This window comes from Molothrus aeneus, chromosome 3, assembly GCF_037042795.1.
Source record: "Molothrus aeneus isolate 106 chromosome 3, BPBGC_Maene_1.0, whole genome shotgun sequence".
NCBI classification, from domain to species: Eukaryota; Metazoa; Chordata; class Aves; order Passeriformes; family Icteridae; genus Molothrus; species Molothrus aeneus.
In genome coordinates, this window is record NC_089648.1 from 20,751,708 (window position 1) to 20,822,796 (window position 71,089).

Below are 71,089 nucleotides of genomic sequence, written 5' to 3' on the forward strand. Positions count from 1 at the left end.
AAGTGCCTTAGGATTCAGAAGAAGTTGACACTGACCAGACAGAATCCTGTGTTTGAATGGAATTTATGCATCATGTATGAGATGTATGAACATGCAACAGGCTATCGCTCTTAAGGGTTAATCCTCTGTTAACGGGTGTCCTTTTTCGGGCTCGTGCTGCCCAGAAGAAGGTACCCGGACGTCCGTGACTCTTTGTCTCTATTGTCTCATATTGTCCTAATTCAAATTGTCCAAATTATTATTACTCTAATTGTATTTCTATTTTTATAACCATTTTATTACTATTAAACTTTAAAAAAAATTAAAAACAAGTGATTGGCGATTTTCACATGCACGAACCCCGTGTTAGCTCCATTTAAACGCTTCCACACCTCCGGCCGTGCGGCCTCCACGCGGGTTTAGCTGCGCTCCGGAGCGGGCGCGGCCCCCGGCGGGCACCGCGGGCTGGGGGCGTCACCCGCCCGGGGCCGGCATGGCGGCCGGGCCCGGCGTCGCTGCCCGGGCTAAACATGGCCGCGGGCCCGGCCCTTGGACTACAAGTCCCAGGAGCGAGCGGGAGGGCGCGGCGCGGCCGCAGCCCGTACGGAGGATGAGGCGGTGGCGGGGCGGCCGGAGCGCGGCGGCCGGAGCTGGCGCTGCCCTGGGCTGACCCCTTCGGGGGGCGCCGGGGCTGCGCGGGGCCGGCAGCGGGGCCCGGGCCCGCCGGGAGGTAACGGGGGCTGGGGCCGCTGGTGGTCAATGCCCGCCATTAGGCCGAGCAGGGCCGCGGTAAACAGAGCGCGGCGTGGGGCGTGCTGCTGCCGGGGGTGGGGGGCGCCGGGGTTAGGAGGGAGCAGTTTCTCAGTGCTTTTCTGTAAAACATGTGTTTCAGGGGGTTTCTGTAAAGGAGTCATGCCTCGTTTTGCTCCACAGTAATGCTGTGGCGTCCGGGGGGGTGTTTTGTTTTTGTCTCTGCCGGACTACATCTGGTGCGCTGTGGCGGAAAAGGTTATTTGAGGACAAGTGGGTTAGCGATTAGAGGGTATCCAAAGGTGGGCTACGAAGATGGTGAAGGGCCTTGACGGGAATCTGTGTTAGAAGCGGCCGAGGTCATTTCCAGCCTGGAGGAGACTGAGGGAGACCTCCAGGCTGAAGTCTCTGCAACTTCCTTAGGAAGGGCAGAGGAGGAGCAGGTACTGGTCTGTGCTCTGTGTGCCAGTGACTACACCCGAGGGAATGGCCTGAAGCTGTGTCAGGGCAGGTTTAGGCTGGGTATTAGAAAAAGGTTCTTCACCCAGAGGGTGGCTGGGCACTGGAGCAGCTGTTCCCCAGGGAACAGCACCAGGCAGCCAGGGTTCAGGGAGCCTTTGGACAGTGCTCTCAGGCACATGGTGTGACTCTCAGGGTGTCCTGTGCAGAGCCAGGAGGTGGACTCAATGACTCCTTGTGGGTCTCTTCCAATTCAGCATGTTCTGTGATTCAGTGATTCTGTATTTTGGCTTATTTGCTCGGCTGAATGGCAGCTGGGAGGTTCTCCCTTCAGTGCAACTTCAAGCATACCAAGCTTTGATATCTTTTGCTTATAGGCTCAAAATATACCTTATTTAAACAGTGAGGAATCTGAGACATCATTGTTACTCAGCCTACCTTCCTGTTATCTTGTTGAGCGACAGATTTCTTTCTTCTAAAGAAAAAAAAAAAAAAGAAAAAACCCACCTTTTTCATGGCTTTAGTTGCTGAGCTGAGATTTGCTCTCCTGGAAAAGAAGTAAGAATACAGATTTAGTCTTAAGCTGGTGCTAGGGATACCTCGAGACTTAGTACCTTTATTTCCCTGTTGTGTTGGCACTGGGATTTGTACCAAATCAATGGCTTTCCAAACAAAGTTCTGACAGCTTGCAGGAAAGTGGTCTCCTCATTCCTTACAAATAGCCTTATGATAAAGTTAATGCAGCATGCAAAAATGACCTTTTGTAAAGGTCATTCCTCTGAGCGCTTGAAAGATCTGACACTTGAATTCAACAAGGCAGAAATTTTAAATTGTTACTCAGACAGATAGGGTTTGGATACTAAATGTCACTTACAAATCTGAGGGGGGTAAAGGATGCAAGATCACTTTGTAAAGTCCCATTTTGCATATCATTTAGATAAATGTTTAAATACCTTGTATATAAGTGTTTGAATATCTTGTATGCATTAACTTGTAGAGAAAGAGTATCTTCTGTAAGGGCTGAGCAGGATGACTTTGCCTCCACAGCTTTCTACAGGCAGATGTAGTTGTGTGCTAGTAATGACACTTGTGCTTTTTTGGTAGATACTCCATGCTGCCCCGCCATGTGCAGAGGCTGGGCAGAGACTGGATCACCCACTGGAATGGCTCCCAGATACTGGCCTTGAACAGCCCAGTTTCCAGCTGTATGAGATGGGCCGGACACTATCCTCCCTGGGCCTCCTTTCCACTCCCCATTTCAGCTGATTTTTCAGCAAACTGGAGATTCCCTCCATTTTTTGGAACTTGGAGACAATTTCAGAACTCCATTTGGCATCTTGATAACTACACCCAAAGTTGTTGCTTTCACCTCCCCAACCCCAGTATGAAATCTGAGGGAGAAGAACCATTGACAAAGAAGAGAAAACTCTGTGGCCAGGATGATACTTCAACTCCTGAACAGCAAACAGACTTGTCTAATCAGAAGGAAGTGTCTTGTCTTTCTGTAGCGCAGAATGAGGAAAAACATGGCAGCAAGAAAGGTAAAAGATGCTCTTTGCTCATTTGCTGTGTTTATTTGTAATGCTGAATACACCAAATAGGTTTAGAGACATGAGCAGTAGTGCCTGCTCCTTTTGAGTTACTGTTTTTCTTGGCACCCCTCTCAGGGAAACATGTCTTTAAAATGCTCCAGTTTTGTAATGCTGTTTAGTCAGCAAACTTGTATTTTGTGCTGTCAAACAGTGCCAGAACTAGGTTCACTGCACTTGAGAGTGGAACACAGTCACTTGTGTGAGGGATTGCCCAACCTGGGGAGTCCTGAGCTTGGTTCAGACAACACTCTCTCGTGTCTCTGTCACCAGTAACTTGGAAGCTCTGGAAAGCAAAGATTTGGCTGACTTGCTGTAGGGCTGAGCTGGACTGGCAGTTGTATAGCTTCATTCCTTGTGCTCTGCCTGAGCTCATGAACACTACTGGACCTGAACTGGTTTCTTTCCAGACCAGTTGTGTTATCTGTGACCTAGAAAACTGAGAATGAATGCTCTGAGTTTTAATGGTGCATGCTTCCAGTGTGCTTGTGTGATTTTGTTCTTACAGCTGTATTCTGCCACTGGCATGGTAGCAAGTTTTGTGTCAGATCACATCTGACAGAGCAGGCAGCACGTGTGCTTATCCAGATAAATACAGGAGGAAGTGCAGAGTTGTGTACTGGGCTTAGTAACAAACTTCCATGAAACTTCAAAGTGTCTGTGTTAGCTTGTTACAGATACAATCTTGTACATAGCATCCAAACATTTTACTGAGTCTTGTGTATATTTACAGTTTTGTCTAGTGTGAGACAAACAGGGGGACACAGTCAAAATTGTTTTCCTCTTGCATAAATCACTTCCTTAGCAAACTAAACTGGAAATTGTATTATGATTAAAAAGGGTAATAGATGCTATCAGCATCCCAAAGGGATTTTTGGACACAAAAACCCATAAGGCTTAGAAACATCATATTCATCTTCAGGAGCCAAAGGAGGGGACTTTTCTTTGTGCCTTGATTACAGAATCCTTTGTTAACCCTGCTTGCCTTTTATCAGATGGCTTTATCTGAGGGTGTGGTTGGCACTGTGGTCCTTCCCAGTCACCCTTGGGAAGGTGATGCTAGTTAAAGATACCTGCTGAGGAACAATGTGGCTTCTCTCCCACCACAGAAACAGAACTTAAAGCTTTGCAGTATTCATTGCAAACACTGTAAAGTCCTCAATAATCTAAGCACAGCAATGAAAATTACTCCCCAAATAGGACAGACGGTGAAGCTATAGCTGCAGTCTGTCACTGGTTGTTAGCACAGATAACTGGACCTCAGCTTTCTCTCAGATGAGGTTAGATATAAAGGGTGAAAAGCATCTCTGTGAGCTTTTAAGTGGAGAAATACTTTTCTTAAGAAGTAATTGGATGCTTAATGATGGGCAGATATGTTATTATGAATTTTTCTAGTAATTGTAAGTATGAAATTAAAAATGGCAGGAAGGTGAAGGATGTCTTTTCAGAAGTTCTTGGTAATTCTGAAACTTAATAATTTCTTGATTTCTCAACGCACTGAGGAAAATTGGGTTCTTTATTTGTTTTGGGACTCCTGTAGTAGACCCTGTTGCAGCTCATGGCTGAGTTTTACAGACTGTACACACGGTAGAGGTGATTGCTGGATTCCTAACCCTTTGTTAGTCATGCATAGAGAGATCAACAATGTGCCCATATGCTGCCCTAAGGAGTGTATCCACACTGGCATACACCATCTCTGCTGATGAGGAAGTGGCACAAGGCAGTGGGAGACTCCCAACAGACTGGATTTGGCTCACCAGTTATGCAAGCCCTTCTACAGGAGCAGGGGGTGTAGTCTGATTGCAACAATCTCCTTAGAACAGGCCAGTTCCCCAGTTTCAAAGCAGTTGAAATTCAGGGTATATAATGGTTTTGTGCTGTTTGTTTTGGTTTGTTTGATTTTTTTTTTTTTACTGATGCTTATCTATCTTAAACAGAGGGTCTGAATCACTGCTAATTGAATAAGCTTTTAGAATTATTTAAGAGATTTGAAAGACAAATGGTTGTCAGTAGAATGATTTCCAAGAGCAGTAAGAAGTCATATGGTCTATAACATAACTTTTTTTTGCTTGATATTCTTTTAACAGGAACCATCAAAAGACACTGGGAATATTTCTGTCAGCAGAGTAAAACAATGAAAATCGCTAAAAATAAAGGATCTGACCAAAGCAGCACAGGAAGTGAGGCAACATTTGATTTTACAGTCATGTCCTACAACATTCTCTCACAGAATTTGTTGGAAGACAACTCTCACCTGTACAGACACTGCAGGCAGCGATTGCTATTCTGGACATACAGATTTCCCAACATCCTACAAGAAATCAAAGAGCTGGATGCAGATGTGAGTAGAAAATGAGCATGTGGATATTTGTTAAGAACTGATTAACTGAGGTAGCAAATTCTGCTACTCTGTACTGGGGTCTGAAAAAACACCTCTGTGGTTTTGGTTGGTTGTAGAGTTTATTGTTTGTTTTTGTTTGTATGTTATTGTTTACATAAATTATTGTAAGTCTTAATCAGGAAGTCAAGTCAGTAAGATGTTGCTTCAGTCATTGTTCAGACCAAAAAAAGTTCAGTGATAGAATGCATCCTGTTTGTGTCAAAAAACAGTACTGAAAAAAATAGTTGTATTAGGGAAGCCACAGAAAAACAGCCTTGTACCATTTATATTAGTTATGTTAGTATGTAGCCAGGAATCTGGAAATTAAAGTTCCTTCAAACTCTTCCTTTCTTCCTAATAAATTTATACATCCTCTATGCATTTATCTTTACAATGAGATACCTTGGATAGCTTCTGAGAGGAGCAGCTGCTCTCAGACCCTGGTAGATGCAGGTGTCCTTTCCACAGAGAAATTTCTTGCTAAAGGACATAGATTTTAAACTTTCATTGGTTGGAACTGTAACCTTAGGTGAAGCAGAGATTTCAGAATGTTGCTTGAGATTTGACTCTCCCTTGAGAGCTTGAATGAGCTGATGACAGCTGGGCAGGTGGGATGTGTTGCTGCAGTTCAGCAAGCAGGGGTAACTTATTCCCCTTTGGGAGCTTTATCCCAGTGGTGGCTGTAGATCTGTGTTCCTGCAGAGTGCTGGGGGAAGGCTCAGAGAAGCTCACAGCTGGAGTTGGACTCCATGATCCTTGTGGGTCCATTCCAACTCAAAATACTTGGTGATTCTGTGAGCTCTCTTAAATGAATATTTTGAGTTTCAGCTTTGGTTCAGGTTCTTATAATATGGAAGCCTGTTTTCCACCCTGTCGTGTGCCATTTGCCTCTTCATCCCTTCTCCCTGAGCCTTCCCCTGAGCTGCTGAGAATGTTGGAACAAGTTACTATTGTGATTCAATTGAATCTCACCTCTGAAAATGTCTGTCTGAAAAAGGAGGAGTTGGGGCCTTCTTCATAATCTTAGGGAGCATTTTCTATGAAGAGTGAATTCTTTTGTGGGATTATGGAGTCAAAAACCTTCTGAGTTTGCTTTTTTTAATACCTGTACGGACTGGCCAACAGAGATATGCTGTAGTAACATTTTGATGTACTTACTAATACATTTTAATTGTAAACCTTTGCCTTAGGTGCTCTGCTTACAGGAAGTCCAAGAAGACCACTACAGAACAGAGATCAAGTCAAGTTTGGAATCCCTGGGTATGATGAAACTCTTAGGACCAATACATTGTCTTCTCCCCTGCAGGGATAACTTGTTACCCTTTAAGAACTCAGGGCTTTTTGAGGAAACTAGTACTATTATAGAATCAAGTCTTTTGCTATGACATGCAACAATGTTGTGTATCCTCTTTTACAAATTCATCAAGTGCTCTCTTGAAACCCCCTTAATCCTTTTTACCAGTATTCTTGTTGGGTAGCTCTTCAAGGGCATGTTTTTTCTGCCTTGAAACCTTCCAGATATTCATGAGGTTTTTATACAAATGCTGCCAGTCAGTCTGAATATATTGTCCTGTCACTATCTCTCCTGTAATTTTATGGAAAGAATGTGTTGCTAAGGGTTGATTCCATGGTGGTTTAAACTGATTTGAATCTTTTATGCCCTGCACCACCTTCCAGTCCCAGGGCCCCACTTCCATCCTGGCACTGGTTCTTGTCTGATGCCAGGAGGACATGGTAAAGGAGCAGCACTAGACTGATACTTTTTTCTTTTTTGGTTAGTTGAGGTAGTTTAGCTCCCAGAATTGAGTGTTTGCAAAGAAGAGGGTAATGGCAGTACTGATTGAAATCCCCTTGAAATGTGAAACAACACTGTGAGGCCAGGCTTGTTGGGGGCAAGAGAGCTTGTAACTAGTGTACAGGAGGATCTGGAGCTTGCTTTAGCTCTTCCTTTCCCCATCCCTAGCTCCCAGATGCATGTCCTGCCCCTTATCCTGTCATAGTTTTGGCACTCACTGGTGAAATCCAGCAGTCCAGCAGAATACTATCCAGATTAATTTTATTTTTCTGGGTTAGTTTTCTGTTAGCTTACTGAGTTAGCACTAAGTGCCACAACAAGTGGCTGGAGCAACATGGCCTGAATCTGTGAGAGGGGAATGGGAATCCCCTGTCCAGCACTGGTGTGAGCTCAGGTCAGCTCACCCTACTTCACTAAGGCTGTACTTCATGAATTCATATGGTCTGGGCAGGGCAGAGAACATTTAAAAACGGCAAAAACTAGATACTGTTTCAAGATCTATTTTTTTCCCTTAAATAGATCAGATCTTGTTTAAATCACCTCTGCATAAAATGAAGAAATTGGCAAATCACTATTTCTAGATGGACTTGTTTGAACTCCAGTGCTGTCATTTGTTAAGTGTCTCTGTTTCCTTGGTGAAAGCTTGCCACTTGCTGCTCACTGGATAATTGCATAATTATGTAAATACATTTGAGACCTTTGTTCCATGAATAATTTTAGACATTGACTAATGACTTAGCATGATTAAGGCTTTTGATTGGTAATGCTTCACTGGTATTACTCCTAAGCCATTCTTGTAGCATCCAGAAAAAACTTCAATGCACAAGGCCACTTTTATGTGCCTTGTGGGGGTTTCTGTGTTGTTTTGGTTTGGGTTTTTTTCCAGATGAGGAGATAAGAACATGACTGGTATCTTAGAGTATGTAGATGTTTGCACATTGCATAAGGTATTGGACCATGTTTCCTGTCCTGCCTTGCCTCAGCTCAGATTAGGGCAGAAAGAAAAGAGCACAAGTCTATGTGAACTTCACACAAGCTTTGGTACTTCAGACTGGGGGTTGACTGTGATGTGAGAAAGCAGCGTGAGGTCTTTCTGATTTGTTTGTTTGTTTGTTTTACAATCTCTATTTATACAATAGTATTTTATGTTCTTAATTGCCTTTCTTGCAGGATATCACTGTGAGTATAAAATGAGGACAGGCAGAAAACCTGATGGCTGTGCCATTTGCTTCAAAACTTCCAAATTTAGCCTGATTTCCTCAAACCCAGTGGAATTTTTTCGCCGTGATATCCCACTCTTGGACAGGGACAACGTTGGACTGGTGTTGCTGCTGCAGCCCAGATTTCAGTGTAAAGCCAATGCTGCCATCTGTATTGCCAATACACACCTACTGTACAACCCAAGGAGAGGAGACATCAAACTGACCCAGCTTGCAATGCTCCTGGCAGAGATTGCCAGTGTTGCCCCTCAGAAGGATGGCTCTTTCTGCCCAATTATCATCTGTGGGGACTTCAATTCTGTTCCTGGCTCTCCATTGTACAGATTTATAAAGGAAGGAAAGTTAAATTATGAAGGACTTGCTATAGGGAAGGTAGGCTGTGCTTCTCACTTCTCACCAAAAAAATGGTTAATGCTGATTAAAGAGAAGTATTTGGGTGGTGCTGTGATTGTTTCCATTGCAGTGCCTCTCTTAGTGCCTTGTCAGAAGCGTGCAAAGCAAAAGTTATTGCAGTTAAATAAGCTTGGATATATTAGCTGTGCCTTAGGGAATATTGTGTCCTCTCCCACCATTCTGAAAGGAAAAACTCACCAACAATCATTCCTGAAATTTAGTGAATCCACAGAACAATTGTATCACTGTGTTTGGATGATTTTATCACTGTGTTTAAGTGTCCCAGTCTTTAAGTAGGATAAAATAGCCACTTAATAAAAAACCTACTGTGTGCTCTGTGGGAAGATAACTCTTACTGTAGATAAACTTGGTGACTGCAGTAATTGTAAAAGCAAAGCTGCAATTAGATGCTGAATCTCAACTGTTCCATGATAAAAGATGTCTTGTTGTGAGCTCTTGTATGCAGCTGTTGGATGTGTCACATTCTATATAATAGGAGTGACTGAACTACATAAAATGAGGAAACATGACCAAAAAAATAGCCCTGTTGGGTGTTGTTTGATAGTGGGACTTGATTCAAGCCCCCCTTTCACTTGACCTGCTCCCAGAAGGATCAGCATCCTGCAGCTGATCTGGGTAGCTCTCTGTGCTGAGCCAGTGCTGTCCTTGGAAGTGTCTCAGTGTCACAAGAACCATCTGGAAAAATTGGGTACCTGTAAAGAACTTGCTATAGATAAACAGAGTGGATGTACATAAAGGGTGTTATTTTTACAGGGATTTGAATCATTATAATTATTCCAAGGGGCTGGGCCTTTTTCTTTAAACTTTACCAAAAAAATGTTCACTTATTTCAGGTTTGTTTGGTGGGTTTTCTTTTTTGTTGTTGTTGTTTATTAAATCAGATTTTTTTCTGAAAAAAGCTTGTTGTCTTTCTCAGGTCTCTGGACAAGAACAGTTTCCAAGGGGACAAAGAATCTTATCTATTCCAATTTGGCCCAAAAAATTGGGTATTTCACAAAACTGTGTATATGAAATAAAACAGCAGCAAAAGGAAGAAAATGCAGGTCAGTTTTTGAATAAATGAATTTTTGTGAGCCTTTGAAAGCATCATTCAACTAGTACTGAAAACCATATGTTCTGTTTTAGTGGGGGAAAAACAGTAAGTCCTGAGTTTACAAAACTTTCTTGTCGGGCTCATTAGAGTGTAAAGTGATTTATTCACATAAACTTTGCAAATTTGAATCTTTATAAGATAATAGTTAGAAATTTCCCTTCAGGAATTGGTGTGTAATGTTTAAAGTCCCGTGTCTGCATCCTGAAAGCCAGCTGTGCTGTGAATGGGAGAGGAAGGTGAAGGGATGCAGCACATGGACATAGTGTGGACCTGCATTGTGCCTCAGTGTTTATGAATTATAGTGTTGGCACTTCATGGAACAGTTGGGAAGAGCAAGTGATTCCTTGCTGAGTATGGCTACATCTTTCATCCACTATTTTTTCCTTTGACAGAAAAAACAATTTTAAATGAATGGGACATAATATAAAAGAGTCTTTAAAGGGGATTTTACTAATGGAACAGAAGAATTAAATTCTGCTAGGTGAATTGTACCTTGCCTGCTGTAAAAAAATAACTGTACTTAAGGATACTTTTTTTTTTACTGTAGCTTTTCTGTAGCTCTTCAGCATTGGTCTTACTTATATCCTATTTTAAATATAAATTGAATTCTTTTTTATTTTGCAGGAGAAAAATTGGAAACGGCAAAACCAGACAACACTGAGGAGATTGTAATAGCACCTGAAAAGTATGTATTGGGGAAAAATATGCAAGCCCTTGGCTGGTTACCTGGGGGTTGGTTTTGGTTTTAGACCAAACTTATATCTGATTCCAGCTGTGGGTACCTGATGATCACCCAACCCTGTCTGCCCTTTTGGCAAAAGCATCATTGTTCATTTAAACATGAAAAGGCTGATCAGACAGCAGAATAGAATGTGTGTTCTTCAGGAATTTGCAGATATTTTTTCAGAATGCAGGGCTGAGGTGTCAGTGCTGTCTAGATAGGACTTTCTGTCTGCTCATTATAAGAATGCCTCTGGCATTTTTTGTCACTTCTTGACATAAACAGAACATCATCCTTTGTAGGGACATTACAAGAAACATGTGATCTTGAGTCCAGTTACAGAAGCCATGTTTTTAAAAGAGGGAGAGGAAAAAAATACAGCTGCTGAACTACTGGCACTTCTCTCTCTTTTTATTGTTTTGATACACTGGTTTATGGATCTATAAAATCCTATAATTCAATGTGAAACTGGGATGAAGAAGGGAAAGGAACTGGAAAGGTCATAAAATGTTCCTTGTCATGAGTTCTGTGGGAGTGTTTAAGTTCTTTGAGTCTGAGAAATGTGGAGTATTATGGATTTGGTAATGCAACTTTCACTCAGAAGGAGGAAACCATGGCTGGAATGCTGAGGAGGAAAATGCAACTGCTTTTTGAAAGCAAGAATATATTTGCATTTACCAAACTGGTAAAGGCGTATAAAGTTAGGCATAGAAGAAGACAATTGCCCTAAATGTATGTATGGGATGGTAAGCTCCAAGTCAGGTATTTCTTACCAGAAATGACATCTTGGCATCACTGCAGATAGTCATAGTAGAACTCTTGATGATTCTTGGTGATGAAAAAGGTCTCGTGGCATTTCTGAGAGAAGAAGTAGATAACAAATAGGAAGCCCTATGCTATGGTTTAAATCCATAGCATGCTGAATGCTTCTTGCAGGGCTTTTCCCCCTCATCTTAAAAGGGATGTCAGGTAACAAAACCAGAAATTACTACTTGCCTGTGTTGTACCAACTGGCATGTTTGTCTCTGCTCTGAATCAGGCAAGGTAATGTGCTGATTTTTTTGTTTAATTGCTTGTATTTCAATCAGAACACATTGCAGCCTAGGTTCAAAATCCAGGATGAGGCAGGTACAGCTGAGGGATGGATGATTTGTAGAGATGATGGAAGCAAAACTCCTGAGAGACAGGAGTTCTTTTGCTGAAAGGTGCAGTTTTGCATATTGCTTTCAAGATTGAAAAGACAGGTGAGACAAGATGGGCTGAACTGAAGAGGAACAGACAAATGATGGGGAGACACAAAATGGGAGCCTGAGTGGAAGAAAGATACAAGCATAGCCTAACTTGGAACTTGATGCCTCTTGCTTGGGGGAGGATAAAAGCTCTAAAAATCTGAATTTCTCTTTATGCTGAAGGGTCTGGTTAGATGAGTTTGTGTTTTTGTTGCTTTCATATAAGCTGCTTTCATTTCTGCCTGTGTGTCAGGGGGAGATTGCTGAGTGAGGACATGTGAATGCTTACAGAATGTATATGGAGTTCAAAGCTATCTATTAAGTAAAGTGTCAGCTAAACCAGTTCTGATCAGCATTTTATTTGAAAATGCTGCCTGCATTTTGCCTTCAGAGTTTTAGGCCTCTCACAACAAAAGACTACAGGATGGCTTGCAGGAGAGAAACACTAGTTTGCATGTCCAGATAATTAATTTTGTTTGTAACCAGGAACTATTTGATATTTCTTCATTGCTTATTCCTTCTCGGTAATGGAAGAAAATAAAATTCTTTTCTTTGATGTCTCTTTAGGTCATCTTCAAAATTGCGGCACCACTTTAAATTGTCTTCAGTGTATTCTCATTACTTCCCTGAAACTGGGATTCCAGAAGTGACAACTTGTCATTCCCGAAGTGCTGTCACCGTGGATTATATTTTCTATTCTGCAGCAAATAATGATACTGCTGACCAGCCAGGTAAAGAAACTGACTTTTAATTTTCATAAATGCTCAACAAGAATATTTGTTTGCTGTTGTAAGAGAAGTGTAGTGATGATTTCATCCAAGTGAAGTTCCTCAGAGGTTTGTGGTAGTGCTTTGAATATCAGCTGTTACCTGAGAAACATGGTAAGCTCAACACAGCTGGACTTGTAGTGCCACACAGGGCCACCCTTTTCATCTGAGTGAACATTTCTGTGGTTCCTGTCTCAGCATGGGGACAAGCTGGAGGTACAGGAAAGCAGCAGTGGAAGTGGCACCTGAGAAGTACTGCTGTCAGTAATGCAGGCCAGACCTACAGCAAGGCAGTGTTCCCAATCATCTGATCAACACAATGAACAGCAATTTGTGATGTGCATTAAAACTGATAAACGAACCGTTTCCTGGCAATTTACTTCTCAGCTTGTCTTGCAGTAATTTCTGCCCAGTAACAGACTCTTGGCCTTTGCTGTGAGCACGGTCACTGGCACAGGCCCAGCTGTCACTCTCCGGTTTGCAGTTGCAGCTAAAAGTCACCAGATGGTGCAAGAAAGTCGCGGTACCTCTGTGGGAATTTCGTGATGGGTATCACAGTGTTTCTCCATGCTTTACTGCTCTGGGACTCGTTCCGTGGGTGCTTCTGAGCAGTTTGCTTTCCATGCTCCCCTGAGTTCTGTGTTTCATGCCATCAACAAACATCAGTGCAGTGCTAGCACATAAATGTCTCTGCATTGGAGCAAAGAAACCTGGATTTCATTGCCGTAGAGTACAGTGCCACTGATTTTTATAAATTAACATTGTTTTCAGTATGTGGAATGAAAACACCACCTTCATCTCTTGTAACTCGAGAATAGATTGTTAAAATTCATTGAGTCCATTCATAGAAGTCTCATTTGTCATAACGTGCACAGTAAATGCTACCTTCATGTAAAATGGCAAATACAAAAGCTTTGACTGAAAAACCACAATATGGGAAGTATTTAAATTACTTCTGAGTGCCATGTAATTTAATAGAGTGCTGTATGATTGCAGAATGCATCTCTGCACAGAATTTAATCCTAATTCACCTGTTTATATATTTTTTGCACCATCATTATATTTTTTTGCATCATTAGCACCATCATTGCTCCAGCAGAGATACAGCACTTTTTTCTTTTTGCACTTGTTTTTCAAATAGATTGTTCTCACATCAGAGCACAGAATGGAACCAAACTTGAATTTTACAGCTACTTTACACTAGTACAGTTTTTATTCGCAAGCTCTTAGAAATTAAGCCATGGTTTGGATTTTCAGTTTTCTAATGACCTGGGCATCTGTATTTAAAGCTGCCAAAGTCTGTACAAGAATTTTAAATGTGGTCTAGGCTCACGGATTGGTTTTTTCCATTTAAAGGGTTTTATTTTAAAATATTCATGCTTTATTCTGTCATGTTTATCCAAATATTTGGTATAAAAAATCCACCTGCCAGGATTTCCTGTAACCAGGGTTCAGTATCTACCTGAGTCCTGCAGGGCACAGTTTTGCTGAGTGTTCTGAGTGACATTAACCGCTGCATGCAGACAAGCTCTCTGTGGCAACAAACTGCTCCTTTGTAGATATGCAGGTGCTGATAAATGATAAATTTGTCTCAAGACCTGGTGGACATGTGCTCTAGAGCTGCCAAGAGATCTTTGAAGTAAAAAAGCTTTTCTTTAAAGCAGCAAACAGCTGCTGGGTTGTTGAAGGGCTGGAAAGCTGGCAGATAGCAAAGGATGAAGCTGTTGAACTCTCTGAGGAGTTCAGCAGTTGCTGGATAGTTCTTTAAAGTATCTCTTGGGAAGCCAGTACCAGAGTCAGCCAGGAAGCTCTGAATTTGCTGAGAACTTTCACACAGAAAGTATTTCTGTCAAAAGTTACAGCTGCAGTTTGTACTGGTCCTGAAAGCACTCAACTCGCCCAGGATCACCTCTGCACTCTGAAAGCAATAGGTAGGGTTGCTGAGTAGTTGTCTGACTTGAATACATAGCTCAGGAAATCTAAATTTTACACATCATGGAAGGATTTCAGTGAAATTTCTCCACCTGAGCTGAAGCTGATTGCTCTTTGATGATGGGCAAATCCAAAGGCCTTGAGTGGCAGGGTTACAGTAATTGTGGAAAACATAGAACAACTGAACAATCTCCCTGGGCTTGTGCAAGGCATCTGACATGGTCCTGCCCAGCAGCTGGAGAGATGGATTTGGTGGCTGCACCACTCCACAAATTGACTGGAAACAAACAGCTGCCATCAATGCCTCAATATCCAGGTGGAGACAAGTGGCATTCCTCAGGGATCAGTTCCTCATTCCTCAGGGTATTGGGACCAATGCTGCCCCATCCCTGGAAGTGTCTAAGGTCAGGCTGGATGGAGCTCTGAGCAACCTGCTCAGGTGGAAAGTGTCCCTTGCCCATGGGTTGGAACATGATGGTCTGTAAGATCCCTTCCAAGCCAAACCATTCTATGTAAGTGTGCAGTAATTGCAAGGCTTGAGTCGTGTTCACTCTTGCATGAGCAGTGTGGTGTTCCATCTGGGGAAGGAGGTGGGAGTGGGTTCCTTAGGTTATAGGAATATAATTATTAGTTCCTTAGTTATAGGTAGCAGGAGATAATGGAGATCCCTTTCTTTTGATGAAAGAGAATAGAAAGCTAGAATACCTTCATCCTTATGAGCAAAAGTGTCTGTATGATTTGCCTGCTGGGGAACTGTGTGCCTTAGGATACAGAAATAAAATGTTAGGTGAACTAGTAACTCTAAAAAGATACTTACCTTTGCAAGTGTCAGCTCTGTTTAGCAATGCTGTTTTCTAAAGTAATGGATTGGATTATATGAGGCTTTTTCAGGGGAGTTACAATGAACAAATAAATGCATTTTCCTTTTTATTTCTATTTTTACCTCTCCACAAAATAGTGTCCTCAGGAATACATTGAGCTCTACTGCTGAAACTCTATTTTGAGAATCATAAAAGAATTTCTGAACTGTCATATTGGTGATTTTGCATGGAACAGTACCAACTGTTGCTGCTATACTGCTTTCCTCCTTCTACATCTGTATGAACATGTGATACTTAGCCCACACTGATAAACATTGCCTTTTGGTTTGTTTTTTCTAACAGGAGCAGAGGATTCTTTTTGTGGAGGTCTGAAACTTCTTGGCAGGCTGGCACTTGTAACAGAGAAAGATCTTTGGACTGTTAATGGTCTTCCCAATGAAAATAACTCTTCTGACCACCTGCCACTGCTAGCAGAGTTCAGGCTTATTGAACGGTAATATCCAAAGGACTTGTGGTGTAGGTAAAGTTCCCTTTACCTTCTCTCTCATGGGATGATTATTATTATTTTTTTAAAATTCAAGCACTGCTGGTCCAGTTTAAATAAGTTTGCCTGCATGCTGATTTATTAGTGTTGTGTAAAGTAGACTTTCTAAAGGGACTTCCTTTTTTTTTTAAAAAAAATGCTTAATTTACTTTACCAAGTCTTTTAGGGAGAAAAAGGATTTTACATTAGCTTCCTCTTTGATAAAGGAAAACATCTGTGCCAGACTCCAAATGGCATTATTTTTCATGAATATGTTGTAAATGATTTTTATTGTAAATCACAGTAAAAAGGACTATTCTGAGAACTGTGTGTTTCTTCAAGCAAAGGGGAATGTGTCTGTGTTCCCGCAGCATTTTAAAATGAGTTCAAAATAATGTTTTACTACAAAGGTGCTTTGTGGTCACTTCCATCTTAACACTTCTGTAAAGGAATTTACTCAGTGTTGTCAGTGCAGAGGCTGCAAGATTGAACTTTCAAAGGAAGAAAGGCAAATACTGATGCTTTAAGAATTTGCTGCTTAAAATTTTAAGGGCTTAAATATAGGTAGCATTCACTGAAATTTTTTTTAAATATCTGAAATAAAGCTAAGCTTAATGAGTACACCACATCACAGGAAACTTAACTGATCTATACAGGAGCAAAAAAATTAGCCCTTGACATCTTAAGGTTTCATACATATTGAAGAACTGGTGACAGGGTGGGGTTTTTTTTCCATTTAGTCATTAAAAAGGCCTGGTTGTATCTTGAAATGACAGATCCTGACGTTATTAAATTATCATGGTTTTATATTTACTCTCATGATGCACTCATAAACATTTTCTATAAAATACAATTTACAAAGTAATTAAAAAAACACCAGACTGCCTAAATAGGAAATGTAGAGGGGCTGGAAACAAATCTTGTAACTTGGTCAAACTACACGTAGATGAGTAATGTAGAACCAACTTTGAAGTAAGAATTGTCTTTCAGTGTAGTGCTGGAAAACCTGCACCCATTTAGACAAATTTGTCTCACAGAGGCACTTGTGGAATTTTCATCTGTGTTGCCTTTCCCTGACTGCAGACAACTGCAATTAAAGAAGCTCCTCAGTCCATTACAAAATATGAGCACCTGCCAAACCATTCAGCTTACATTGCTGAGAATTTGGAAGGGGCTACTTTTGTCATAGTCATAGGTAGTTGTAACTGAAGATCTTTCTTCTGCCTGTTAACAGTCAGGTTGATGCTGAGGATGAGAACCTGTTTGATTCTGGATGCTGTCTGCTTTCAAGCATTTGAGTAACCTCATAGACGCCAGCATACTTAGATAGAGGCAACAAATTTCTGGGTACATCCACATTACAGCTAAAAACATTGTTCAGTTGTAGCAACCTTTGTTAAGAGCAAAACCAAAAAAACACCATAAGGCATAAAAAAAAGACTACCATGATACTTTTATTGAAGTTTCATGCTGTGCATATACAAGTGATGAGAAAAAGCCCAAAAAGTCATGCATGTTTTTCTATACTATTTGACCACTTTGCTGTCACTTGAACCACACTTAAGACAAATGCCATCATAAGCAAGTTTCAAGAGAATACTTCAGCAGAACTTTAAACAAGGACCAAAAGCAATTTGTCAACACACCTCTACAGCATTAAAAAGCTTCAGTATCAGTTAGGAGAAAATAAAGTGTGCTGGACAAGGGTAGAAACTATATACAACAATTATTTGAGCTGAAGTAAACCATGGTTTCATAGAAAAAAGTTGCAACATATCAGATAACATTGTGCTATAGGATACAGCTGATCAAAAGTTTTTCCACACCGTTTTATCCATGAGAAGTCATTAAAAATTATTTAGGTCACAAGACACTGGGCAGCACAAAGTTTGAAACCAAAACTCTGCAGCTGCTGTCAAATTACACAAGAATTTCTACCAAAAGAGTATTTCCCTCTCTTCAGCTTCACTCCTTAACCAAAAAAATCCTTACTGTGAACACAGGAGTGGAAAAGTTTAGAGAAAAAGGGATGGGAAAGGCCTTCCTGATATTGATATGGTAAACTTGGATAAAGAGGTGTCACACTTTTGAAAAGTTCTCTTTCTAGAGCTTTTGAACTCTTAATCAGTAGAAAGCCTTTCATTGGCTGTAGAAGGTTGCTGGGTCTTGGCTTTCTCTTCCTGTCCTAGGCAGGTGAAATTCAGTTTTTTGAGCAATGAGGTCTGTGAACAAGCAATTCTTTCCTTCTATATTCATTCATTTTCTGGCTGATGGAAGTGTCCTAGGAGCTTCCATTTGAATAAGCATTACCGTCAGTCCGTAACAGCATCCATCTTCATCGAGATCCCAAAAAAGTTAAGTGCTCAGAAGGGGAGGTACACCAGGCCCATGGCAGCATCTATGAGCACAGCACAAAGGGTAGAGGCTGGACATGTACAATAATCCAGTTTATATTTAGGCACCTAATGAAACATTTCCAGGAATGCAGCACTCAAATGCTTCCAGAGAACTTCACTAAGTCGAATGGTGGACCCCAGCGAGTCTTACCGCATCACTTGAGAACACTGCTGTCCATCACAGGTCCTTAGCCAAGTCTTACAACAAAACAACTGAGCAGGGAGGAAGCAGACAAGCTTGATTTTCAGCTATTTCAGCCATACTTCCTTATTCAAGTCTGACTAAGCAGTTGTTACTACAACATGTGCAGGAAAACTCCCTGCACAGCATGGCAGGAGGTTTGATTTCAGCCTGCCATGCCTGATTTAATACAAGGTGTCAAGGCATCACCATCAGAGACTGCTCAGCCTTTCAAAGACAAGGTTGAAATTTGCACATAAATGTGGAGAGAAAAGCACATAGACTCAGGTTAGCGATTCCCACAGTTTTTCCATTATTCCAGGTACTACATATATGAGAAAAAAGCTGACTTGTCTCTACGAAACAGTAATCTTTATGTTTTGTGCTTCAGCGGTGTAGTTCAGAAAGACTAAAAGCTTGTGACAAAAGTATAAAAAAAATTATGAAAGTTTAAAAATTCATTATTCATCAATTATCATCATTTAAAAAACCTCAACCCTTGTATCTTGCCTAACAAGACGTCAGTGTTAAGAATACAGTTGCATATTACTATTACTTAACATCTTTCGGCAACACGCAGAAAATAATAACAGAGGTGGCAGTAAAACATCCAGTGCTGTTTTAATACTCCCAGTAATGCTGGGAAACAGTACAAATTGGTTAGAAAACAATAATACTGACAGTTTTGCATATCTATTAAGTCTAGTGAGGTAATACTGATACTTTAAAAACTTACACCACTTCTTCACTGCTTGCTTTTATTGCTGAATTAAAGATTAATAGTGAATATGATTTTTTTAATTGCACTGCACCCCAGCACATCTTAATACTAAGAATATGATTTGTTAGTTACTCCAATGCAACCACCCAGCACAAGGCCAAGTTCAAATAACACTTGTACAGGGAAATTATATTTGAAGAAACTCACACCACTGAAGTCACCTGCTACATGATGGGAGAGAAAAAAAATCTCATATCCTGGCAAATCTAATTTTAGGTTCTCTTCACTGATGCCTTTTCTATAAATTGAAATAAATACCGCCACCAAAAACAATTACCCCCTATTTTCTAGGTCAAACTTTTATTTATAGAGTACATAAATTAAAAACCAGTCCCATTCCTTTTTCCTTCCAAGGGGGTGCAGGTAAAGTGCAGCGGCAGCAGCGGGAAGCCCTCTGGAGCCCGTGGCACGGCCGTGTCAGATGCGGAGCTGGTAGCCCACCTCGTTGAGTGCAGCCAGGTCTCCTTTCTTGTCCAGCACCGCCGGCCTACGCACAGGGGAGGGAAGAGGGCGCTGCTGACCAGCGATCCCACACGGCCGTGCAGGCGTGGAGAGCTCAGCAGCCACACAGGGAAAAGCCTGCCTCACAGGAGAGTGGATGGAGCTAATGTCATCTTAAACACAATCCTGGTAAATCTGCTACAGGAGCTACTGTGATAGAGCTATCTGCGTATTGCCTCTGACAAGCTGTGCCTGGGATTTAGGATGTGAGCCTGAAGCACCCCCTCCTCCTGATTTGAGAGAGGCCCTGAATGAGTAGCTAAGACTAGACACACCCCACCTGTCATCCACCCCGGAGCAGGACTCCAGTTTTTAGAGCAAAGCAAAAACAGCTGAGAGCAAACAGGCAGGGCCTCTCACATGGGCACTGTGTGTTGGCTGTCCCCCAGCCTGCCCCCTCCTCCTGGCTGGGTCTGTGTGAAGGGCTGAAGCCCACCAAACAGAAAACACAGGGTGGACTCCCTCCAGCCTCCTGGCATCCAGCATTCTGATACCACTCACCTGAGCAATCACACATGGATGCTGTTAGGCCATTTAAGTATTCCAACAGCCTGAACCAAAGGAAACCTTGAGCTATCAGTCTCTCTCTTTTTAGCAAGCAACGGAAAAGCTCCTGCAACAAAGTTGTCAAACCAAAACTATCCAGCTGATTTATAGTCTGGAAGTGTCTAATCTGAGAATTTACTGCAGGCTCTTGGCTGCTTTCACACTAAGCCATGTGTTTGCTTTTCTGAAGACAGACATTGTTTAAAGCACACATTTCTCCAATACTCCATAGCACGTCTGCTTCCCTGCAGAAACACAGCTAAAGCCCCAGCAGTACAATGGGAGGCTGATCATGGCTCCAGTGCTTTCAGCTCCTCAGCCCTGCTTTCCAGCTCTGTATGCTTCCTCTTTGCCCTCTCTGCAGCAGATGTGACCCCTGAGTTTGCACAGCCAGGCTGGCCCTTATCTCCCTGCTGCAGGCTGCCAGCCCATTCCCACTGGAGCAGCTCAGGGCAGGCAGCAGTGCCACAGGAGGCTGGAAAACAGGGAAAGCCCAGCCCTGCCTGTGGCACACTGCTGGGGCACACACAGGGAAGAGCTATACTGCTGCAGCCCCAAAAACTGAGAGTGTATAGCTCACACATGCGTGTGTGCAACACAGCCTCTGAAATATTTTTTAATTGCTCAATTCAAAAAGGATTTTTTTTTCTTTTTAAGAGTTAACACCAAATCCCTGCTGAGAATCTGCACAGCATTTGAGGCATCTAATGCTCTTCTGCCTAGTGGCACATTGAATGAAACCTGTTGCTTTGCCATTTATCTAAGCACCTCTCATAATAACCTCACCATCCTCACTGCAGTACTGCCCTGCACCATGCCTTGTGTTTGTCTCAATTTAAGTCATTCACAAAAGAGAAGTCTTCACTAGTCTCTCTCATTTGCAGGAAGGGATCACACTTAAAAGAAATCACTGTAAGATAGTTTGCATTTTTCCTCATTATTCCTTCAGAGCAGATGGGATTTGACTAACCAGTAAACAAGCTACAAGCTGCATCCCTCAGAGCTTGTGTAAGAGTCAGAGACCAGCAAGAGATGCACTGTATGAGATTTCCAGTGTCCTTCCTTCCCCCCTTCTCTCCAATTTAGGGATTCTCTGCACACCTTTTCCTCCCTCCCTTTAATTAGGGTCACAATATGGTTTTAATTAAAGCATGCCTGGATGGCAGAACCTTCTCTGATTATCCAGGAGGGATGGGGAGTCACTGTACACCCATGGTGACATGCCCATTTCCACCCATCCACAACTGTCTGGAGCTTTTAGCTACAAACAGACTGTCCTCCATAAGTTTCAGGAAAAGACAAGACTTGGACCAGAGGCACCACAGACCCCATTCTCCTCAGTGCCAAATGACTTTATGCCAGACATGCCCTCTGAGGCCGGGGGCCTCTGCTTTACAGGTCCATCAGATCACACCTCCTGTCCAAAGCACCCTGACCACGAGCAGGTGAGCAAGCTGTGCCCAGCTGCTGGGCACACAGCATTCATGAGCTGTCTGCACTGGAGCTGCCTGATTTGACACATCCTAATGTAATCCTGCCCCCTTGCACACCCTGATAAAACAGACTAGCAGAACTTCCCTTTCAGCAGCTACACCGGGCTGGAAGCACACAAGGCCAGTGTTGCCAGCCAGTCACAGAGCATGCATGTTAAGGCTCAACATGAAATTGAAAGGAAATAGATCTGGTGAGCTGACATTTAGGAGCAGAGATTCTCCAGAATACTGCATGACTCTCCCTTCCATATTCACAGCAACTCTCCCAAACTCGTCCACTTCCAGGAGCTCCTAGTGAGGATGAAACACTTCACTGCCTGTTTCAGCACAGGAATGCAATTTACTGCACCCTTCTGCTTTGGGACTTCAGAGGATGGGCAAGTGGACACAGTAAAGCTTCAGACTCACCAGAGGGATTGGCACTGCCCTATCTATATGCTCTGTATTCATGCAGGATCCCACCAGCTGTGGGCTGAGAGCACGGGGACTGCTGCACAGCTCAGTTAAGACGCTGCAATTTGCCTACACACCAGCCTCCTAGCAGGCATGCACTGGGTACTGCACTGCCACCTGCCCTGCAATGTGCCCACCTGCCTTGCAGCTGCATCTCCAGGCTGAAAGGCTATCCTGGGCTTGCTGGCAGCCACCACGAACATTTCCCTAACAAAGCTGAAGGGGCAAGGATGAGAAGTTAAACATCTGTGGCTATGAAATCCTCTTCCATCCTTAAGCACAGTTTCAGCCTTTGTCCTTCAGAAACAATCCAGCCAAGATACTCTAGTTCACACTCCATATCCTTCAGTGGGAGATTTCTCCCAGCAGGCCCATATAATTTTACTGTTGAAAAAACCCAAGCTGTAATAACAGCTTGTCATCAGCAGGTGAAGCCTTTCAAATGAATGTGTTATTCTGCCCCGCCAGCTCACACTGGAGCAAAAGGCTTCTCTCCCCCTCCCCAGCAAGCTCAAGAAAGCTGTAATTACAGCATGTGAGTAAGAGATCCACAAAGAAACAAAACAGTGTTGATAAGCACAGCCATTCTTTAGCTTGGATTCCAGCCTAAAGCCCAGCAAACCTGACTCTTTCCTATTCTGTGTGTAACACAAAGGTCTCTCACTCCAACAGGTTCTCAGAGATCCACCAATATGGAGAACAGAATACCCCATTTCTCCTCTTGTATTTCTCGCCTTACATCAACTGCTGCACATGCTGGGATGTGTGATTCAGCTCATCCCTGACCTGGGGATGCCATTCCCCCTTCAGGGCTCACAGCTCATCACACTGTGTCTGGGTCCTGCATCTTCTGTCAGGGTGACCCAGGGTTTATTTTAGAGTTACATATCATTTGCTCTTGATACAGAGCAACAGAACAAAACCACTGAGCAGGTAACAGGTGCTGAAGCCACTGCAAGGCCACCTGTACCCTCCCTGTCTTTCTGTCCTGGAAAAGCAAAGCTGCCAAGGAGAGATCAGTCACTGCAGAGCAGCCACATGCCCAGCAGCTTTTTCAGGAAACCACCTCAACTGGAGAGTCTCCAAGCCCAGTGACACTCATTCCTCTCCAGAAATACTTGATCCACTCCAGCAACTCAGAAGCACTATCAGAAACTCAAAAATGAAACTGTTCCCCAAGAGAATCTAGGAGGTGAAGAAGCCTGAAGCAGCTGAGCCCATCACAAATATAATTATCTATGCACTAAACAAGGAGCTCTCAGTGACGAAGCCCAAAGTACAGCATCGTGGATTGCGTGCGAATGAACATGTAAAAATAAAAGCCTGCTGTGAAATCATCTGCTGCTAACGTATCTTGAAGTTATCTTTAGAAGGTTAGTCTAATGTCTTTGTTAGGTGCTTTAAAATAAATAAATAAGTGCTGAGACAGTAGTCTGGGAGCCTATTTAAAAAGCAATGATCATAAATATGTGACTAATCTGGGTTACGTATAGGCTTTCACAGTTGTCAGCTTTCTGGCATGGAGCACTACAGCTAGAACTCAGCTCTTCCACATCTAAGGTAGGGGAGTCTGAATTGCCAGTAGCTGTAAAAGGCCTGTGGATCTGGAAGCACAGTTTTATCCATTTAGAGGTATTGCATCCATCCTTCCCCACACAGCTGAAGAACAACTCCTGGCTACGACACACATGGAAAGCAGCCTGGGTTTTTTTTAAGCTGATTAAAATCAAAGAATTCAATTCAAGTGATGTTGTCGCTTTGGAAAGACAAGTTTACACTTCCCCTGTCTCTGTAAGCTGCACGGTGCAAGGACCCTGCACAAAGGGGCCATCAGGCAGCAGGAAGCACTGGAAGCAATGCCAGGACATCAGCAGTGCCAGCAGCTTCTGGAGCCCCTCTGCTACCAAAGGCACCTGGTGCAGTTTTCCTGTATGTGTCAGTGAGCACGGAAGTTGTGTACAGCAAAGTAACACCAGCAGCCTCCCCTGTGCCCAGCAGGGATGGTGGCAGGGATACTCACGATTTGTCCCTCCTGCAGGCCCGTCTCTGAGGGCTGCCCTGCCTCCGGCGCGGCGACAGCGACTTACCCCGGGGCCTCTCCTTCATCGGAGAATGGGCACTTGAGGGCTTCAGAATCTGTGAGAGATGGGGGAGGGAAGGAAGTGGCCTTCAATAAAGGCAATGATTCACTGCAAATAAAAATTTAAAATAAAGGGCCTCATACAGTAGCAGGGATGACACACAAAGAGCCTTCAGTCCCTTGGGGCTTATTCAAACCCTGCCCAGGTTAAGAGGAACTCAAAGCTGTTATCATGTGATAGCTGTTCAGGGGCCCCCTGCAAGAATTAGTTGGTGTCACCAGTTCAGTTCCCAGCTGAATATTGTCTCATCCACGGCTTTCTTCAGAGCTGGCAACGGCAAGAGATAAGAAAAATGGCTTTGAGCCTCAGCTGAAAGAAACTCAGGCAGCCAATCACCCTCTCAGCTTTTCTCTCAGCGAACAGAGGTGACCATCTCTCAGGCTGGCAGCTGAACTCTGACAGTGAGGCTTTTCAGGAGGTCTCCAACTTGCCCCCATCCTCCAGGCCCTCCAACATCAGAGGGCCATCAGCATTACACTCACACTCTGGACAGATTTAAAGACCTGATTCTCCAAACCCAGTCCACTCACAATGGAAGTCCTCTGAATTCTGTAGTAACTCGAGGGAAAGATCAGATGCAGGGCCTTCAGCCTCAAGGGTTCAGGGCTGTGGTCCTGGCCCTGAGGCACTCACCAGGACAAGACCCAGTGTCACAGCTCAGTGCACACAGAGAGCTGGGCCCTCTATCAAAAGCAAGTAGAAAATTCAGTCAGTCACCCACCCATGTAGACTTCTTCAACTCAAGCCTGTTTGCTCTCTGGACAGTATTAAAAGCACATGAATAGAGAAGGACAAAAAAACCCAAACTTACATTTGGGTAAGGAGTTTTGAGGTCACATCAGTAATCAAGCCCATATGATTAAGCATGGTACAAGGTGGCCCTCAAAACTCCTTGGCAGGACAGGAGAGATGGCAGCAGAACATCGATGCCACTGGCAGGGCTCACCCCAAGGTCAGGGCAAGGGGCAGGTGCCTCAGCCAAAAAGGCACGTGGCTGCCACGTAGGAGCCGTCCTTATAGCAGGGAAGGGGAGAGAACCCAGAATAACTTGGACACCATGCCACATAGCTCTGCACAAGAGCCAGAGCCATACTTAGCAACACACCTGCTCTGCTCTTGCTGCTGGCAGCCAGCTGGACAGGCACCAAATCTGCTTCCACCACAACCACAAAGAGCTTCTGGCCCATGCCAGGCTCAGAGGCACGGTCAGGGACACCCCTCATGCCCAAAGGCAGCCAAACCCTGCAGGCCCCTGGCAGCCTGCCTTGTCTCCCCGTTGTTTCCCAATGAGCTCTTCAGTCCAACCAGCCAGCAGGGAAGTCTGTCAGGGAGTCGCTTTACTAGCCTGTCCCACATAACCTACTCTGTGATTTAGCTGAGAGTAGTAGACATCAGCCCCCTGGCATGTCCTGCAAGTGTTACAGGTAAAAGAACCCAGCCCCAATTCAACACAAATTGAACACCATTTATAAGAGGCAACCACTGACACAGATGTCCCATGGCACCTCCTGCAGCTCAGGTGCAAAACACGGACCCTCCCCTACCTGCAACCAGGCCACTCTTCCCAGCAGTTCCAGTCCCAGCCATACTGATACTTCCCAATCACCTTCTTCTGGAGTCATTGAGGAAAGCAAACTGGACAACAGCTACCTGATAGCCAGGGACAAGTATGGCTTTGAGTGTTTCCCAGGCTAAAGGGGAGATCCTTCAACTAAATAGCTGTAAGGGCTTGAAAGCACACAAAAAAGAGAGATGCAAGCACCCCCTCAGCACACCTGATACCTGCATGATCTCAGGCTGACACACAGCAAGGGACAAGGGGGACAAGGATGCAGGATGGGACAAGGCACAGCTGCCTCCTGAGCCCAACACCCAGGTGCACAGACCTACCTTCATCCTCATATCCCTGGCAAACTTCTCCAGCTCCTTCCTGACGTCTGTGCGCATCATCTTGGAGACATTGAGGACCAGCTGTTTCCACTCGATGGGCTGGAAGCTGTGCGGCTCGTGCGGCACGTACAACCCGATTTTCACTTTTTTCACTGAATGCAAGTACTTTTTATAGGAGTCTTCGAATTCGAAGATGAGGTCGCTCAGAGTCCGGTACGTGAGAGGTTTGTCCATCAGATCCGATCGCCTGCTCATGCCCAGCGAGCCGTAGCGGCCGTTGCAGTAAATCCCAAGCACCACGTGATGGAAATAGTTCCCTGAGAAGTGGGTTTTAAAGCTGATGGGGAATCGTTCCACGGAGGGCTGCCCGTTTGTTAAGTAGCTGGGGTGCACTGCATCAAGGCAACAACGGTGCTGGGAGAGCAGCAGCTACAGTTACACCTGAGGGACATCTTCAGCAGGTTTGGGGTTTCTAACTGCCAGGGCAAAGGGCCTTCCTGTAAACACAAACTTATTCTCACTGTGTGAGAATTCATTCATTCATCTCACATTCATCTCTGTGCCCAGATACAGCCAATGCTGCCAAAGCCCATTTCATTGCTTGGAAAATAAATGACTCTTAATCACACTTAGGGAAAAGATAAAAACCACAACACTGTTCAGGTTAGCACACCCAAAGAGAGACCACCCTCCCTATATCTGTGTAAGCTCCCCATTTGATACATACATCAAACTCCCACACTTCCAAAAGGAAAAGTGTTTACCTCCCTTTCTTGAGGGTTTGATACAACTTAGCTTACTGAGCCTCATTTTCTCACGTCTTCAAGTAGTACCAAGAAATTTGGATTTATTCCTCGCCAATATGACAGTCTGCCTTTCCTCCTGTAAACTGGCTTTCGACAGTGCACTCCTCATACAGAGTGTTTCAGCATGTTACCCTTGTAACACATTGCTGAGAAGAATCAAAGGAAAGGTCCAAGATGAATAACTAATTAGATAAGCACAGAGGCATGGTCAGAAACAATGCTGTTAAAAAGCAAACCCTGTCCCTGGAATCACTGACTGGCCATTTCAAAGGCCCCACGTGCAGAGGCCAGGACCGAGCTCTGTGCCAGTGCAGTGTGTGATCTCAGAGGGGAGCTACGTGCAGGTCACCTCCCAAGGAGGCTGCTGGCCCGTGCCAGGGAGAGGACAGCCTGAGAATCCCTCACAGGCAGCTTTGCGTCAGCACCTACGTCGCACGCAGCTCCCTGCTGCTAATCCTGGGACAGCTGAAACTCAGCCTGGCTCCACGTGCTGGCACCTGGCCCCTGGGACAGCAGGTGCCCTTCCCCTCCGCAGCTGAGGCCCCCACCCACGCCTGGGGGATGGAGGAGGGATGACCAGAAAAGGCTGCAGCAAAACGCTCCAGCCTGGGCTTACTCCAGCCAGAGGCACCTGCTGGAACCTCGGAGCCATCCCTTGAGGCAGCTGGTCATGGTGCTGCCACTACAAAACACACCAGCCCAAAGGGCAGCACTGCCAGGATAGTGTCAGGGCATCCTGACAGATGGAGGAGTGGGCTCAGTTCCACTGAAGCTGCAGGAACATGCTTTGTCCAGGATTCTGCTCTTGGCATCACCAGCATCCCCTCTTCTCCATACCTCATGCCCAAAAAGGAGGTATTTAACAGCAGTGAAACAAGAGCCACCACACAGCTGAGAGATCCTGGGATGTTATTGTGACCAGCCTTCCTCCCCTGCCTGCATAGCATGGCTGCCAGACAGCTGCTGGGAAACTGAGAGCACAAAAAAGCCTTTGTATCAAGACTGTAAAACAAAATTTGGACTCTGTTCTGGGTTCTGCCCAGCTTGACACGCCACCACCTCACCACCAGTGTGACTCCCTGGATGCTGAGCCCTGCCTGCACCCCATATTTCACCTCTTTGTTCTATAGGGTTGCATGAAAAGCATCCAGTGGCTCTCATCTCTCTCTAAACCACTTTCTCAGGGGGATATTTCACCCAGTGTTTGTTGAATTTCACAAATTCAAACTTTTGGATTCTGGGTAAATGCAGAAATCAACTAATAAGAGATCCATGAACTGCCCAGAATCTGAAGTCAAGAGCAAGGAGTTTCACAAACAAACAAACAAAAAACAGGCAAGAAAAACACATTGACTCAGAGCTTTTGGAACAGCCACAGGGAAGCTTTTCAGTTCCATGTCAAACATGTTTAGCTGTATTCAGTGCTAGATGTCATCAGCTTTAGCAGCCTGGAGAAAATGTGTTAGAGGGTAAAGGAACAGACAACACTGTGGGCTCAGCTCAAGCTGCACTTCACTGGCTGTATGACCATGAGTCTGGAAGACTGTGCACAGCAGAGCACAGACCTCCCTGCCACACACATCTGTCACCCAGCCAAGGCCACCCACCTCCTGCCCCACAACACAGACCCCCTCCAGCATCAAAGCCCACCCCAACATCACCTACACAGAACAGAAACAGCTCTATTTGCCTTAGATGGTCTCACTGGATCACTGCTGCCTTAGGACTAGCTTCTCCAAGAAAAATATCTTCACCCCACCATCAGTAGATGATTTATAATTAAAGATTATAAATACACTGCAAGGGTAGAATGGGGCCCAGCACCATTATGTCAACTGGAAAACTCAGCACACACTCACCTCATTTAAAAGGTCACCTTACTTCAGGCCTTAAAAGGTGCATCCTGTGTACATCAAAGTCATGTTACAATAATTTGTGTCCTACAGACCGATTCCTGCAAAAGCCCATTGTATTTATCATTCTGTGTAAGTGAAAAAGCACTACCTTTTATTAACACCTAGGAAGCTTTCAAACATCACCACTATTTTTCCCCCTCATTATGAAAGGGTTTTCACTCTGCTCCCCAAGTGCCTTTCTGTTAAGTCCACACAAAGCTTTGGTGGCCACCTGCCACACATACACACTTCTGCCACAAGGGCTCAGAGAAGTTGCAATTTAATCTCATTAAATACTTAGTAGGAGTAAAAGAATCTTTTGAGGGCAGAAATTACCCACCATCAAACAACCCAGCAACAACTGCTGTGGAAATTAACCTTTAGGTACTGGTTGCTTCTGCTGAGGGACTGGTTAATGAGAGTCCCCACCCGAGATGAAATACACAGCAAATGGGCTGCAAAGGCACGTCAGATCTTCCCCTCTGTCCCTGCATCATTATTACAGCTTTCCTTTCTGCTCTGCCCAAGGAGAGCAGTATTGTGGCAAACAAAAGGCAAGCACACAGCAATGCTGCAGCTGTAATCACACTTCTGAGCTGGGACTGTGACTGCAGCATGGAGAGTCAGGGAGTGAATTACATGTCACAATAGAGAAGCAGAGCAGAGCAGGAGAGGGCAAAAGCAGCTGCAGCAAAGCTCAGTGGCCTCCCAATCCTGGGTCTTCTTCACAATCAAGATGATGGAGCCAGGCTCTTCTCAGTAGTGCCAACCAATAGGACAAGAGGCAACAGGGCAGAAACTGAAGCACAAGAAGCTCACAGGTCAGGCACAAGAGAGTCCTAGAGAATTGGTAACATCAGCCCAGAGTCCAGTCACTAGAGGGGTTCTGCAGGGCTCCATCCTCAGCCCAGGTCTCTTCAACATCTTCATTATAACATGGACACAGAACTCAAAGGAAGTTTGGGGACGGCACCAAACTGAGAAGAGCTGTTGACTCCTTCAAGGGCAGAGAGGTGGTACAGAGAAACCTCAACAAATTGGAGAGATGGGCAACCACCAACCACAAAAGGTTTAACAAGAGAAGTGCTGGAATCTATACCTGAAAAGGGGCAGTACTTCATGTCTCAAGAGCCCAGCAAGGGTGTTTTAGCTGAAGTCTGGACAAGATGAGCACAGAAAACTACAGGGTGTCTGGTTTCCCCCTTGAGCCACTCCCAAGGGCTGGGGCCATGAGCAAGTGCCACTGAGCAGCAGTGATCTGGAGGGATGGCAGCAGGCTGGGGAGCAAGGAAGCTGCTCTAGTTCTTAGCAATGCTGAAACTGCTAGCACAGAGCAGCATGTGGAGCAGGAGGAAAATAAATCTCAAAACCATAAATAAGGCTTCAGTAAAACCAGAAGAGTTGGTTTTCCAAGCAACTGCTGAGAGGGCCCCCAACCACCAGCAATAAACACTTAGAGAGGTTTCCAGCTGGAGTCAGATAGCATTTCCCATGGGCTTGGGATTGCTTACAGTGAGGCAGAGTGCTACTGAGCCCACAGCTGGATGCTGTCTACAGAGGGCCCAGAGTTCCCCCTCCAGCTCCAGGGTCCATGTAGGAAAGGCTCAAGCAGCTGGTTCAACTTCCCAAAGCAGGACTGCCAGGGTGACATCCCTTAGACTGAGAAACCTACTCTCCAGTGCTTGGCTACAGTGAGAGGTGGGACTATCTAAAGATTAGACCATGACAATGTAAGCAATTAAAAGCTCTCTCCTAGCTCTTCACAGCCACCCAGGGACTGTAGACATTCAGCACCATCTTCCTCTCCCATATTTCAGTTAGCAAGTGGGTCAAGCTGTAGACAAGCATGCAGGAGGCAAAGAGGAGCACTAAACAGACATCAATATCCTGCAATGACTGCAGTAAACTCTCTCCCTTACTGAAAACCCTCACTTCCAGCCCAGGGATGTACCTGCTGGCCTGGAGGAGATGGATGGACCCATGCCTCCAGTGGTGATAAACACCATCGATGGATTGCATCCACAGAAGGAACACTGCAGAAGCTACTGAATAATTTCTCACTCCTGAGACACTTTTGCTCTTCCTTGTTTAATGATATTATTGGCCAGGGGCTCTAATACCCTGTGTGGGTCCAAGCGTTACCTCACATGAACTGGGAGAAGGATGCTGAAGGCAATGGGAGTGATTTCTGTGATTTATGCTCAGCCAATGTGGACGTGCTCTGCAAGACTCCCCGAGGAGGGATGCAGTGTGCAGCTTCCCTCTCCCCCTCTGATATTTTGCTCTCCACGTTTTAATAAAGTGAATGCAGTGCAGATAAAATTCCCTTGGCACTTTCTGGTTTACTATTCCCTTTCATGAACTCAAATCAATTGGATCTTTGCTCAGAAAGAGTGGGCTGAACGCACCATTACTCAGCTGATTTACAACTGAACTGAGCAATGCCCTGGGGAAGACAGCAGAAGAAATGCTTCTGGTTAGGCTCTGACAAGCAGACCATGTAAGCAGAGATATGAAGCCAGTTCAGACAGCTACACAGAGAAAAAGAGCTGTGCAGACTGCTGCAAAATAACACTGGAAGATCTGCTTGAGCTTTTGGTCATCTCAGAGCAGCTGCTTCCTTGGTGTGTGCAGACAGGGCACCTCAGTGCCCTATAAAAACATTCCTATAAAAAAAGATCAAGTGCATAGGCAATTATGCAAAACTTAATTCTGCACCAAGAGGGATTATAGAAGCATTTTATAAGAAGTCACACAGTAAAAGGCAATTTTTAAAAAACGCCAGCGAGCAGCTCAATTGAAGCGACATCTTGCTAAGCCGCTCTGCGCCAGCCGGCCTTTGAAGGAAGGCTCACACCGAGGGTCGCTGGAGTGGGCTGAGCTTTTTCAGTATCCAAGCAACACACTGGGCCTGCCAGCACACAAATTACAGCAGGACCTTATTTCCAGACACATGGAATGGAACCAGAGGTTCACACACACACAGGGCTGCTCAGCTGAGGCCTGGGAACTCAGGAGAGGGTAAGCTTCGTTTCTGAGGCCTCTCAGCTTCTCAGGAGAAAAAATCCTAGCAAAAGGATCTTTCATAAAATATGTCTGTGACATGTCATGCCAAAGATGCCTCCCAAAACCCCTCACGCTGCATGTGCATCACAGCATTGCGAGGTTCCATACTGGCACAGGCTCTGTACCAGCCACTTCCCAGACACAAATTCAGGTGGCCCATCCTCTCACCACTGCTACACTCTTTGTGTAGCCACTCCTCAAGCAAAATAGCTGGGGTTTATAGTGCGTGAATCTTGTAAACCTAAATGTGTCTGTTACTGCACCACCAGCCACCAGGCAGTCCCTGCTCTCAGACAGACTTCCAAGACTGGATGCACAAGTCCTAGAAAGACAAGCCTGTCCCACACACTCCCCTGGCTAAACCTTCTAATGAAAAAAAAAAGTTTGCCCTAAGTTTGGGTTTTTTTAATTAGCATCTAGAGACAGAAAAATTCATATACATCTTAACTCTGAAGAAACTTCAAATGACAATAAATAGTATAAAACAAAGCTTTCAACTATTTTTCTTCCTTCACTTCTCAAAAAAACCCAAAAAACAACTCCAAAACCACCAAACTGAACCCACAAGTCAGGTGTTTGAGGCAAGCAAAAAAAACAGCAACAACACTTTCAGGTTATCATGGTTATCCATAGGCCACTAATCACCCTTTGCTCCTGTGATATGAGGAATAATCAGTTCACTGCTAGAAATACAGACTGCAAGCCACACTGACCCTGCAGAGCAGCATCAACTCCACCTGGGCATTATTTCCCCCATTCCAATAGTTTGGGACACAACCCTGCCACAAGGGCAAACATAAAAGATCCACTGACATCACTTCAAGGGAAATCAGTTAATATAAAATTTTTGGGCTTCAGGAAAGCTTCAATACTGTTACTCCCAGTATTCTCCTGGACAAAATATCCAGCATACAGCCAGAGAAATACAGAACTCAATGGGTAAGCAACAGGCTCACGGGTCAGACACCAAGGTTTACAGCAAATGGGGTCACACCAGGCTGGCAGCCACTCACTAGTGGGCTTCCACAGGGCTCCCTTTTAAGGCCAGGTCAACATCTCCACAAATTACTTGGATGCAAGACTCAAAGGTATGCTTAGTAAGTTTGCTGATGACACAAAACTGGGAAGAGCTGCTGACTCCCTCAAGGGCAGAGAGGCCCTGCAGACCTTGACAAATTGGAAAGCTGGGTGATCACCAATGAGGTTTAACAAGGGAAGTGCCAGATTCCGCATCTGGGACAGGGCACACCCAGTTGTGTGGACAGACTGGGGAATGAGAGGCTGGAGGACAGCACCACAGAGAGGGAACGTGAGTCAGCAGTGCCCTGGCAGCCAGGAGGGCCAACCATGTCCTGGGGGGCATCAGGCACAGCATTGCCAGCCAGGCAAGGGAGGGGATTGTCCCACTCTGCTCTGCTCTGGGGCAGCCTCACCTCCAGTGCTGGGGGCAGTTCTGGGTGCCACAACATAAAAAGGATATAAATCTATTAGAGAGCATCCCAAAGAGGGCAATGAAGATGGTCCTTGAGGGGAAGCCATACAAGGAGTGGCTGAGGTCACCTGGCTTGCTCAGCTTGGAAGAGACTGAGGGGAGACCTCACTGCAGTCTACAATTTCCTCCTGAGGGGAAGAGGAGGGGCAGGCAATGATCTCTGCTCTGTGGTGCCAGTGACAGGGCCCAAGGGAATGGCCTGAAGCTGTGTCAGGGGAGGTTTAGGATGGATATTAAGGAAGGGTTCTTCACCCAGAGGATGGCTGGGCACTGGAACAGGCTCCCCAGGGAAGTGGTCACAGCACCAGGCAGCCTGACAGAGTTCAAAAAGCATTTGGACAACACAGGGCCTGAACCTCCATGGTTTTTGTGGGTCCCTTCCAACTCAGGATGTTCTATAATTCTGTGATTTCTCCTTTTGGAAGGGGGTTTGAATTTCTTGTTGACATCAAGCCCCTAGGACCCAAATCCCTCCAGCTCACGCAGAGCCTGTCAGCATTCCCAGGGGAAACCCTGTCAGCCAGAGCCACCTCTCAGACTGCAATCCGAGGCCTATCCCTGGCACACATTGCTCAGCCCATCCCCTTCTCACCCCCAGCAGCCGTGGATTCTCACAGGCATGCCCTGCCAGGCTCTGCCAGCTCCCTGTCCCACAGGAGGGGGCAGCAGCAGCCAGCAAAACGCTGCAGAGACACCCCAGGAGATGGTTTGCTTCGGGGCTTATTTTTAGTTGGGATTTGTTTTAAGTGAAACTTGATCATTTCTGACAAGATGTGTCTGGCAACCTGTTCCTGCAGCCCTGCCTTGCCCTCCTCCAGTGTTTGAGGATGGTGCAGGTTGATTTATCAGTGACAGCACCAGTGGGTGGAGAAGCAATCAGTGTCTAAATGACTGAAGAGTGAGTGGGAAGCCAGCATTATGTTAAGGGGAAGCTCCAGTGTTTAACTGCAACACACACATGTTTCTGCACAAAGCACAGCTGCAGGTTCAGAGACAAAAGCTAAACATCAGACAAACACAGAACAGAACCCACCTCCTCAGCTGTTACCAAGCTCCAACAACAACCGAGAAATGCTAACAAAAAGTAAACAAGGATTGTGCAGAAAGGGACTTATCTGGGCACTTTGGGTCAGATCCTGACATTATGCAGATTACCAGGGCAGGAGGCAAAGTCTGCATGGCCAATTTACAACAACAACTCCCACCTACAATCTCAGGCAACTCAGCAGCTCGGTGATGAATACCAGGGCAGCTCCCCAAGCTGCTGGCACTCACCTTTGGCTGCAGCCCTCTCAAACACCATCTGTGAGGGGCAATGTATTCAACAGAGCTGCAGTGCAAAAAGGCACAGGCATGTGAAAGGATACATCCCCAGGATAACTGCTTCAAGGCATTTGATAGGTAAGGACTCCCTGGTCATTTCTCTTGCTGTCTCCATTAACCTAGAACAGAAACAAAATAGTTTTCAGTCCTTCCAGCTAGAGCAATTGACAGCAATCAAAAGGTCCTCTCATACACCAAGAGCCAGGCACCTCCAGCTCTTATCTCAGCAAGAGCTGGGAAACTTGATTCTCCCTTTCAGTGACTTGTCAGAGTCCTGTTAACTTCTGGATGATGACTGGGAGGGAAAAAGAGAAAGAGAAACAAAAAGACTTGAAGGTGAATGGGAGGAATGCAGTCCTCTCTGCATCTGGCAGCAACTCCCTGAGCATCACCTCAGACTGTAACACAAAGCCCAATGAACTGCACAAGCTGGCAGTCATGGAAATCCCAGAGCAGGACTGAGTTCAGCTTATTTTCAAAATAATCCTGGCTCTCCTGTGCAGGAAAAACAAACAAACAAACCAATCAGGAGAGAGAGGATGGTTACATGCCCCCCTAAGAGCTACAAATGCCTCCATAATCCCATAGCTATGGCTACAGACCAGAATTTATTGCCTTTTTATCAAAGCCTGCACTGCAGAAAGCTCTACCAACTCAGACACTTCACATCCCTGTACACTGAGTTATTGTCTTGCTGCTGCCCCACATCTCCTGTGGACAGGGAAAGTGGCAAAATTCACAAAATTTCCTGCAGGAGTGCAGGAAACTATGCATGCCCAGGATTTTGCAAGTTCCCAAAGTTTAGGTACAATCTACACACCATCTCTGGAGTACAATTATTTGACAGGGACAGCACTGTGACAAGCAACCTCAGGTCAGCTGAGAAAGCTGCTGTGCCAGACTGACACTGCACTATTAACCTAGTAGGTAACCCATCCCCTTCCACAAACAGATCCTGAAATCCTGGACAGTTTGAAAAAAAACAAACAAAAAAAAAAAAGGAAAACCCTAAAAAAGGCCAGAAGAATCATATCCAATGCCACACCAAAAAACTGCCCCCCCAGAAAAGCACAGCTGAAAACTCAGACAGAGGATAACTTTTCTTTTGCAGTCTTCTCTATCCATATCCTTTCTCTGGGAAGAGCTTTGTAAACAGATCCCTACTCTAAGGAAATACAAGATTAAATGACAAAAATATTTGTATTAGAGAAGATTATGAAAATATGCATCTGAAACCATCAGTCTGTTCCCCCCACTTTCTGATTCACCCACCTCATGCATTTTAAACCTTGTGTTGAATGCAAGTGACAACAGAGTTTCCACTGCTATTACAGCCTGTCACAGCCATTTCATGTCCCATTTATCCAAGTTAGAAATTATCTTTTCATTTGTAAACAACCACCCTTACACTCTGCCTGCAGTTCAGAAGACTAATTAGAGTTTGCCTGCCTCCTCCACACTCACAATCAGGCACAGAAACCCAGAGAACTGCTGGAAGCACAGAGCAGCCCTGGGGAGGGCACACAATGGGGCTCCTTCTTTGCCCACAAAGGCTCCCACTGGTCACTGCAAAGCCTGTCTCAGATTTGTTATGTGCAGATGAGGCATGGGAGGTATCCATAAACAAGATAATCCACTGGATTTCCTATCTTCTAACTACATGGGAGTTACAAAAAAAAAAAAATATTATGAACGTGCATCATGAGGAGAAATGTCAAGTTGTAAAACCATTTACCTGCAAGCCATTTGGTGTGACCTCTACCTGGTTCACAGAGTCTGAGGGGCAGGGGCAGGGCCAGCATCTCCTCCTCAGGCACATCCAGCAGCCTGCACCCAGATCCAGGAGCTGCAGTGGGACCTGGCAGCTCAGAGACACCAATGGAGCAGGACAGTGAGGAGGGTCTGTGAGAGGGGAGCATTGCTCAGGAGGCACCACCAGCTGTCAGCCAAGCAGCAGCCACCTGCACTTCTGGGCAGGCTGTGCCCTCACACACAGCCCTCCTGGACTCCTGGGAGCACTCTGCAAACAGTTTGCTTTCTCTCTGCATTTCCAGCACAGACCTCAGGGTTTATGTGCATGACCCAGTTCAAAAGCCACTGAAGAGTTTTTCCTTCCACTTTTAACAAGCTTGAGTCAAAGCATGGCCTTGAACCCCGTGTTTGTATTGGAAGCAGAGCCCTGCAGAATCCCCAAGCCACCGCTCTGCCCAAGGTAGCACAGGCCAAATCTAAATCACTCCCCACAGATTATTTTTCGGTCTGCTTTCAACTGGCTTCTCAAAAGCCTGGGAACCCACTAGCTAATCTATCCTATACTTAACCTTGCATCTAAGAAGGTCCCCTAATGTTTAAACTAAATCCTTCCCTTTTTGCAAATCAAATCAGGAGCTGTTTCTCTCCACAGTGGGCATGGAGACCATTCATCATCTCTCCTCTTGCTACAGACATTTGTATATGCAAAAGACTGTAATCTACCTTCTCCTCTGTAAAAATAAGAAAGCAGACACCAATTTTTATTTAATTCCTCCCTCACTCCCCCTGAGGTTATGATTTTAGGACAATGTTTGTTTCTTTCAATTTTGGAATCCCTTCAACCAACTCACTTCTCACAGTCCTTTGGATAAGCCCACAACAGTACAAACAGACCAATTTCCTTCTGAATCCATCTTTCAGAATGGATATTTGCAACCAAGCCAGCATGCTGTTGGCTTTTCTCTGTTGGCCCACACTGAATCGGGTTCTGGTGTTTTTTCTGTTGGTGTTTTTGATGGGGTTTTTTTTAGGTTGGTTGGGAGGTTTTTTTGTTAGGGGTGGGGATTTTTTGTCTGGGCTTTTTTGGTAAATTTTGTTTGGTTTCTTTTATTTTTTTAAGTCATCTTCTTTGCCAACTCCACTTTTGCTCTCCACAGCTGGCTACTGCCAAACTCTCCTATATGTTTGCCCTCACTAAATTATCTCCCGTTTGTTCCAGCCCAAGAGATCACTCTGAATATCCCAGTTTCACTTTTCAAAGCCTTGTCACCTTGTCCAGCCTGGACTGCATATCATCCCTCATGATACAATTAGTCTTACCCATACCATTAAGGAAAAACTGAGCTGGGACAGACACTGCACACCTCGACTGACAATCTCTGCTAGCCAAGATTGGTAAAGTGCCACTTCCTACATGCTGCTTTTCACCAACTTGGGTCCTTCCATCAAATAGTTTTATTTAGACTCAAGGTCCCTGCCTTATCTGCAGAGATAAGATGTGGCCTTATCAAAAGCCACACTAAAACAAGGAGTTATTACATCCACATCTTCTCCCTTGTTGACAAAAGCTCTTACACGCTCATAGAAGGAAATTCTCAGAAACAAATAGTGTCCAACAATATTAATGTTGCCTTTCCCTTCCCTTGAACTGCAGATAAACTCAAAGTTCCTAGACTTATCTTTTCCCTTATTCTTTTTAAAGGCTGCTATCTTGGCCTTCCCCAGCACCCACCCACGTCCTCTAACACAAATATTAATGGTTGAAGGCTGCTTGTCAGCTCTCTAAGGGATCTATGGCAAATGACCTATGGCTAATGACAGAGCATTCAGCTCATTTGAGAACAGCTCATTGCAGGTGCTCTTTGATTTGTCCTTTCCCTCTTTTCCCTCACTCTTAAATTCCTATCACACTGTCTCAGATGTTGATAGTGACCAGAAAGCCTACAGTTAAACTTGTGAAAGAAGATTTAAGGAAGGCAGAAAAGAATTAAAAAACAGTATCAAGCATTTCAATTCCCTGCCTTAGCAGGGTTTGCTGCTGGGATTTTCTTTAAATCTTGACAGTCACCTGAAAAGAGCCCTATATATATAGCTATTCTTTACAGTCTTACATATCAGACAGCTGGGAATTAGCCCACAGTCACCCTCTCCCCACACTCCAGTGAGCACTGGGGGCAGCCCATCTCTTCCAGGAGAGACTGCTACAGCCAAAGAGAAGCACCCTGCAGCTCCCCTCTTTGTGGCATTTACACCACTCTCTGATGTCTGCCAGGCACATCTCTATTCCAGACCACAGTGAACACTTCTGCCTCTAACAAATGTAGCCAACAGGAACAGGCTGCTTGTTCCTCCCTCAAGACCCAGTCCTTGGCAGATAGTGATACTTCCTTGTTAATTGATTCAAATTTCTTTCAGTGTTTTCAGGAGCCTTGCTTCCTGCAGTAACAGAGGCCCTGAAAGGAGCTGACTTTGCCTCTTCAGGATGCTTTCTGTTCAAAGCGGCAGTGTCTAAAGACAGCTCACAGGAATCATTAATTCTTTTTGCTTCCAGATTTTTCACTTGGGGCACCCAATTTCATATACAGGTTAGAAAAATCTTAAAACCATTCAGCATGCCCAAAACTGGAGGATCTCACCAGCCACCACCGATCACACTGGAACCCCTTCAGGGATGACCATGCTTAGGAGAGGCTCCCCATTACCTTCACCAGAAAGACTCCTGCAAGACTGAATAAATTTTTTATTAGTGAGATCTTCTAGCACATTTTTCCACAAAATTCTCCTTGCACAGACCCATATATTTGCATGAGATCTATAGAAAAACTTGGGAGAAGGAGATTTTAAGGCTCCTGACAGTTTCATTCATGATAATGAAGCCAAGAGAGAAGTGAAAGGCACCAGCAGGAGCAAAAGGAGATAAAACAGCAGAGCAGATATGGATCTTGTGAATCCTCTCAAAAACAGTATTGCAACAGCAAAAGCATTTCCAGAACATGCTGAACACCCCACCGTATCTGTAACATCCCCCTTTGTGAGAGAGAGAAGCAGATGTTCAAATGCCTTCTGCAGTCTATTGTCTGGAAATGCTATGAGCCCATTTTTCTTTACAGCCCCATCAGTGTTCCTTAATAACATGGTGTGTGGAAACAATATTATTTCCCATCTCCCCTTCCCTGTTATTTGGTTGCATCGTTGCCATGTGACAGCTCCTATCATGCTCCTTTCCTGCAACTGATCACACATTACATCTGCTGCCACTGAAGGTCTCTCCCTCCTCACAGAGCAGCTTCTGGACTCCAGTTCCTCAAAGAGTACCGAACCTCCCCAAATATCAGTTTCTGCTTCAGTTGCAGGTCCCCCTGTTCAGCTGGCACTTACTGGAGGGAACAGAACAATACTGCACCTCCCCTGATCCTCTGTGGAGGATAAAGAGATTTGTTTCTCATCGTGCCTCATGCCTGCATCCTAGAACAGAAGCTTCCAGAGGGCTTATCACTCCTAGTAAACCCAGTAGTATCAGCTTGTTGACATTGAATTCACAGTTACAGATATTACTGCATATCCAGACATACACTTTTTTCCTAAAGCTCCTACATGATCTAAGCCTGGAAGTTGTAAAAAGAATGTGTCAGTCAAAAGTACCATTTTGATCAGACTGGTCGTACCAATAAAAGCCTAATATAAATTTAGCCAGCATAATCCTGCATGGGAAAAGGAGAACCAGTCCTACTGGTGTCTGAAACATTCATATCACATGCATGCAGACATGGATCAGCAGAGCTGAACTTCACAGGGTGCCCTTTACCTATTCAGTACAAAAAGGTACATCATGGAGCCTGTGAAGGGCACTCTCCCAGGATACCTGTGTAAGCAAAGCACTCCTACAGTGGAGGTAGCTACGCCCATAAATTTGGATTTTATGCAAATACAGCCAGCTCAGGAGAGGTGAGACCCAGGCACATTTTCAGACACAGTTTGCCAGTACAACAAGAACAGCACACCAAGTTTACAGGTTCACAGCTCTGCCACCCTGACTCACACAGCTATGCCAACAGAAATCTAGCATTTCTAAAAAGTGCTATCTGTAGTCTAGACAAATCCACGTGGTGGTCTGGCACTCTAAAATTCAAGTTGATAATAAGACTAACTTTTTTTAAAGAGAGTGTAAATACTGAGTTATAGCAAGACTGTATCCCTTAATGAGCTCCCATAGATAATTTATGCTCTTCTTCCTATGCTCAGCCACGCATTTTTATTTTCTCATACATCACACTGATGCTGGCAGTAAATCTCTACAATATCTAGTCCTCCCTCCATAATAGGAAAACTCATTAATATGCCCCAGCTGCTTTAGGACACTTTGACATGAATTTATGAATATTCAATTTCCATCTAATACTCAGCTTCTTTGTGTCCAGCCACGGCTGTCTTGAAGAGAGGCTGCCAAAGATTTCATAATACTTTCACTAGCTTTGAGCCCTCACATTATGAAACCAGCAATATGTTTAGTGTCAATAAAGCCCTGGGAGCAGCCTCATTTTTCAAGAGCCAGTGGCAATTGGAGGCCTTCAGCATCTTGCCCAATCCACTTGCAAACACTGTGTTGCAGCAAGCGAGGCCTTTCACACCACAGAAATGGCTCAGAGCAGCTCCTGTCACAGCACAGGACACCTGTCATTGCCATGCTGGGAGCAGGTTTCTTGCAAAGTAGAGCACACCTCCCAGGAAAAATAACTTGGAGGTGTAAGTGATTTTTCAGTTTTGATGAAAACTGGCCAGATGAAGGAAAGGGAAGCTTTTGTGCACACCTCAACACATTATTCACACAGAAACACCAAAGCTAGGGTTGGAAGGGACCTCCATTTGCCCAAGCCTCCTGCTAAAGCAGTTTCACTTAGAGCAGGTTGCACAGGTAGGTTTTGAATATCTCCACAGAAGAAGACTCCATAACCTCTATGGGCAGCCTGTTCAAGTGCTCTGTCAGCCTCAAAGTAAACATTTTTTTCCTCATACTTAGATGGAACTTCCAGCTTCTGCCCACTGCTTCTTGTCCTGTCACTGGGGACCACTGAAAATAGTCTGGTCCCATCCTGACTCGGCCAGGTAAATTTTAAAAGATCTGAAATCTAAACCAGAAACTGTAAGTTTCATAAAAACAACTGGAATTTTGGTTTCATAAAAATGACAGAAACTTCAGGCAGCTTTGCATGTGTTCTCCTTCTCAAAACTGGAGAAACCAAGCCCAGGCAAGTGTTAGAGCAGCAGAACAGCAGGATCTGGGCAGCAACTCGTGCTCCTGACAGCTCCATTCCTCCCAGCACCCACATCTACCCAATCCAGGAGCAAAGCAGCACAGGCCTTCTTAGGACTTTACCCTGTTTGAGTCCAGCACACACCGTGCTCAGGCAACTGTGCCTGGAGAGCTGGCAGCCCCCGAGGGGTTGGACATTTCCAGGGGCACCATCCTTAACCCCACAGAAGTCCTGCCACCCCATTCCAAGCAGTTCCAAGCAGCAACAAGAGAGGAGTCAGACACTCGCCTCCAAGCAATCACTAAGGCAGATACACAGAGGAAATGGCCCCACCTGGGAGGTGATTCAAAGCCACAGGCACATCTCCAGCTGTGAGCACTGTTCCCTTCTAGGAAAGAGCACCATCCTGTAAGCCAGGCTTTTATGCAGCCCAGGAAGGCAATGACCTTTTAAGTGGTAAGTGCTGAACATAATTCATTTTCATCCTTCACTTCCTTTGAAAAAAGTAATGGGACAAATTTAAAAATGAGTGAGCAGCTTGAAAATTGGTTTAAGCTTCTGTAAACCCATCTATCATTCAAGGCACAAGATTTGTTTTAAACTAGTTCCACCAGAGCAGTGAACATTAGATAAAGGAGGTGAGAAAGATTGCTGTCAGCAAGATGAAAACCTGAAGCACAAAGCTGAGATGGGAACTGGAATTTTACAATGAGGGACCATTAGTTTATTGACAGAGAACTGGGAAGAGCTAGAGACAGAGCAGTCTGTGGGAGTGATTATATTCTGCTTATCTTAATTTCACCCTAAAATTAAAGTATAATGCTGTCAACACCCTTCCTGCCCTAACCTGCTAATTTATTAGGTTCTGTTTAAGAGCTGTCCTAAGTATGATGCAGTTCTAACATGCAAGAGACCCCAGCTCTCTGCTGCCAGGCTCCCTGGGCACATGTTCATACTTGCATTGCACAACTCATCACCAGCCAGCACAAGCCCTCCACATGGATGGAACAGCAAGATGAGCAGCAAGGCAGAAGCACAGACATGATTTAAACAGTCCATCATGAACCTCCAGGGAAAACTACTGTGCTCAGGATGTCCAAACTCCTGCTGCACTTCACACAGCTAATCCCTTCCTACTACCTGCAAAGGGCATTTCGGCACAACCAGAGTATCAGGACTTACTCAGTTTCCAGAAAAGCAGCCCAGCCCTCCCAGCCCAACACCAATAAGCAGAGAGGTTTCCCAGCCCTGTGCATGCAGCTCTGGCCTGCAGCCAAGCAGCTCCCACACAGCTGCTGAGTAAGAGCAGCACTTTCCACTCGATGGTCCTTTTGCCACCCCGCAGCAAGCTGGGACACTCCTTGCAAAGGAGCAACAGAGGCAGCTTTGGCCCTGCCAGAGGAGCTGTGGCACAGAGGACACAACCCTCCCATGCCATGGTGCTGCAGTGCTTGAATGCCAGCTGATCAGGGACAAGGGCACTAGAGCAATTCCAGGGGCACTTACCCACTCAGAGGTCTGCTTTTTCTGATCTCGAAGAACTGTGTTCCCGTGTGATTGTATCTGTATTTTGACTGTTAAGGGAAAGTAACTTGAACAGCCAAGCAATAGAATAACACTGCTGAAAAGGTGAATTTCAGTTCCGAGTTCCTGTTGAAACACAAAATAGGCAGTAAAAGCCATTGACTCTTAGATATGAAGCACATGGCATGTAAAATAAAGCAAAACTTTTCACTTGTCTTTTTATATGACTTATTAACAGCAGTAGGTGCAGAATCATGTATTAAGGTTGATCATGTAAAATGACACTCAAATTCAGCATTTGAAGGTTATAAATTCTTTTTCACTAGGTCCTGCTCACTACTAGATTGCAAGTTTGGAAAAAAGTCTCCCACATGGGCAAGAAAAAGCATTCATAGCCTACCCAAACCAATCAACATAATCCATGGTCTGAAAAAACTTATTTCCTTTAGAAGTCTTAACTCCATCAGCCTCATGGCTCACCTGTGACCTGTCAACCAAAACCATTGCAGGTGCATCCCTTCACACTTAGAAAATATAACCATTCTCTAAAAATACAATGCTCTTGAAATGAAAACAACCAGCTACGTGCAAGCCAAGGTCATTAGCTAACATTAATAGTAGAAAAGCTCATCACAAATGATGCCAGCAGTCAACAAAATCTCAGCACCACTCTCCTAGAAGCACAGGCTGCCACACAGCAGCATCAATAGAAGCAGCCTCTTCCCTCCTCCTTGTGCATTTCTGTACAAGCAGCAATGCAATAAATCAGACCAGGAAAACAATCTGTTCAGTAAAAACAAAAACAAAACAAAAACCCCAATTAAGTTTTGTAAAAAAAAAAAAAAAAGAAAACACACTGTCCTTATTTTTGCTAGGTTACTTTTCCAGTTGAATCTCTTTCCTAACCTAGTACCTAAATTCTATTCCCATCAGAATGTTCATGCCAGTAAAACTGGTGATAGCAAGGCAGATACCAGGGCACGAGCAGGTGACCCCATGGAAGCTAAGAGTTGCTTGCAAGACATAAATAACACAGCTGCTGGATGTATAACCATAGCCTAAATAAAAACTCCAGATCTCACGAGGATGCTCTGAACTGACTTCAATTAGAGTTCAGAGTTCTCCACAAACAAGGCTTTACTTCCCCTCCCGCCTTCAAAACTAACTCATGAGGCCCTCTCAGGGTGCTCTGCACAAAGCAGACATCCTCCTGCAGCCCTCAAAGGAAGCCCAGACGCTGCTCCCCAGCCCCCTTTGAAGCTTTTCTGAACACAGATCCAAACCCTGTGCCCAAGGCCTGCTCCTGCTACGTAGCAAAAGGCAGGATTTTAAAACCACTGTGGGGGGAAGTGGGGGATAATGTCATTTTTGGAGCTCTGTATGACACGGTATCCTCTCTGGCACAATCCCAGGGAGCAAGAAGCCTCCTGTCCTGGCCCAGTGGCTGCCATAAAGAAGAAAATTGCACCATCCCCCTGCAGAGCAGGCAGGCCCAGGCTCCCTGCCCAGGGCAGCTGCTGCAGCTCCAGGCCCGCCTTGATCCCAGCCACAACTCCCCCCCAGCTCACCACGCCTGCTATTTCTGGATGCTCTTCCAGCTGCCTCCCATATCCTTCTTAATCCTTACCAGCACTTTACACTCATTCCTCATCCCCCCCAGTTTCCCCACATACACAAAAAGGCAGAATTTAGGAAAAAAGGGAAACAGAAGAGCAGCATCTGGGCCAGCAACCTTCTCTGAAACTATCTGTCAGCAATGGAAAGGTGGGAATTGGGTGTGGGGCAGTGACAGACAGGCTAGACAGATGTGTACATCCCTGATGAATCCCCAAGCAAGGTGGAACATCTGGAAGGGAGACGCCTTTGGTCAGTTCCTGTGTCACAGGCAGGTGTTCCTGCCCACCTTGGGGTCAGGACAGCTGCTTGTGCCCCTCACCCCAGTGACAAGCACTCCCTGCAGGCTGAGCACACAGGCAATCCTCAGGGAACCTGCAGGGGCTGCTCAGGCACAGGGAGAAAGGGTTTGACACAACACCGGCTCCCTCTTAGTGGCTTTATGACAAGATGCCATATTATTTCTCCAGGCATCATGATCCAATCATAATATCCTCATACATCAACTTCAAAATAAGCACTTCTGTTCCCACCAATGTCACTCCAGTTAAATTTTTCAGTATAATTTAAAGCTAATTACATCTCCCAGAGGACTGCTATGACAAGCTCAGTGCTGCTGGTGTTATCACAAATCCCTGGAGGCGTCCCTTTACCCCCAAATGATCCCAAGCCCTCACAACCAGCTAAAGCTTCAGTAAAGCTCTGTAATTCACACCAGGCACAAGTCAGCCTTCATTCCAGAGAACACACACAGGAGAAGGATACTGCAGCATCTTCATGTAGGTCTGTATTGCCTGGAGCCATTCTGGGATTGACATGGAGAGCTTGTAGTTTGGCACTGGCGGCACTGAGGGCTGGACACAAGAAAAAAGATGAAGAGGTTAGACAGCCACGGCTCCCTGCAGAGCAGATAAGTGATTTACTGAGCAGTGGCATGTGCTCAGTGCAACACAACGCTGCAGCACAGATGGCTTAAGCCCCACGTGAACTCAGGCATCAGGCAAAGTCATCCTGCTGACCAGGGGGCTGCCCCAGCAGCAGAGCCAGCCCTGCCCTGCACAGAGACTGTGGCAGGCTGATCATCAGAGCCACCAGCATCCCTCAAACACCACCTATGCAGGCAGGCAGTGCAGCACAGAAAGCCTCTGCTTCCCATTCCCCCCCAGCACAGGGCAGTTTGGATGGGCAGAGTCCCAGTACTGACTCTGCTGTTCTCCCTCCCCCTGGAAGCCATTTCAAGTCTAATTTCTGGCCTCCTTTACCACAAGAGAAAGATAAAAGGAGACAAGGATCCTAGGCTGCATAATTTCCCATCTGCCATATGTCTGCAGCAGGCTTGCTGGGGAGGGAGAGCACAGCACCTAGAGGACCACCTGGCACCCAAATATTTAATGACATTAAGACACTTAAAGATATAGACTGGCAACATAATGGGATTTTTCCAAAATCTCATAAGACATCTGCTTGTGCCTAAGCATTTTAAGAAGGCAGGCCCTCAATCCACATTTAATCCCCATAGCTATTTGGCTCCTGAGCCTGCAGCCATGCAGGAAAGGGGCACAGCCTTGTCCCAAGTCCACTTATTTCAGGGGTAAGACTGCAAAATATGGGGCCAGCAGATATTAAAGTGGGCAGCATGGCTAGAAAGAAGTCAGCACAATCCTCACAAACACAGTGAAGGAAGCAATTTGAATATTAATGCAGATTCAAATTCAGGAACCAGCAATTTGGGCAGCTGTGACAAGGTGCAAAGAAAAGTTTTGGGACCACATTGTTGTAACCATAGTTTAAAGCTCATAAAGTGACATATCACTGTCCTTAATATATTTCACGTCAGCAATTGCTGATAAGAACAGCAAGTTCAGGTTGTATGGGGCATCTCTGCCACAGACTGTCCTCTCCAGCTCCCATCTCTGTTAAGACTGTGTGTTTGCTTCCAGAGAATGAGCACTGGTAATCCCAAGGCAACAAAACCCAGGATTTACTACACACAGCAAGTTACTACAGTGAAGTAGTAAATACACCTTGGAGAAGGAGGGAGAAAACACCAAACCAGAGACTCCTACACTCCTGGCACACAGAAACAAACTGTAAGTGGCAAGCAGATGGCAAAGCTTCCAGCTCGCCCCCACCATCCCAGTGCTACACGGCGCCTGCATACATGGGCTGTCTCCTCTCACCAGTGGGAGTTATGAGCAAGACTCATTAGCACTTCCTAATCATGATTTTCATGTCTAAGCTCTTCATTAGAGGAATTTTCTTTTGGTTCCACAGGTTCCTTTCCCACCCAGCCCCTTTGGGCTGGATGAATTATTCACCTGTCCCTTCCAGCATGAAGGCACACCTGGACTCAACACACCAGATAAGGCTCAAGTTCCAGACACAGCAAGGAGCTGACAAAGGGAATTCTGGCAGGGTTCTCACACCTTCCTGGAGGGGCCATTTCTGCTCCAATACACTCAGACCTTTGCTTCAAAGATACAGAAGCTCTAGGTGCATGCATTGCACTTACACAACACACCAATCAATGGGAGCCCCAGGCAGTGAGGGGCCGGGCTGCTGCAGAGGTGGGGATTCCATCCTTTGCCCAGCCCTCACCCTGCTGTGGGACCCAGGACAGCATCCCACAGGGACAGCAGCAGTGTGAACAGACACAGCCCTTCCTGAAACCCACAGAGGCCACCCTCACCAGAGGGGACAGGTTCAGATTCCAGGTGAGGTGCTCCCCATCTCCAAGGCAGGTGATCACATTATCCAAGGAGGATGATGATGTCAGATACCAGAGCATAGCCTAGAAAAGAGATCCAGGGTTTTCTCACTGGCTAGAACACATTCCTAGCAGGCCTGCTGAGCCAGGAGGCTCAAGCCCTCCAGATCTCAGGCAAGAAGGGAGGAGCATCCATAAGCCTGAGCCCACACATGGCAGCACTGCTCTCATCTCTCCATGCAGAGCAGGCAGGACACACACCATGCTGCCAGCCAGGCCAGGCACTGGGGAGCCACACACCACTCCCACTCCTTCCAAACATGTTTCCCTCCCTGATTCCTGCCCCCGCTACAGGAGGACTGATCCTGGGCACTCACACAGCATGGAGCAGCAGGGCTGCACGATACAAGTGCAGGAAAGCACAGCTCTGTTTTCATTGAGGATGCAGCCCTCCAGCTCCTGGTATGCATCTACAGCAGCAAGGAGCAGGCAAGAGGTCATGGATGGCAAGAGGAAATGCAGACACAGCACTACAGACCATGAATTTGTAAAGCAAGAGAAATTCAGAGATGAGTCAGATGAAAAGCCTTGACCTCATATCAGTCTTTCCAAGGAATAGCAGCTCCAGAGAGTGGAGCTGCTGCAGTGCAAGACCACGTGGCAGAGCTGGAGACTCATCCCATGGCTGGAAATGCTGTAGTCTCACTTCACCACAGATATCCTGTGTGGAACTCCTTTTGCCCAAATCCACTGTCTCACTTAATGACCAAAAAGTCATTTTCTACCAGCTCCCCCTGCAAGCACTCTGTTACTCAGCACGGATGAAGCTGACAGGCAAGAGTTCTCAAAGCTGCTGAGAGGTTTAATTTATTACAATCTCCAAGTACCTCCAAGATCACAGAACAAGTAAAGGATTGCACAGCCCTTCCAAACCGTGAGCCTGCACTATTTGCAGAGCTCAAGCCAACAGCCAGAGGTGGGCACCCCACAGGTTCCAAAAGTGCCCTTGCAGACAAGGCAGCTTTTTGTAAGGACTCTGCCTCCCGAGAGAGATGCAGCCCTGCACCTCTGCAGCTTGCATTTATTGCAGTAAGGACAGCCTCACAGACACAGTCAGAAGCTACTTACACCCTGCGTGTATGATTGCTGAGACTAATGCCAAGATGATTAGAGCAATCAAGTGGAGCTTCTTGGAGAGGGGATGAAAACTCTCTCCCATCAGCAGGGATTAAGAACAGATCACATGCAGAAATGGAGCAGTTGCACATGCCACTCACTCAGCCTGAACCAACAATCCATGCAAGCAAATTACAAATCATCTTCTCACAGGCACAAGTTTCCCTCATCACTCCCAAACAGCAGTACCTGGTCTTTTGCAGGGTGACACATACCCTGCAGCACAAGCCAATTAAAATAATTTGTACCACCATTTAAGGAACAAGTCCCCACTCATATTCCTACTCTGACCCCAAAATTACCATCACAACTTTGGTAATCCACTACCACTTTGGCAAAAAAACCCTGCTCCTAACCTTCATTTGCTCACCCGAGCTCTGTTGGCCCTAATAAGGGCCAGCAAGTCCTCAAACTACTCTCTGACCCTAGAGGTGCCACACTCAGCCAGCAATACCTACTTAGTCACAGAGGACACCAGGTCCTCCAGACCCTGAAGAAACTAATCACTGTAACAGGGATTTTGCATCCAGGCACTGCTGGAGGAGTACAACTCCTGCAGCACTGGGCACTGATCATCAACATCAAATGATTTGGCCAGGCAGATTTCAAAACATTTTTATTCTGCCCAGCTTACACAGATGCTACAGAGAGTGAGCCCAGAGCTGTGGCACTGAGGAAGAAGCCATGGGCAATGCTCTCTGGGACATTCCCACAGGAATACAGTCCAGCACACTGGAGTCACTGGCATGTCTCTCACCAGATGCTTTATCAGTCACCACGGCTGTCACCAGTAAAAGTTACATGCTCTGGAGTTGGGAAGTAAGGGATGAAAGTCAAATCTAGCACATGCTTTGCCATCCCTTAACATCAAAAGGGCTTGCAGGCCATCTAGACTGGCATAAGCTGGTCAGGCTGCTGAAACAAGAAGTTCTGCCCAGTCCCTGCCCCCTCATTTCCACCCCAGGTGCTCGTGTAAGTACAAGATGAACCACACCAAGGAACCACAAACTCAGCATAACCTGATTATTCTTTAGTTGGATATACTCCCCCATCCAAACAAAGGCTGGTTCCAGCACAAGGAGAGCAGAGAGGAGAGAGATGGTCCCTTTTGTACCTGCACTGGACTGAACATTGCAGAAGAGAGATGAAAGGCCTTTTCAGCCTGCAGCTTATTTGACAAGCACCTTCTCAATACAGCCCTACACAATAAGATTTCGACTTCCCTGTGCACAGAATTTCCTTTCCACTCCACAAGAAGAACAGGCATATGGTTCATGTCAGTATCACTGACAGCTTGGACCATGACAGCAGCAGCCCAACCATGTCACCCCAGCACACACAGGGGTATGAACCAAGCCAGACTCCAGCAGTCAGCTCACATTAATGCTGCCTGATGTGAGCAGTGAATCAAGCTCAAAGTCTGCCAAAGCAGAGAGTGTTAAAGACATTGTGAGCAGTAATGCAGCACAGTGTCAAGAAGCCTTGGAACAAGAGCAGATATCAACATTTTATTTGCTGTCTGGAGGAAAAATACTTGGGTGAGGCAGAGCTATTTGGGGCTTGTACTGAGGAACGTACCAGACAAAAGCATTTGGAATCTTTCCACTTAGTGGAAAAGAAATGTCTGAGTTTTAAATCCCTTGTTACATTTGAGGAGCAACGCTGTGTTTAAGGAAACAGCTGTGTTCCGAAAGCAAAAGAAAAACCTGCTTTAAATCGCACAAAATGCTTCACTCAGCCCCTGAAGATTTCTTTTAACTTTTGCTTTCTGTTTTTTTCTCCCCAAGCTAAAAGGAGTAATTTTTCCCCTGCTTGTTCCCCAGGACACCCAGTGCATCCCCTAAGCACCCGCAGCCCCATACCCCGTTCCGGCCGCTTTGGGACAGCAGATGCCCCATGCATCCCCGCAGTGCCCCAGAGCATCCTCCGGGCAGCGGTGTCACACCCTCCCAGCCGGCCCCGGAGCCGCCCGGCCGCCGGACGCGCACCGAACGCGGCAGCCGCGGGACGCCGCCCTCGGGCTCGCTGTCACCCGCTGCCCCGCACGAGGGGACACACGGCGGCTCCGCCTTACCCGAGCCAGGCGGGCGGCGCTCCGGATGGCCGCCGCCACGGCCCCGCCGTCGGGGTGCACCCGCTCCACGTGGCCCCACATGCGCTCCCAGGTCTGCCCGTCCATGGGGAAGCCGCTCTTGTTCACCAGGAAGAGCGAGCCGCCGTCCCGCTGCTGCTCCTGCTCCTCCTCCTCCGAGCCCCCGCCGCTCCCGCTGCCGCCGCCGCCCGCCGCCCGCGGCTGGGCGCTCCGCGACCGGCCGCCCTCCTTGCCGGCCGCCGCTCGCCGGCCGCTCCCGCGGCAGCCGCCGCCGCGGCCCGCCACGCCCGTCATGGCCCCGCGGCCATGCCCGGGACCGGGACCGCTGCCGGGATGCGCCCCACGGCCTCGCCGCCGCCCGGCCGCTCTTTATGTGTACGTGTGTGTGTGCGCGCCTGTGAGGGGCGTGCGGAGGAGGCCGGGCGGGGGCGGTCCCTCGCTAGCGACGCCGGCCCGCTCGCTCCGGGCGCCCCGTCCCGACCCCGGTACCGGCCGCGGCCGCGCAGGGGGCGCGCCCCGCGCCGCGCGCCATGCCGCGCATTACCGCGCGACCGGCCGCCCGCCCGCCCGCGGCGCGCCCCCATTGGCCGCCGCAACAAAGAGGGGCGGGGCCAGCGGGGCGGGGCGGGCCGCCACTGGCCGAGACGCCGCCGGGAGGCGCCCCCTGCCGCACAGCGGGGAACACCACCACCGGGCGGCGCAGTCCGAGCGCTTTCGCCCTCAGCCGGGCCGAACCGAGCCGAGCCAGGCCGAGCCGAGCCAGGTCGAGCCCAGCGCAGCCGAACCCAGCAGAGCCGAGCCCGGCCCCTCAGAGGCGCGGCGATCCCCTCAAGCCGAACCCAGCCCAGCGCAGCCCGACCCCAGCCGTGCGTCCCGGTCCCCGGTGCGAGATGGGGGCCGGAGGATGGAAGTCCTCCTCGGAGAGAGCCGGGCTGTTCGCTCTTCCCAGCAGAGCTGGGAGATCCCCTGTTAACCACGCAGCGGTACGGTGGTGGCAGCGAAATCCTGAAGGAGAGGCGCCTGTGAGGGGAGGGCAGAGAGCCCCAGGCCCGGCAGAGACCGCCCTGGCCGTGCTGCCCGCCCACCGTGCCCTCTTGGCTGTGGCCACGCTCGGACGGGAATTTTCAGCTCTTCATGTCAAGCACAGCAGTGTCAGTGTAATAATGCATCTCCTAGAGCTGTGAGTGACCCCCCCCATCAGATACAAATAGTGTGAAAAGCATTGCTCCCATCCCCTGACCATGCACTCAGATACTGCTGTAGCTCCGATCTGCCCTGCTCCCAGACAGGAATAAATTTCTGCGGTCCCTAATCAGCTTCCCGAAGGCTCTCAGGAGCCAGAAGTGCATGATGAGTTGCTAATCACTCTCCACAGGAGCCGATGTCTCTGTGAGTCCTAGCAGTAATCCTCCCTGCTGTCCCCTGGCCGCATGGCATGCCAGAATCTCACAAGGGGCTTTAACAGAAGGGAGGACAGCGAAAAGCTGTTCCATCAGCTAAAGCAAATCAAGGGCTTCAGCTTGCCCAGTGTCAGCTTTCAACCCAGTGTAGAAACCCCCCGAGCTGAATGTGGGGCTCTGTGTGTAAATGGCAACACAATCCAGGGGAAATGGGTAAAGGTCAGGGTGGACTTAGAGCTGCTCTGAAGTCTTCACCCTCTCCACTATGTCCTGCATTTCCCTAATCATCAAGCAAACGCTGCAGTTGGAGGGAAAATGTGCATCCATGCTGGGCAGAGATGATACACACACACACACACACACACACACACACACATACACACACCCTGCTGGGTTTGGGAGCAGGATCCCAGGGGAAGCATAGTCTCTCCTTCTGGAGTGCAGATGATGCTGAACGACAGCAAGATATGAGAGCACCAAGAGGAGTTCTCAATGGGAGATGATGAAACACAGAGACCCAGAGAGGCTGCAGATGGCTGCAGGCACAGAGGAAAGGACTCTCAAGGAGCCAAGGGAGGCTCAGGCCAAAAAAGTCTGTGAGTTCACTGGAGCAGAGCCCGGGGAAAGCCTGAAAATCCTTCAGACCTGGATCTTAGAACTAATGGGACAGTGCAGGTGGTGACATCCATGTGTGAGCAGCTGAGAGGCACACTGCATGTGCCAGAGCCTGGAGTGCTGGGATTACACAGCACAATGTCATCCTCAAGGATGCTCATACACAAGCTGGCAGTCACATATATCCCAGAGCCTTGCTCCCTGTTGGAACAGGCAACCATGTTGAGGCTGTCACAGCCTTGCTCAGTGCTGCTTCACTGCCCAGAGCAGCCAGGAACCTTCAGATCATGTTTTCCTACAGCCACCCTTCACCTGGGAGGGTGAAGATTAGAGTGATGCCACGTGCTTTGCAGTTCAAAGCCTCCTGCATCCACCATGTCAGGATGTGCTCCATGCCAGAGGGAAGGACTCTCCCTGGCCAGACAGGTCAGGGGCATGGCAAGGTTTGGACACCACAGCTCTGCTCACAGCAGTCTGCAGCATCCAGACCACTTCCAATCAGGACTGAAAGAAAGAAAATTCTTACCAGCTCCTCCCTGATGCTCAGGAAGAGCAGGAAGAGTGACAAGTTGAACTCCCAGAGGTCAGTCAGTGTGTCCAAGGCCAGCTGTGGACTGGACAGGCAGGGCAGAAGTTAGCTGGAGTCCTGGAGCTAAAGGCAACTTCAAAGCAACAGCCTAAGGAAATAAAAGTAGAGTCCCTAAGTCCCTACAACTAAGGGAAAGTCTTAATAACTCTCTCACCAGCTACAAATGAGGTGTAAAAATAGAATAATGCTGCTTTGGATTAGCCAAAGCTCTCCCTGGTATTAGTTATGAACAGATACTCAAGATGAGTAAAAGCAGGATGGGATCTGCATCATGCCCCCTGTATCCCATGGCTTTCACCTCATGGGACCACTTAATTTTGGTACCATGACTCTGAGCAGAGCTGCCTTCCTCCCTGCTCTGTTTGCAGGTCTTCCTCTCACACCAGGTTCCTGCCCAGCCTCTGTCCCAGTGTGCCAGACCTGTTTGACTTTGAAATTCAGTCCCTTTGTATGGATGTACCTTTCTAAAGCTAGCTCTGAACAACACTTCCATCAACAGTCCTAGCGCAGAGCTCATTGCTACCACAGCTGCTTTCTGGGTCAAGGAGCTAATTTGATCATAGAATCACCATGTAAGAGGGTTTTAACCTTCATTATTTCCAATTGCAGGCTCATTTAAATGCAGCATTCAAAAGGCCCTGCAGTGCAATTACACAACCAAGTGCAGGAAACTTAATAGCTCTTAATTTGCACCATGGCAGCAAGGTGATATCAGCATTGGCACTTTTTCCAAGCAGGCTTCTTCTCCAAAGTGCCACGCCCACAAGGAGTCCCACTATCCTCTTCCTCGGAGATCAAACAGGAGTGAATTCAGCCTGGCCACACAGCAAACCCTCACTGCCCTGTGATACTGAGCAGAGGAAGTTCATTCATGTATTTATTTGGACTTGTCTGGGAAAGCACTTCCTCTATTACCCATTGTTTCCAAACAGCCCTTCTCATGCAAGGAGAAGGCTTTCCTGGGCAGCCGCTCCAGCCTGGCCTGGCCTCAGAAGAGGGAGCTGCAGCCAGGCTGGGGAAGGAGGACTGGTGTCATTTGCTGTCTCATGGCCTGTGAGGTCTCATGCTCCTGCTTTGCTGCTTGGAAATTCGGTGGTTTTCTGCTCTGCAGATCTTTTGCCAGCACAGCTCCTGCCTTTTCTAAGATCTTTGTAATGCCTTGTCCAGACTCTGATATCAATAAACCTTATAATGTGAAAATACTTCTCACTGTGAACAGGAATGCCTCTCTGTACTAGCAGGGCCACAAGGGGGGCAACAAACAACCCAGAAGTGAAACAAGACCAGCAGCGACACTGCAGCAAAGGATGGGCTGGTCAGCAGATTGCCCTTGCCCCTGCCCTGCCTGGCCAGCCCCAGCTCTGCAACCTTGGAGCCCTCCAAGCCAGGCCATGTGGCAATTCCCCGGGTCCCAGTCCAACAGACCCTTCTCAGAGCCACAGCCACGGCACACAGCTGGCCCCTGCTTTGATGCCTCTGCAGGCAGGAAAAGGGCAGCTGCTCCAGCAGCCCAGCCAGCAGGGGCAGGAGACACGTTTTGTTCTAACCCTCCTACGGTGAAAAATGTGTATTTTATGATTGGCTTTTCACATGAATATTATATGTGTTATGTTAGAAAGTTTTGCTGTATTAATTTTTTAGTAGTGTGTTAAATATAGTTTTAGGTTATAACAAAATGTTAAAATAGAAACTATGCTATATAAGATACTTTTTTTAAGGAAAGGACTCGCACCAGATAGCAGACATAGGACACCTAAATCTTTCAGAGAAAGAGAATTTATTGCTCCATTATCAGGAGAAACAAACTCCTTCCTGCCTAGCTCAGTCATGAAGACGCCGTCAGGATTCAGAGGAAGAAGCTGACACTGACCAGACAGAATCCTGTGTTTGAATGGAATTTATGCATCATGTATGAGATGTATGAATATTCAATGGGCTATTGCTTTGAAGGGTTAATCCTCTGTTATCGGGTGTCTTTTTCGGGCTTATGGTGCCCAGAAAAATGTACCCGGATGTCCATAACTCTTTGTTCCTGTTGTCTCATATTGTCCTAATCCAAATTGTCCAAAATTATGATTACTCTAACTATATTGCTATTTTTATGAACATTTATTGTCATTAAACTTTTAAAATTTAAAAAAAAAAGTGATTGACGTTTCTCACACTAGGAACAGAAGTTTTCTTTTGTGCAAGAAGGGTGTTCAAATCTGCCGCCATCCAAGGCAGTGCCGGGAAGCGAAAGCTTGTTTATCTTTTCCTTCTTCCTTCCTTCCATCAGATGGCAACAGGACAGATCTGGACCTGGGCTGTTTCCCAGGTCAGTAAAAGTGGACACTAACTCTGTACCAGTATCAGTTACTGGTGGAGCAGGAAATGTGCCCAGCACCTCCAGCTGGCAGCACTCAGTGCGAAAGCCTGAAGCCTGGATACCTTCCCAGTGAGAGGAAAGAGTCTGATGTCTTTACAAACAACATCATGGGTGAAGGTGTGGGTGTTAACATCTTTGAAAAGGGGCTCAATGTCTCTGCTAACTGCGGGCAGCAGGTTCCTTGCAGAGCCCAGACAGCTCAGCTACTGAACCAGACAAGTGGGGTCTGCACAAGCCTGAGTTTCTGAACTTTGGGGTAAAATAGTAGGTTCAAGGGGGAATATGTGGTCAGCAGTTCAGGAAGGCTGTACCTTCCAGTGCCTCAGCCAATGGGGAAAGGAAGGGAGAAACATGCAGTCGGGAGTTTAGGATAAAAGGAGTCTGCGCCCTCCAAAACCTTGGGAGAAAAGAGTTTGTGGGCTTGTGCTCCGGTGGACTCTCCCTTTACGCAAGTAAAGTTGCAGGACTCCTCTGTCTCCTTTTTGGACATAAACCTCTGGTGTTTGTGGATTTTCCTGACACCAGCTTGGGCACACTGTTCTGCTAAAGCTAGGCCAAGTGACCTTAATGGCTTTTTCTGCATTTAGCAGCCAGCAGAGCGGCTGCAGGCCAAAATGGTTAATCCTACAGGGGTGCTTCAGCTTTGCAGAGGGCAGCAGGAAAACACAGGTCAAGAAAGTTTGCCTGCTTTAAGTAAATTGCATTATTGCAATGCAAATATTGGCCCATTTCCTGAAAAGACCATAGTAACCTCATTTGATCCTTTGAAAGGAATATAAAATTTGTTTGTCTGGGGCTTTTTTCCTAAATTGAACATTATGCTGGAATGGGATTTTTTTAGTGATGAAATGAAAGGTCAGACTGTGATAAGGATGAAACCATGGCAATATGGGAATGGCTGTTGGTACAAGTTTGCAGGAGCGATTTGCGTAACCAATAAGAACAACTTTCTGTACTCATAGAATTTCCCTGTGATCACTGGGAAAAGAAATATCTAAAGCAGACTTTAAAAAAAAAGCAAGCTATAAAAAAATGCTTGAGGGTGTGCTTCCTTGAAGCGTTCCCCAAGGTAGCCCTTTCTGAGAACTCTTAAGCCACTGTTTATTTTGCAATAGTCTAGCAGAAAAAGCAGCCATCAGCTGCTTTGGCTGCACCAATGAAGAACTTCAGCAGCATGTGTTCATTTCTGCCTGAGCAAGTCCAGGATCTCTTGCAATAATTCTACTGCAACAAATCATTATAGTATTTATTTTACATGGGGCTAGATGGACTCCAGTTGTTCTCAGACTAGTCCAACAGGCAAGTTTTTCTTGCATTAAAAAAGATTTTTAAAAGCATTTAAAAAAAATTCAAAGTGTCATGAAAAGCCTATAAATCAGACCTTCCCCAAAACTGGTTTGCAAATTTTCACTTTCCACTCTCCATTGCAGATCAGCATGTCCTAGTAACCTGACTGAGCCTTTGCTGACATTGAAATAACCTTTTCCATACTTCCTACTGTCACCTCACTCTGGTCTACAACTGATGCCATCAGATACAGGTGAAACTGTTGTTCCAGAGTGGTACAACATCAGCATCCCAATTAGCCTGCCTTACTCCTATCTTGTTCCAAAGTCTCAGTCTCAAACATTGCAGTAGCTTGGGAAAATAATTACATCAATACAGTTTACTCTGAAGGTCTTACTTGACACCATATCACATGATTTGTTCTCTGCAGCAAGCTCTGCTTACAAAAACAAGAAAATACTAATGCAACCTTCCATGAATATTGGCAATATTTTTTTTTTTACTAATTACTTCTTTAATGTTTAGTCAGAGGGTAAAATACCCTGCACAATCACTTCCCCCCCCCCCCCCCCCAAGGGGAACTGCATAATAAAAATACAGGTAGTAAAGAACAGCAGTAGCTGAAAAAAATCTGCTCCCTAGAAATGAGATTTCTTTTCAGCAATCATCAGCACCCACCGGCTTGTCACAAAGGAGCTGCCAGTGGTGGCACCAGAGTTGAGAGTCAGGACTTACCTCCACTGCCAAGTGAGCACCTGAGTCATCCCTGCCTTCCTGGAGAGAGGAATGCACTGCAATAAACCCCTGCCTGCTTGAGGTTAGAAGCACAGTTGTTGTTGCTGATCACAAATAAATTAAACAGTCCAGTTGTGCTATGGGATAACCTGTGCCCTCTAGGAATAGTGTGATGCTGGTTAGGGAACACTGACCAAATGTCCTCCTTATTATTAAAGTTCCTCAAATGCATTTTCTTTCCAGGAAGAAAGAAAAGCAGATTGGAAAAGTTATTAAGCCTAGCAATAAAATGTGTCACAAGCCCAAACACTAAAAGCCTTTGAACTAAGATGCTGTGTGAAACCTGCAAAGAGAAATGTGTGATTTACTGTTCTTAATGCCCTGGTGCTGCAAGGGGTCATGACGACACTGATGATTTCATCAAACAATTTTTGATCTGAAGCATCCCTGGGAGACAGTGCTCTGCAGATTGAGTTCCCCTTTCCAGAGGATGATTGAAGAGTAATCAAAATGCTGCAGAAGCACCTGAAGGTGACAGTAAAATTCAAATACCACAATCATTTTAAAAATAAAGCTCTTAAAGGAAATACAGTAATCTGGAGCAAAATTACTTTTTTTCAGCCATCTTCATTATTTGCCATGACATGAGTGATTATAATCTTCAGAGCAGACTGAAGCCTACAGAGCACCTTCTGGCTTTGGAATCAAACCCAGGAATGCTGTGTAATCACACAAGCTGTGGACTTGGAGGAGACTCCCTAATGCCCTCAGTGCATGCAGACATTTCAACCCCCATGAGATTCTTGCATTCTGAGCAGATGAAATAAGTCAGAGAAAAATCACACTGACCATGGGGCATTCTGTTCCCCAAAAGCTGGGGGACCTCTGTATCTCCCTTGGTGACAGTCTGGTTTGGACAATTTCGTCAAGCTTCTGAGCCTTTGAGGCATTCTCTACCCTTCTGAAGCTTCAGTGGGGCAGTGACAAGATGAGAAATGATTTCATCAAACAAGGCCAGACTTTAGGCAGTAGCCTCCAAGTGATTTTTTTTTTTTTTTAGCATTAGGGCCTGAAGAAAATCCAGTTGTTCATTGTGAGCAGAAGATTACACAAATTCCAGTCTCCTGGAGCCAGTTAATGATCTCTGGGTGAGTCATTCTCACCCCTGTGGGACAGTGTCTCTTCATTCCACACAGGATGTACATTCTGTCTAATGCCTGCAGGGTTGTTCAGAACCAGCTGATGAATTATTCTGAGAAAATCAAGTTGCCTTCCAATATTTAGTGGAGAAAATACCATGTACAGCCTTGGAAGCTGCACTGTAATATTTTCTTTTTCTCTTGGCAGCAAGCTGGACAATTTGATTTATAAAAGAATAACTGATTCTGCAGTCAGCTGCAGTTCCTCTATTGCCTTAACCAAACTAGTCATCAACATCTAAAAAACCTTAGGACTGCCCCATTCTGAAAAAAAAAAACCTCTCTGGTTCAGCCTAATGCAGGCTAGAAAAACTTCTGAAGCCTTCACTACTTCCCCAGGATTTTTCCATCTGCATGGAGTTTGTAGCTTTTGTAGAATCTTGTGTCTGTTTCTGGAAACTCATAACAGAAGGCCACAATACTGACAATGCCCTTTAGATACTATTTACTGCCTTTTTAATGGTCCAAACACTGTTACAAGCAGAAGTAGTTTACTGAGGAATCACTGGAAAGTAGCACCCCAGAGGCTGAATTTTGGTCCCTGACATTAAGCAGATATTAGCTCGTTACTCACAAATATATAATTACTCACAAATCAGTAATTATGCCTAACCATTGCCAATACTTCGCCTTTGTGACATATCTGCTGAAGTCCTTTCTACAAAGTTCAGGATATTATTGTTTTGTTTTCTGAAAAGTTGTTGTGTAATAGAGCTGTAAATATTGATTTAGAGCATGGTCAGATAGGGTTTAGTTCATTGTGAAGCACAGACAGAAGGAAATCCAGCAGACTTCTAAGAAACCTTTCCAGCCCAGGAAGCAGCTGGACTGTTAGGCATCTACCTATTTTATCCATGCACAAACCACATCACTTTCTGGAAGGGGTAATAACTGTTAGCTTTGGATCAGAGAGCCTCCTCCCAGCTATAGAAATAATTATCTGATTAATCATAGTCAGGATGACTTCACATTTCCCACTTCCCTGATGAGGTTTCTAGTATTTTCTTTGAAGGACTGAGAATCTAACCAGAAAAAAAGAAATAAAATGACCAACCCCAAAATTCCAATGCCAAAGAAACTTTAGCCAATAATGATTTTCTGGGATTGTTCCTTTCTAGCTGTGGGAATGTTTAAATTACAGTGCTAACTGGGGATATTGCCTGCAGCTTTCATAGAGGTACCATAAGAGGAACATGACCTTGTGGTCCTGGTTGTAGAACAAAGAACCCACCTGAAAGTTCAGCTCAGTGTTGAACTGCATCTTAGCATTGCTTTATGACACAAGGCTTGTGTTTGCTGTGCTCTGCAGCACCTGCAGCCTCTCCCTGTGAAGCATCTCCTATACCAAAATAGCTGAGAGAGAACCCCAGCTCTGTGGAGAAGTGAGATTTAAAAAATGAAACATTTTCTTACCATGACTCTGCATACTTCAAAGCAGGTTCCTCAAATTTGCCTGGCTCACACCTGGGCTAAATGCCCAGGTAGGGGCATTGAGGGTAGGTGACAGAACCCTTGCAGAGTGTTCACAAGGGTTCTGCAGTGCTCCCACTGAAGACACCTCTGATTTTAGCCATAACTGAATGTAATGTCTCACTTCTATCCTGCCTCAGAAGTTATCCTACCCTCTCCCCCAGATAATCTCTCAGCAACCAAGTGCTTTATAAAAATAATATCTGCCCTGCCCTCAAGAAGCTGCCTTTGGATCGCTCTGCTTTAGGGCTTTACTTGCCCTTTCATTTCCTCACAGACCTTTTCTAAAGGCAAGGAGAAATCTCTGTGCTAGAGCAGTACAACTTGACTACCAATGCTAGTACTTTAATTCTATGCCCCAAGAAAATGTCTCTGGATGCCAATACTCTTGTGTAAAATAAATTTCTATACCCTGCATGTACTCTGCATGAACGTTTATTAATGAAACAGTAAGTCATACACTTACACATTTTCCTACATTAAAAAGCAGGTTCTAAGGAAAAAAAAATCACTTTTAGATTAGCAGCTTTATTACCAGCTGTCAAAAATGTTACTCTTGGCTCCAATCAATTTAGGCATTATACACTTTTTTAGTAACATAGAATGGTAAGGAATGATGGCATCCACATATACACATACATACAGTATTGCAATCAGAGAATATTCATTAAGAACTTTTAATTTTCTCTTGAAATAAAGAATTGGACACTAACAAAACCAAAATATTACAGCAAAAGACATTTGTTATCTTCATGAGTAGAACAAAGGCATGAGCAATAACATGGGTCTTACACAGAAATACATTTCTCTTAGGAAATTTTTTTGCTTAATTCATTCCAGTTCCTGCATTAACATCACTTCTCCCTCTTCACAGAATTCAGACCTAATGGTGGGGCTGGGGCAATCACACATTACTGTGTACAATGACAGCTTGTGCTCCATGAAACATCAATAGCCTGTTACATTTGAGAAAGAGGTACATACATGTATTGAAAGACAGCAACTGTAAAGGTCACACACTCCCATTCACACAGAAAAACTAGTGAGTTCACAAAATGGAAAAAGAAAACAATAAATGTTTACAGCTTAACCAAATTTCACTTGGTTGTAGATGCACAAGGTAGTACAAATATTTCTCAAAAAAACATTTTTTCATTAGGCAACATGGGCTGGCAGCTCTAATTACACACTCCACTGATTGTCTCTGAAATAACAGACTCCTTTGAATAAAAGAGATAACCATGAGTCTGAAGTTAGAAAAGCCCTATTGATGTCTTGAGTTTTAGCTTTCATATTTTCCAGATTCTGTACTGCATTAGTGTATAACTGTGAAGCTCATATAAAGTGTTAGCAAATTCTCTTCACAGTTTAGTTTGACAAACAATCCTTTTCCAGCTTGAAAACCAAGGACACCATTGCACCTTCAGACCCAAAAAGCATAACCAACAGTGAATTGAGGAGAGCAATCTGGGAGGATGGGACTTCATAACCTGAAGCTGTAATTGGATAATCAACCCCAAAATGTAAATGGACCAAAACTTACAAAAGTGTGAAAGCATGTGACCCATCGCCCATCTTGGGTGTAGCCCTGGCTGGGCTCTTGTACTGCTCAAGGTTTTTCCTTTGAAGGCCTTTTTAACAAATACCTACTTTATTCCTTTTACACTGTCTAGCCTCTGTTCTAGGTAGCCTCTCAAGGCATCACTATTAATCTGAAATTATTCATAGGTATTGTTGCTACTTCTTCCCTTGTTCTTTCTTCCTCATAAACCATGGGCATTTAGCAACAGAAAGACATGTTACTAAAGACAAGCACCCATCTACAAATACTTGTTCTGAGGGACTTACCTACCAGCAATTCTAGACTCCATCCTACAGGTCTGGTATTTTCACACCCAGCCAATAGCAACGAGGGGTTTAAGGCCATGGCAGGAATCCTAAATAAAAATGTGTCAATGTTCTCTGAGTCTCTTCCACTGAAATTGCCAAAAGTTTAACGTGGCTGGGAAGAAACACAAAGGTAAGAACTAATATTAATGCTAATCTCTGAATTTTGTAGCTGAAAGTTATCAATTGCACAACCTGCTGGGCTCCTGGGAACTTGGGGGCAGCCCCCTTGTTTATGTTCCCTACTGTGTGCCTCGTGTGTGTTCTCTTGCACCCTCCAGAGCTCTCCTGAAACACTCAGAAAAAAAGCAAATTGAAAAGCAAAAGTGGATGCATGGGACTGGGATGCCTGTTCTCACTTGGTTTCTTACACCATCCTCTCCTAGCTGATATGCAATTCCATTCATTATACAATTACTTTTTTTAAGCAGCTAGGATTTTTAGCCCCCAACTCTACTCTTGCTGGAGGGCTGAGCCAGGATCTGAAGGCTAAGAATCAGAAACCCTATTTGCAATTCCAAATGCATGTGGAATTTCCAGGCTAAGAAGGTTGCTCAGAGAACTCATAGCAACCTTCCAGTATCTGAAGAGAGACTACAGGGAAGTGGGAGGGACTCTGTCAGGAATTGTAGTGATAGGACAAGAGGAAATGGGTACAAACTGAAAGAGAGGGAATTTAATCTAGGTATCAGGAACAAATTTTTTACTGTGAGGATGGCAAGGCACTGGAACAGGTTGCCCAGGCAGGTTGTGAACACCCCAACCCTGGCAGTGTCCAAGGCCAGGCTGGATAGAGCCTTGAGCAGCCTGGTCCAGTGGGAGGTGTCCCTGCCCATGGCAAGTGGGTTGGGACCAAATGATCTTTAAGGTCCCTTCCAACCTCTTAACATTCTGTGATTCTATGTTTGATTGAGTGGATGTTTTCTGCTAAAACCCAAAAATTAAAAGCAAAAACCATGAAGCCTCAACTACTCCTAATTTATTTCTGCCATGAGCTAGAACCTCAATTTCTTGACAGATTATAAGACTATTGCATAGAAAATACTGATTTGCTCTTTATTTGCTCTTTATTCTGCTGCTGAGCCTTACATCTAAATACTTTATCATTGCCTGAAAATAGCTCATAGGTTTCCAACTTTCAAGCTCCTTTTAGAAGGGGAATATTAAATCCAGGATGTAATTAAGCCTTCATTATTAGGAATATTTTCTTTTCAGGGACCCAGCAGGGTTTCCAGCCAGACAAAATCTTCTTTCAACCTGTTCAAAAGGTAGCCAAGTAATTTGGCAGAAGATAAAAAATACAAAGAGCCAGAACTAGAATATTTTTTTCGATAATCAGCTGAACATAACTAAAACTGGAAATGAGCAGTGAAGAAAGGAATTGAAAAAATAAATTTTAAGAATGGAACAAAAATACTCAATCTTTTATTTTTAACAGTGTATACTGAACAGGTCAGCAAAAATCCTGGATACTGCAAAAGACTACTGTTTCTACTGGACATTTGAAAACAATTCCCCAAAACTACAAAAATATTATCTTGTTAAGATTTTGCAACACCAAAAGTCAAAGCAACCATGCATGGGCCATGAACATAAATATTTTCTGTATCTTGATGAAAAACATATATATATATTTTGGCACATGTTATTATCATTTTTCCAAAGGGAAAGGCCACCCACTTATGTCAGAAGGCAGAAACTTTAACTTTTCTCATTCAGGCTGAAAACCTGTACATCCCTTGATGGGGCAGCTTCAATGTAAATGAATAATGAAAGCATCTCTTCGATGATATAATGTAAGCGTCTCTACTTTCATTTCATTTATGTCTTTCATGACATGATGAAAGCATCTTTCCTTTCACTCCTATATCCTTGCCTGCCATTTGAATAGCCAAGAATCAAAGAGTGACTTTTCCTATATTCAGCTGCTTCAGCAGTGGACTCTTCTAGAGTTCACCTCTCCAGGAGCAGCAAGGCCTGGCCATTTTCTCCTTAGCACTGGACCTGGCAGAGAGACATGAACCTTTTTTGGCAGGGCAAGTGTTCCAAGCGTGCTTAGTTTATTCTGATAGGTCTTCTCCTGTCTAAAGCATTTATCATACAAAATGTTTAAATCAAGATCATCACATTTAGAGGCTAAGCTTAGGAAGATAAGTTTTCAGGACCCTTTTTATACAAAAGGATTTTCCTGAGTCTACAGCAAAATAAGAAAAAGAAAAGCTTTTAATTATATTTATTGTACTTAGAGACTATCTTGGAGTTTGTTGTTGTTTAACCCCAGCCATCCACCAAGCCCCACGCAGCCACTTGCTCCCTCCCTTCCCCAGCAGTGGGATTGAGGATGGAATCAGAAGGGTAAAAGCTGGAAAACTCATAGGATGAGATAAAGGCAGCTTCATAGGGAAAGCAGAAGCCAAACACAAGGAAAGAAAAACAAGGAATTAATTTACTGCTTCCCATGGGCAGGCAGGTGCTCAGCCATCCCCACCAAGTGCAATGGCTGCTTGGGAAGAAAACACCATCAGTCCAAACATCCCTCCCTTCCTCCTTCTGCCCCCCAGTGTATACACTGAACATGATGTCACTTGGTCTGGAGTATCCCTCTGGTCAGCTGGGGTCACCTGTCCTGGCTGTGTCTCCTCCCAACCTCCCAGGCACTCCCAACTTCCTCACCTTTTCTGGCGCATGAAAAGCAGAAAAGGCCTTGGCTCCGTGTGAGCCCTGCTCAGCAAGGATAAAACATCTCTGTATTACCAGCCCTGTGTTCAGCACAAATCCAAAACACAGCCCCATGCCAGCCACTGTGAAGAAAATTAACTAGCCCAGCTGAAACCAGCACAGAGTTAAATAATTCCCCATCCCTAACTGTAACAACCTGTGGAAAACTTGGAGCAGGATTGCACCTTCTGGATGGCACTGCAACTGTGGGAACTCAGAGACACAGCATCACTGATGCCAATGACTTGCAAGCTCAGTTTGCCGAGCTAAAAATTAAATATTTCCAAAAAGTCCACTGACCCAGGTCTGACTCCCAGCAATAGTATTATTGTAGTGCTATCAGTTCTGTGGGTGTGTAGATAGAGCACAAGGTAAAGGAAAAAATTTTCAAAAGCACTGAACTGAAGAACGCCCATCCCAAGTCCAGATAAATGAAGTAACAAAAAGTTACTGTTAATAATGTCTGCTCATTTTGCAGCTAAAATGGCATAAAAGAAAATATTTGATCAGAAATAGTGAAAATATCACTATTTTCTTTTCAGTCATCCTTACAGCTTTTAACTCACTGCAAAAACATTATTTAAGTTACACAAGTACAGGAATTTCACATGAGACAAGTGATACAATTCATAAAAAGGACAGAACATGTTTTCTGATACTCCACAAATATTCAGAGGTTTAACACACAAAATGGAATTTCTTCAGCAGCACTGATTAAACTCAAGATGAGGCAGGGATCTTCTTTACAAAGTAAAGGCACTGGCTCTTTGTAAACACGTACTCCTCTCTCTTTAAATGAGAAAGCACTCAAAATATTCCGTGGAGGAAACTTGTGTGGTAGTGTTCCATTGCTTATAAATATTTCATAACAGAGATATCAAAGGCCTTTGTCCTCCTTTTTACTCTATTTAATAAGAAATGTTTTTTCTCCAATTTATCTAGTGAGAAACTTTTTGAATCTCCCCAGAAATGCTACAATGAAGCTATAGCAAAAACAGTGTTTTCTCTTATCTGCCTTTTGATACCTATAAAGAAGTTTCAAGGCAAAAGAAATGTAAGATGCCAGTATGAAACACACACGTCATCTCTCGTTTTCAGTATTGTGCTATCACTTTCCCAGAAGGAATCATTGGCTTATATTCAAATACAGATAGATTTAAAATAAAAAATGAACTCGTGAGCATCCTCCTGCTGTGCATTTCCCTACTCTTTGACTTTTCAAATGCACCAGCAAGACTGAACAAGAAAAGAAGATTAGATACTTCTGATCAACTGTGTTTCAAGACTCCTGATTTTTTTCAAGTATGCATCCTTAATGCACATCTCCCTATTGTGGAGAGTGTTCACACAGTTCTTTACTAATGAAACTGCAAGACTTGAAAATGTTAAAATAAATATTCCATACAAAGGTGAATTCTTTGCATCTTGAGCAAAATGAACTGAGCATCTTCCAGTACACAACTACCACCAATATCAACAAACACATGTCACTACTCATACACACAAATCCAGTGATTACACTAGCTCATATCATTCCATATCTAACCAAACTTGTGCATTTCTGAGTCACCTTCCTTCAGCTTCATAAAGCTGACTGAATCTTTAATGTAGTGCTTTCAGGTTCTACAGGACTGTCAACTGGTACCTGAAGAGGGAGATAAAAAAGTAAAAACACAACAGGAATTAGGCTGTTATTCAACAGAATTATTCTGTAACACAGTATTCTTGGGTAATTATTAGGTTAGGATCCAACAGTATATGTAGTTAATTAGCCCAGTTAAGCAAATTATATAAAACCCTATATTCTTTTTGTAATAAAAGACGAGAGCCCAAACATAGAATTTATTTTCTTAGTATAACTCTCAAGTATATATTTACTGCATATAAGTATCTGTCACATAGATTGATTAACTTGTTAATCTTCACATAGAAGATTAACTTGTCATTTTTTTCTCTGTTACATTTAACCACAGTAGAATCTTGATCAAGGTTCAGTATCAAATGATACTGAACATTATTAACACAGCCAGGTCTCAATCATGCATGGCAACATCAGGGCAAGGACTGCAGCTTTTCTTACACCCTGGCTAATATGAATGAAGCTGTGATGATCTAGGCTAATTAACAGGGTGATAATGGAAAGCAGATAAGTCATGAACAGCCCCAACCCCGGCTGGGAAACCCACAGGATGCCACACTGAGCACCCGCAGCTGCCAGCAGGTTTCAGGTTCAAGTTAGCTCAGACAGCACCAGCTCAAAGTTTCTCAACCTCATACAGACACTAAGAGCGTGCAGTTGGTCACAGATGATCAAAAGCTGCTGGGCATGCAAGATGCCTACACAAAAATAAGCATGGCAGAGTATCTTGTGATGTCTGACTCCAAAAAGCTGTCTCATATCTTGATCCAAGCAATGAAAAACCCACAGCATTGAAAAAATTTTCCACTGAGAGCTTTATTTCTACTAGTAAATGTCGTAGTTTGGAAAAGCTGCTGAAAAATGGAGCCCTGTGATCATCAGAAAATGTTATGCTCACTCTTCCTTTAAATTGAGAGTGTCAGCAGAGGAACAAACCCAGCTATTTATGCAGTACTGCATAGAAACTCCAGCATGGCTTCTGTTTATCAGACACTGACTTCATCTGAAGAGAGTGCAGGTATTTTAAATAACATACATAGTCGATAGGATGGCCTCACAACCCAATAAACAAAAAGGCTTCACAATTTAAAATGCTTCCCTGCTATTATGATAAAGCAAGATTCAAGCAATAACATAAAATTATTAGCCACTTAAAATTCAAATATTCAAAAAATTTTTAAAAAATCTGAGAGCAGAAGTTTTTTCAGTTTTTTTCATGGGAGTTAAGGAGAAAAACAGATATGTGAGAGCAGCATCCCATGTGGCTCTGTTGTTCAAAACCAATATGGAACCAGTCATAAGACTTTGTCAAGTACTCTTTTGCAGCTGCTATTGTTCTGCCAGTAGAAGTCAAGCATTCCAGTAGGATGGTAAAAGAGTCACCACTTACAGCTTTAACGTCCAAGTTCATAATCCCTGAATTCACATTGTGTCTTCGCAAATCTGATTTTATTAAGGCTGAGAAAAGAAGGAAAAAGGAAAGCTGGTTCACACCTTTGCAGTGACATGCAATTCAAGTGAAATGTTTGCAGGGTGCAAGCACACAGAGACTGCTTTCAGCACATTTTCAAAATACCCCTATTTTTTCTTTGCAATTTGAACTCACTGATAATTTGAACTTGCTCCTCACAAAGCAGGCAATGACAATAAAATCCTTTAAACCACAAGCACTTAAAGAAAAGCTTGATAGTTCAGCACTTTCAGCACATTTGTGAGTCAACATGTATAAACACTGGCACAGCTCCAGAGTGCATCAGCAATTTCTTGCATTTGGAAAACTGCAAACTGCCTCCATTTGTGCATTTGTTTCTATTTCTCACCCTGCTCTGGAGATGGACATCTGTCTCAAATTCAAGACATGTCTCAGGAAATGGGGGTCAGATGGGTGTCCATATATTAGCAACATCATCCTAAAAACACCTAAGTTTTTACATTAAAGAGAAGCCATTACTTGCACTTGTAATTACCTGTTAAAATAATGCCCACAAAAATCCAAGCACAAAGAAAGATGTTTCCTGCACGAGGACTGTAGTCTGTTGTGAGCTTTCCTTGAACAAGTGTAAAGATAATTCCAAATATCTATAAACAAACAAGTAACTTCATCAGGATCACACAGAAAAAGAGTCATCATTTTACCTTTAAAAGTTCCAGGTCACACCTTATAGAAATCAAATCTTAAGCTTTCCTAGACTTGAGCATAGTGGCATTCCTGAACATTACTTCACTTGAAGAAATAAAATGCTGTAACCTGTGCTGATGCATTAAGGAGACCTGAGGAAGTGCCTTCAGACTCTGGATATGTAATTTCCACAGCAAATTCAAACCCAAGTGGAAGATAGCCAGTCATGAAGAACCTGTTGAAGGGGAGAGTAAGAGGATGACAGGTGTGGCCTTCATCTGTTACTACAGCTAAGAAAACCTAACATACACACATGGTGTTATGAATTAGCTGGTATTCTGAATTGTCATGTGTTCACGACTCAACAGAATTCAGCAATTCCAAATAATAGTGACTGCTTCATTCCCTCAGCATGATCCGAGAATTTTACCCACACATCTTTCTCTTTAAGGCAAAGCTGCTAAAATATGTTTGTCCTATTTCCTATAACCCCCATACATATGAAACAACCTTTGCAAAGAAGTCTGCAAGCCACTCCATACTTGAAGCCAATTACTTTCATATGAAAGCCATGCACAAACATCATCATTTGATCAGCCCAAATATCCATGCTGGAGGACAAAAAGAGGCCATGAGTAGGGAGTGAGGCTGTACACTTGAACACCTGCTGGAAGCTGCTATGGAAGAAGCTGAGAGGACCCATGAATGATGGGAAGAGAAAAGGCTTAAAATGCAGCTGAGGTTGGTTGTTTGGTTTTTAAATTGAAACTCTCAAGACATTTCTGGTTTCATCTTGACTTCTGTGTCTGAATACAGCAACATTCCCTCAGCATCTCTTGAGGCTTTTAGATTGGGTATCTATGAGCACAGCAAACAAAGGGACCAGCATGTTGCTTGGGCTATCAAAGTAGAGATTAATGAAAATGCAGAGAAGCCAGTCTTCCTAGATCTGCTCAAACTCTAATCACCTACACACTGCTCAAGAGAAAGCTTCAACTTCACTGCACACAGTTTTTTGAATTGGAACTAAACAAACTGATCACATAGGACCTCTCTTAGGTCCATAAAATGGTAAATTAAATTTACTGAAAAGTAAGTTACTTTAGCTTTATTCTGATGTAACAGAAGGAGAAACCCTATCTGTACTGTGAGCTAAAGGCTGAGACCACGGTGACAGAATACACAGAATTATCTAGGAAAAATATTTAAATGTGTTTCAGAAGAGAACTGCAGTAAGTCTTGTAGTGCTCTTTAATTGCTCACCCAAGCACTCCTCCAGTCACAAACACCACTATAAGGTATCCGAGGTCCAGGGTGAAGGTAAATACCAGCAACCCAATGAAAGAGAGAATGTAAACAATCAAAGTAGTTTGCCTGCAACCCAACAACAACAACAAATTAACATTGTTCATAGAAGGCCATAGCACATTGCTGAAGCATGGAAGGATAACACAAACATTACATAAGCCATTCTAAAGCTATAAAATTTGCTTCATGTAATTCTGCCTCAAACTTAGCATGCAGTGAGCACATATCCATTCCCGAACCCTTCAGTGTCTTGGTTATCTGGCTGCTTCATTCCAGGCTAAGGATACTGACTCAAACTCTCAAAGAATGGACAATCACAGAACATACTACTACCTTAAGACTATTTTAGTTCTCTGCTATGCTGTACCTCTTGGCCATTCTGCACTGCTGCCCATTACACAATAGACCAACACAGGAGCAGCTGAGTCCAACACTATTAGCAATAAAAGTCAGCCTACAAGAGGCAAGTCAAACAAATCTCATTACAGTGTTCTATTTCTTTTCAATCTGGAAGAAGGGATGTCTTCCAGATTCTTAAAGCACATATTTGTAAGCCAAAACACATGCAGAAACAAAGCCAATCTACAGCATTAACATCCATTAGGCTTGTAGAGGCACATAATGTACTAAGAATCACAGGGGAGAACTATTCCATCACAAACAGCGCTCCAGGGCAGTGCTCGCTCCTGGATGATAGACCCAGGAGCTCCTACCCCAGAAGAGAGCTCTGCTCCATGGTCATCCCCTGAATTAAAGCAAACATTACACTTACTAATAGGATCAGGAGTAGCATAAAAAAATTGAGAATCCATCAGCTGGCCATTTTACAAAACAATGCAGGGCAGGCTTTGAGATTTTATGCTTTCCTAGGAGAAGAAGCCCACTGGGCCACCTGGCCACTGTATGTAGGACCTACAGTGCTTTCCTTACAGTCCTAAAGAGACAGGAGTAGATGACAAATCCCTTTGCATTGTGCTCCCTCATTTCTTTTGGCCAATAACC

General features: G+C 45.0%; 3 protein-coding genes across 3 annotated transcripts in view; 1 reads left to right on the plus strand and 2 right to left on the minus strand.

The window, feature by feature from the left end:
• The first annotated feature begins 603 nt into the window (after window positions 1–603).
• On the plus strand, window positions 604–15,997 carry ANGEL2 (angel homolog 2). The gene is made up of 9 exons (XM_066546437.1): window positions 604–709; window positions 2,293–2,729; window positions 4,865–5,118; window positions 6,348–6,417; window positions 8,123–8,544; window positions 9,503–9,629; window positions 10,304–10,364; window positions 12,197–12,360; window positions 15,492–15,997. Exons 2-9 carry the CDS (start codon window positions 2,300–2,302, stop codon window positions 15,644–15,646), a joined length of 1,683 nt encoding a protein of 560 aa, XP_066402534.1. The 5' UTR covers window positions 604–709; window positions 2,293–2,299; the 3' UTR covers window positions 15,647–15,997.
• A 1,104-nt stretch (window positions 15,998–17,101) lies between these two features.
• On the minus strand, window positions 17,102–51,047 carry VASH2 (vasohibin 2). Its single transcript, XM_066546438.1, has 7 exons — window positions 50,736–51,047; window positions 45,544–45,632; window positions 43,147–43,203; window positions 34,681–34,755; window positions 26,055–26,436; window positions 24,044–24,159; window positions 17,102–19,517 (listed from the first exon to the last, which is right to left on the minus strand). The coding sequence occupies exons 1-7, from the start codon at window positions 51,045–51,047 to the stop codon at window positions 19,448–19,450; spliced, it is 1,101 nt and encodes a 366-aa protein (XP_066402535.1). The 3' UTR covers window positions 17,102–19,447.
• A 9,788-nt stretch (window positions 51,048–60,835) lies between these two features.
• FLVCR1 (FLVCR choline and heme transporter 1) overlaps window positions 60,836–71,089 on the minus strand; it is a 15,666-nt gene continuing 5,412 nt past the window's right edge. Inside the window, exons 6-10 of the mRNA XM_066546439.1 lie at window positions 70,043–70,153; window positions 68,909–69,014; window positions 68,628–68,739; window positions 68,051–68,118; window positions 60,836–66,666 (exon numbers count right to left, since the gene is read on the minus strand). Coding sequence (XP_066402536.1) covers window positions 66,604–66,666; window positions 68,051–68,118; window positions 68,628–68,739; window positions 68,909–69,014; window positions 70,043–70,153 — 460 coding nt within the window. The 3' untranslated portion in view covers window positions 60,836–66,603. The remainder of the gene's footprint in view (window positions 66,667–68,050; window positions 68,119–68,627; window positions 68,740–68,908; window positions 69,015–70,042; window positions 70,154–71,089) is intronic.

Excerpts from the sequence above, each read along its gene's own strand:
- ANGEL2 (XM_066546437.1), top strand. The coding sequence starts at position 2,300 with ATGCTGCCCCGCCATGTGCAGAGGCTGGGCAGAGACTGGATCACCCAC. Across the intron at positions 5,119-6,347 it reads TCAAAGAGCTGGATGCAGAT|GTGCTCTGCTTACAGGAAGT; the intron begins GTGAGTAGAAAA and ends CCTTTGCCTTAG. Across the intron at positions 12,361-15,491 it reads TGATACTGCTGACCAGCCAG|GAGCAGAGGATTCTTTTTGT; the intron begins GTAAAGAAACTG and ends TTTTTCTAACAG.
- VASH2 (XM_066546438.1), bottom strand. The coding sequence starts at position 51,047 with ATGACGGGCGTGGCGGGCCGCGGCGGCGGCTGCCGCGGGAGCGGCCGG. Across the intron at positions 43,204-45,543 it reads ACCTACATGAAGATGCTGCA|ATACAATCACACGGGAACAC; the intron begins GTATCCTTCTCC and ends GTCAAAATACAG. Across the intron at positions 19,518-24,043 it reads GCCTGCAGGAGGGACAAATC|GCCGGCGGTGCTGGACAAGA; the intron begins GTGAGTATCCCT and ends CCCTGTGCGTAG.